We start from the raw sequence: 71,391 nt of genomic DNA, 5'->3' as shown, positions 1-71,391 counted from the left end.
CATCAGTACTGATATTATGGATCTGGAAAGTATCACATAATTCATTGAAGTTTGCGATGTGCTCATTCTGATCTTCATTGGGGGCTCCCGAGAATTGATTCTGTTGAACCATGTTAATCATCCCCAATTTGATCTCGAAGCTTCGATTCCCTTCAACCGATGGATTCTTGATCGCCGAGCAATACCCTTGGACCGTGGGTTGCACATATTCCATGAGCGGTCGTTCGGGTCCAGGTTCTGCAATCGTTGATTGCGTCTTCTTTTCTCATCGATTCTTTTTGCAGGTTTTCTCGATTTCAGGGTCGATCAGAAGAAGACTCGATTCACCGTCTTTTCGCATGCACCTTCACAAAAGCAAAAGAGAACACGAAAATAGATGAATACCAAAGAAATAAAAGCAGTTCAAATAGTAAACTAGTTTGATCTAATCTTAATTAAAACAAAAATTCCCCAGCAACGGTGCTAAAAACTTGTTGCGATTTTTCCAAAAGCAAGTGCACGTAGTCGCTCAAGTAGTAAAGTTCGTAAGTACGAGTCGATACCACGAGGAAAATGTTTAATCAAATTGACAAGATTACTAGCATGAATTGAACACGATGATTTGATGATTGTGATGGTTATTAAAACGAACGAAACTTAAAAGCAATTAAAACACGATAGATTACGATAATGATAAAGCAAGAACTATGGCTTCACAAGTTATTCCTATGGTTTGGATTCGGGAATTAAGCACAAAACACACACTCTTATGTTTGCTAATCACGCTCACGATAATGGTAATCTAAGATTTCTCTCGAACATCTAGGAATCTAAACCAATGTCGGGATATCTTCTCTCGATCTCAACCCCTGAAAACAACGGTTAGCATTAAAAACGAGAACGTTCACACGATTCTGAAACAGCCTAGCTATGTCTAGCCTAGGAATGTATCCCGGTAGTTTAATCCTTGTGCACGACTACCTAATCTCTTCCGAGCATCAAGCAATCCTAATATCATGAACACGGTAGCTAATCGAATTCAAGCATTACACACGGAATTGAAATAAACAAACATGATAGAGCATATGAATATTAATTTGACATGATTGAATCCATAACAATATTCCTAACTCGCTACACCATAGCCCTTAACGAATTTAGTGCATGATTGAACGGAGATGAATATAAAGCAATCATGACTAAAAACTGAATTGTATTAATAAAAATGGGAGTTCCAACGATTCAGAGAATAGAGATAAAAAAAACTGTGAATGGTGAAAACGAAATTGTGACGACGATGATCCTCTCTGAACGCTTCTTCTCTCCCGGGATTTTTGCGGCCGAATGAGAAACAAAACTAAAAACAAAAGATATGTTTCTGAATAACCTAAAGTCTTTTTGTAGGTTTCCTAGGTTTTTCGGAGCTCATATGGGCAGCTTGGATTACAATTAAAACGCGTGACAAAAAAGTGGGAATCGGAGCCTGTGCGCCGCACAGGTCTTCTGGGCAGCCTGTGCGCCGCACACCCAACGCACAGGGTCTTGAAATGGTTGTGCGCCGCACAGGACAAACGCACAAGACTCTGGAAGTTTGTGCATTGCTTCGAAGGGTCAGTTCACCTTGAACCACCTATCTTGAACTCCGGGTGTCGGAATCGAGATCCGAAAGATGTTCTGAACTCCTTGCGATTGCCCCATCGTCCTCGGATTCTCTATTTGTCATTTTGAACTTCCAAACTCTGAAAATTAAGAAAAACACTCCAAAACACATGAAAATGCTCTCAAACTAACTTCTTTTCACTTCCGATAGTGCAAACAAGCACGTTTATAACGCGCTTATCAGAGACCATCGGACTCATCCAACGCATCGATTCACTCAAAATCTGCCGGATTTTGCCGTAATCCATCGGAAAAATCTGATGAATATCATCGGATTTCACCCAGAAAATTTAAAACCCTAAGTCCTATAAAACCTTCCAAATTCGATTAAAATGATCACACACTAACAAACCATCACTCTAATCCACTATTCTAACTATCCAACAACATCAAAAACACGAAAAACAAGATCAAAATCTAACCTTTTTCGTCATTTTGATCTATGAAACTTTGAACCCGGATTTCGACCTTGAAGAACTTTGAACGCCTGACTTAGAGGTGGTAGCTCGTCGGACTTGCTTGGATTTTCTCGGACTTGTTCAGATGTGCTCGGATTTGAGAGAGAGAGAGAGAGAGAGAGAGAGAGAGAGAGAGAGAGAGAGAGAGAGAGATGAAGAGTTGAGTGAAATGAGAGAAGGAAAGAATAGTTAGACTATTTATTTGAAATTAGGAGTATTTTCGTCCGAAAATTGGACAAAAGTCCAACTTTGAATATTATTGAATTAGTGGGTCTAACTTACATATTTTGTTATTTTGGAGTCTACAAAATGAAATTTCTCAAAATAAAAGGATAAAAAAAAAACATCATAAATAATAAAATTTTACATACATATCTTGAGGACACTATTTAAAGCTTTTATCTTTAATAACTACTAATTTTTTTCATTTCTATTAGTTTTTTTAATTTTATTATACATGATTTTTTTTATTTGTCAACATAAGAAAAAATTATCGACCAGGGATTATATCCCCTCGAGATATATGAAAACAGAAGCAAACAATTTAAAAAGATTTGTTAAATCACAAAACGAAACACTTGAAAATTTTGTTTTATGTAATAAAAGTGTCAAGCAGACTCAAGCAAATAATCAAATGATAATAACTTGAAGTTATTGTATGTAAAAAAATAACCATAAAAAATAGATCTCGTGCACTTTTCTTACCTTTTTTTTTTTGCCCTATGATGAAAAAAAATATTAGATTTAGCTGTATTGTAAGTTCATATTTGTTAATTTGCTTAATGAAAATTCATAACGTCTTATTTTAATTTTTTAAAATTAATCTTAGGGTTAATTACATCAATTCCCCTTGAACTTTAACACGATTAACATAATGCCCTTGAATTTTTAAAGCTTACAAACGTTTACCTTAAAGTTTGTAATTGTTACACAATTACCCCTTCGGTCTAAATTTTAACAGAATGTATGATAATTTGATACAAATTTATTTAAATATCTTTTTATTTGATTTTTTTTATGTCACTCATATTTTATTTTAAAAATAACTTCGCAGAGCTTTACCACTCCAGAGACCAAGAATCAGCAATTATGCATACCGAGAATCTGAACTTTCATAAATTATTGAGATAGCGAACAGAAAAATAAAAAATTGAATAAGGATTTGACTTGGGTTGACAAATCGATGGTGGTTTTGATATCAACGGCAATTCCTTGAACAACCACGCTCTGACCTCTGCGACAACTCCGGCTGCTCGTCCAAATTCTCTTCGCCAGCACCAATGTCACTCTCCCATCCCCGTAACAATGACTTGTCTGACGACCGCAACACAACCCTTTGTGCAACCACCTCCTCGAAGTCCCTCCACCGCTCCTCTTCTTCCTCCTCTGACCTCTGGCTTCGATCAAGATAGTGGAGCCTCGGTCGTCCTTTGTACTTATTAATTTATTTTTTGATATATTTTTAATTATTTTAGTTGTATTCTCATTTAATATATTGATTTCATATTTATTTCATTTTTAATTTTTATTCTGAGAAATTTTAATTCTGATAATTTATTAATTTTTAATTCTGAGAAATTCATTTCATGTTCATGGGGGCTGAGGAGGGACGCAAAGTGGCGGCACGTGGCCGACGGAGAGGGTGGTGGTGTTCCATTCGAGGAGGTTGTGTGTGGGAAGGCTTTTGGGACTATGCAGTCAAGATGGTTGAGAAGTGGAGGGATTGAAAATGTGTTTGAGATGTTTGAGTATCAGACCAAGAAGAAGAAGAAAGAAGAAGAAGAAGAAGAAGAAGAAGAAGAAGAAGAAGAAAGAAGAAGAAGAAGAAGAAGAAGAAGGGGAACTTAAGAATAAATAAAATATGAATTAAATAAGTAAATGAAATGAAAAGGGTATTTAAGTAAATTTATATCAGAATGTCACAAATTCTGTTAACATTTAGACGGAAGGGGTAATCGTGTAACAATTTTAAATTTTAAGGTAAATTTTTTTAAGATTTAAAAATTTAAGGGGCGTTATGCTAATCGTATATGAGTTTAGGGGGGATTATGTAATTAATCCTTAATCTTACGACTATATAAAGGCTTTTGTTTTGCCTTCTTGCCAAAGGCCCCTATTTAGTCGAGTCCCTTCTAGACATGCGTCTTCCAACAGTAGGATACAGGCCGCATCACTCTGGCCATTCGCGGTGGTGAATGAGAGCAAGTTGGAAAACGGATTGGAAACGGATTGCGAGACGGCTACAAAGCCTAGCCGATCCACTCGGATCCGTAGTTGACCCAACATCACATTTGCTCTATTTCCTTTTCCTTAGAATGGGTTATGTGAATGCCCTCGCCATATGCCGGATGGCGAGGGCATGAACAATATTGTGAAATAAGTAGCTATAGTTTTTTTTATCACTATGCTTTGGAGTTCCCAATACTAATTTCATTAAATAAAAATCCTTGTAAACACCCTATGTATGATCCGCGAGACGGATTTTAAATGCAATTCAACCTTCAAAGTTCAAACTTTCCTTCATAAAAATCTACTTGTATGATTTTAACACCCTTTAACATCTGGTAAAGCTCCTCTTAATTTTAATAAATTAGGAAAATAGCCAACTTATACATTGACATTGTTAAATAGCCAACGTTTGATAAATAACCATAAATAATGACGTGACCTAATATATGGATATGGCTATTTATTTAAGACTTGCGTCTGTAAAGACATGAAAATGGTTATTTACTTAATATTTACCAAACGTTGACTATCTAGCAATGTCAAACGTTTACGTCGACTATTTTTCTAATGGACAATAATAATAAAATCTTAATTTGTATTGAACATTGTCAACAAAAACAAATTTAAACTATGCACTGAAACTTGTTGTCTAAACCAAGGATTGAAAAACCGGGGGAACCGGATGGGAACCGGTCCGGTTCCCCCTTTTTGAAGCTAACCGGCACCGGAACCACCAAAACCGGAGTTTTCCGGTGGTTCCGGGGGAACCGGACCGGGATTCGGGTAGGAACCCGGTTCCCACTTCCCGGTCCGGTTCACCTAAAAAAAAGAAAAAACCGGCTATAAAAGGCCGGATCCCATTTGAAAATTGTCATTTGGTTCGGTTTTATCTAGACAAAATCCCGACGTCGCTCAAGCCATTTTTTCCCAGATCCCGGTCGGATCCCGCCAAACCGGCCACTTCCCGACGCCATCACAGCCATTTCTTCCTATTTCCCGCCGGATCCCGCCTTTCCCGGTGAGGTTCCCGTCGTTTTTTAGTTTTTTTGATGATTTTGAGTTTAAATCTTGAAATTTCAAGATCAAACTTTCAAAAATAGGGTTTTAATTTTTTGTAGGTATTTGAGAAGAAGAACTCGGGAGAGAAGAAAGAGAGAGGGTTGTAACTTTGTATAATAAATTAATATGTATGTACAGATTATATAGATATATAGATATTATAATATATCTCTGAAAGGGTTTTATCGTATATGTATGTACAGATTATATAGATATTATAATATATAGCATTTGTATACATGGGTCCCACTAAGCATGCATGTATATATGTATGTATATGAAACTGGAATGAGCATGAATGTATTGTATATTAGTGTATAGGGTAGGGTATATCGTAGTAGGTCCGGTTTGAAGGTGGAAAAGGTCAGAGTGGGACCCACAGAGCATTTGATATTTGTAAATTAAAATCCATAACGAAATTACAATTAAAAAAACTCTTGAAGAAAAGTTTTACACTTAAAATAGTAAATTTAGAGGTGATTATCAACTTATATATATACATATATATAAATATAAATATATATAGATATTTTGTATATATATGTATATATTTAAAATATAATTATTATATGTATCATTAAATGATATATAAATAATATTTATTTGTTATAGAATTTTTTGTTAGTATTATTGAACTTAGTTTTTGTTGTGTTTGTAATTTGGTAGTGTGTTGAAACATTGTACACTATTTTTAATTTTATGAATTTTATCCTAAGTACTTTGTATGTTTTTTTGTATATTTCTTTTCTGAATTCCCCTCGGTAAATACCGGTATTTGACGGTATTCCTCTACGGTAACGGTAAGTTCAACGGTACCGGTTTCCTTTTTTTTTCTCGCTTCCCCCGGTATTCCTTTACGGTACAGGCGGTTCCCTGTAAATTCGAAGGTTCGGAACGGTAACGGTAACGGTATTTCGATCCTTGGTCTAAACTAAATGGCTATTCTCTGATTTCAATGGATACACTTGTACCCTTTTTCAACCCTTCAGAGAAAACTACAACGCTAACCTAATCACATCAAAATATTTTCATAAGAATATTATCAAAAGTCCGGATAAAATTACTTACAAAGAAAGCTAAAAAACATTCTTAAAGAAAGGACGAATAGACTTTCTTTTCAAACATAAATTACCTCAAAATTTACATAATTTAAGTAAGAAAAAACTTATAAGTTAATTTGAATCCTAGAAATCTCAAGTAGCAGTGAAACTCATTGTTCTTCTTGGTTATATCCCTTGGCGCATAAGAATATCTACAGGGTTGCACTGAAATTTACATTGAATCTACCTAATAAAGCTATGATAAGGATTCGATATACCGTCATATATATATGGTTCGGTAATATCACACCAGCTCCGAAAAACCGTCTTTGTTGAAGCCGATAGCATATTCTTCAGTGCAAGATATATGAACATCAATATCAGTAATTTGGTATTAAAATTAACGTTAGAAAATAAATAGATTACCTGTAGTAATTACTTACATAATCAGCTTGGTTCGATAAGAAGCGGTCGAACAGAGTTAATCGCCAGTGGAGCAAGATCTGGTTACAATAAATACATTAATAATTTCAAAGCTTAGAAACACTTAATATCAACACAATCTGATTACCCAGCGGTTCACTTCGAAGCCAATCTTGCGTGCAAATGAGAGCCTCGAGCGTGTCGGGGCTCAGCGAGCTTCGAGACTGATCGAGGACTCTGCAGTCGGAGCTGAAGGCGAGTTCCGGCGAGAGAGTTACCGGAGTTCCGAGAAGGTCGTGCGCCACCATGGACAAGATCGGGTACCTCGGCGTGTGGACTTTCCACCAGTTCAAGAGATTGAAGTCGCAGCTACGGGGAAACACGGGCTCCTCAAGATATTTCTCCAAGTCCGACTCCGAGCTTTGGCTCCGAGAGGTCTCGTGGAGGAACTTGTCGAAGCCTCTCAGTCTGTCCCTCGGCTCGTTGTTATTGCTGCTGCTCGTTTCGGGCAAATCCGACCCTTCACCGCCGATCGAGTACGTGTCGAAGAGAGCTCTGATTCCATCGGAAACTTCCTTGATCCGATCCTGAGCGGTGCTTCCGTAGATTTGGGAGTAGTAATACTCAACGAGCTTTAGCTTGAACCGAGGATCCAATACCGCAGCCATGGCCAGAGTCGTACCGCACTTGCTCCAATACCGGTCGAACTTCTCTTTCATCTTGATCGCGACCGAGCTCACGAAACCGTCGCTGCTTTTGGACCACTCGATTATTTTGACGTGTATGTCGCATATCTCGTGGAAATATATGTCCTTGTTGGTCGAGAGAGCATTGGCAACCTCGGAGAAGAGGTGCAAGAATCCGGAGACGGACTCGACCGATTCCCATTCCGCGTCCGTCAGAGAGGAATCCGCGTAAGAAGGCTCATGGTCTCGGAATAGAGAGAAAACAGCTCGGTGCTCCAAGGCGGTTTGGATCATCAGGTGAGTCGTGTCCCATCGGCCCGGGAAATCGAGAACCAGCTTCTTCCTCTGACCCGCGGAGATCCCGACCTGTTGAGCGATCTCGTCGAATTTCCCGAGCATGACTTGAGAGCTCTTCACGTACCCAAAGCTCTCTCGGATCTTCCGAATCGGGTCTCGGAGAGATTCGACGCAGTCGCGGACGAGCGATTTGAGGACGTGAAGAGCGCAGCGAAGATCGATCAGCTCTCGGCGCGAGGTTTGACTGATACGCTCTCTGATCTCCGAGATGACTTCGCCGTCGATAGAGCAATCGTCAAAAGTCAACGCGAAGATCTTCCCATCGATGCCCCAATCGACAAGACACTTGACGATTACCTCCGAGAGCGAGGAAGAATAATCGAGCGCGACAAAGTTCACGATCTTACTCTGCAACCTCCAGTCCTCGTCCACGTAATGGGCGGTCAAACACAAGTACTCGGAGTTCTCCTGCGAGCAAGTCAACGTCTCGACGGAAACGTTGACTCTTCCGCGAAATTCCCTCATCATCCCCGAGACCCGAGCTCTCTCCTTTTCGTAAATCTCCATACACGAAAACTGAACCTCACTCCTCGGGAGGACCTCGAACATGGGCTGAAGATTCTTGACAAACACTTGGAAGCCGACATGGTCGACCATGGAAAGCGGGTATCCATGCAAGATGATCATGCGGGCGAGATCAGAGCGGCTCTGATCCTGATCGAATCTGCGACTCCCGTAGCCGAGGATCTCCTCCTTCTTCAGCTGGTGATGATCTTGGTCGAACTTGACGATCGCGGGATTGACGAAATCGTCTTTTCGCTGGGCCTCGTCGTAGTTGATTCCGGAGAGAGTGACCGTGCTGTTGGTGGTGTCGATCTTCCTCCGCTTGGCCACGAGGAGCTGAGACACGTCGAAGTTGGAGCGCTTCAGGCACCGCATCAAGTGGTTCCTCAGGTGAGTCGTTCCGCTATTGCTCGAACCGCTGAGCCTCTTGTTGCAGTGGACGCATACAGCGAAGCAAGTCTCGCCTTTTCGGATTCGTTCAAAGTGGTTCCACACCACAGAGGTCAGTTTCTTCTGTTTTCGAGCCGATTCCGTGGGTATTTCCATCGCGGAAAAGAAAGAAAACCAGACCCAAAAGCTGCACATTTTCAGATAACAGAGAAGGGGGAGGAAAAAAAAATATATTAAATTGGAAGTTATTTTGTAGTCCATTGGTTTTTGTTTCAACTCGCGAATCAAATACCATGGCGTTGATAAGAATTAGTGGCGAGAGTTCGTGTAAAGTGCCGCTATACAAAAATGATCATTCAATATCTTTCTCCACAAAGCTCAACAGCTCGGAAATGTTAGTAATTTTTTTGTTTCAAGCATTAGTTTCATCGTTGCTAAAAGATTCAATAAACAACCCCAAACCATGGCCTTGACTAGAGTTTACGGGAGTTCATGTTAAGGGTCGTTGTACACGAATGATTAATCAATATCCGTTTGCACACAGCTCAAAAACTCAGCATTTTTTTTTAAGTCCTCTTTCTTCCGGGCCTATTTTTGGTCTGTTAACATTCAGTGGTGGCTGAAAAAATTTCAACACCCCAAAACATAAAACAAATACAAACAATTGAACAGAAATTACAAATATGTAACCGAAATTAATTAAAAACCACATCTAAAACACATCAATTCTCTCTTCAAATACCCGTCAAATTGGTCACTTCAAAAACCCCTTTACAAAGGAGAAAACGTGTCACACATGTCAATTTGAAGAACAAAATATTATACCTTGTTTTTCAGGTATTGATGAGTAGGGAGGAAACTTCAGAGAAGCTCGATCGGAATCGGATCGGATGGTCCGTCATGTTTTCGGATTAGAAAGGGTTACACCCGATGCGGGCTCTTCTGTGCTCAAAATATGGATTCGGTCCGATGATTCCGTACCCATTTGGTCTTATTTTATTTTAATATTATAATTAAGAGAAAATAGCGGCATAAATACATGATATTTACGGATTGTTACACTTATATATTTATTAAGTATATAAATGCAATAATCCGCAAGCATCAAGTATTTATGTCGCTAATTTCTCTTAATTATAATATTAAAAAAAAATAAGACCAAATGGGTACGGAATCGTTGGAACGAACCCATATTTTGAGCACAAAAGAGCCCGCATCGGGTATAACCCTTTGTAATCCGAAAACCTGACGGACCATCCGATCCGATTCCGATCGAGGTTCTCTGAAGTTTCCTACCCCTACCATCAACAAGGTATAATACTTTGTTCTTCAAAATGACATCTGTGACACATTTTCTCCTTTGTAAAAAGGTTTTTGATGTGACCCATTTGACGGTATTTGAAGAGAGAATTGATGTGTTTAAGATGTGGTTTTTAATTAATTTCGGTTACATATTTGTAATTTTTGTTCAATTGTTTGTATGTGTTTTATGTATTGGGGTGTTCGTTAAAATTTTTTCAGCCACCACTGAATGTTAGCGGCACAAAAATAGTGCCTGGCAAATTTTTTTGAAGAGGACTTTACAAAAAAATTAATAAATACCGAGTTTTTGAGCTGTGTGCAAACGGATATTGATTAATCATTTGTGTACAATGACCCTTAACATGAATTCTCGTAACTCTTGTCAAAAAGCTCATGGTTTGGGGTTGTTTATTGAATCTTTAAGCAACCATGAAACTAATGCCTGAAACAATAAAATTACTTTCATTGGAGCTTTGTGTAGAAGGATATTGAATGATCAATTTTTGTATAGTCACTAACTCTTATCAAAGCCATGGTATTTGCTTCGTGAGTTGAAACAAAAACCAATGGACTACAAAATAGCTTCCAATTGTAAATTTTCGTTTGTTTCATTAGTTGTTTCTGATTTAAAAAAATCAGGCCCATAAAATAAGGCCAAAAAAAATTAAAACTAAGTCATTTTTTTTTTCTTTTTTAAACCTGGCATTCCAAGCTCGTATGGAGCGTTTATTTTCGATGTGTACGCTCCAGGCATACGCCTTAACCTGCCAAGGCGCTAGTCGCACTTTTTTTTTTCCAGGCTTGAGCCTGAAGGAGAATTTCGAACGCCTTTTAGGCGCACCTTGAAACCGCCTTTTAAAACCATGTTTCACATAAATTTCAAATCCAAATCATAAACGCTTTCGAGGCTCAGAATTCACTATCACAAATCAGCCAAACCGAATCACACAACCAATTTACACACGGCCATAATACACACGGCCAAACAATATCAAACCAGGAACCCTAATTCCTTAAATTTCAATCTGGGTAAGAGAGTTTCACCTTGTTTCTGGTGTTATTGAAGTCTCTCGCGTTCACCCTCTCATTTATCGGCGTCCTCTCTAGCTCGCGGTGGCTCACACTCCACGGCGGATGCGCGCGCGCGGGATCTCGGTGGCCGGCTCGGCTGGTGGCGCGCGAAGAAGAGGAAGAACGTGGGTTGACAAGGAGATGGAGAAGATGAGGAGGGTGGTGATGTGGTTGGCCGGCCGGAGAGTGCTCTTGAAGTGTTGTTGCCGATTGTTTTTTCTCTTGCTCTGTTTTGCTTGCAGGAATCGCGTGAAGAAGATGAAGTGAAGAAGGAGTGCACGTGAAGAAGAAAGAAGAACAGAGAAGAAGGAAAAGGAATTTTTAAAATCCTTTTATTCCCTCGTATCTCCAAACCGACCCCAATTTATCAATTTTCACAAATGGGTCCTGAATTTTTGTTACAATTATATCCATTGTGACTTAGTTATTTAATTAAATCCATGACCGATCGGATTTTAATTAAATAATTAAACCGAGAATTTTCTCGTTTGTTTCCGATTAATTTATATATATTCAAGGTTTCTTGGAAACAATTCTCGTCTTTTAGAATTTAAATATATTCAAGGTTACATGCAAGATGATCATGCGGGCGAGATCAGAGCGGCTCCGATCCTGATCGAATCTTCGACTCCCGTAGCCGAGGATCTCCTCCTTCTTCAGCTGGTGATGATCTTGGTCGAACTTGACGATCGCGGGCTTGACGAAATCGTCTTTTCGCTGGGCCTCGTCGTAGGTGATTCCGGAGAGAGTGACCGCGTTGTTGGTGTTGGTGGTGTCGATCTTCCTCCGCTTGGCCACGAGGAGCTGAGACACGTCGAAGTTGGAGCGCTTCAGGCGCCGCATCAAGTGGTTTCTCAGGTGAGTTGTTCCGCTATTGCTCGAACCACTGAGCCTCTTGTTGCAGTGGACGCACACAGCGAAGCAAGTCTCGCCTTTTCGGATTCGTTCAAAGTGGTTCCACACCACAGAGGTCAGTTTCTTCTGTTTTCGAGCCGATTCCGTGGGTATTTCCATCGCAGAAAAGAAAGAAAACCAGACCCAAAAGCTGCACATTTTCAGATAACAGAGAAGGGGGAGGAAAACAAATATTAAAATGGAAGTTATTTTGTAGTCCATTGGTTTTTGTTTCAACTCACGAATCAAATACCATGGCTTTGATAAGAGTTAGTGGCGAGAGTTCGTGTAAAGTGCCGCTATACAAAAAATGATCATTCAATATCCTTCTCCACAAAGCTCAACAGCTCGGAAATGAAAGTAATTTTTTTGTTTCAAGCATTAGTTTCATGGTTGCTAAAAGATTCAATTAACAACCCCAAACCATGGCCTTGACAAGAGTTTACGAGAGTTCATGTTAAGGGTCGTTGTACACGAATGGTTAATCAATATCCGTTTGCACACAGCTAAAAACTCAGCATTTTATTTTTTTTTAAGTCCTATTTCTTCAAATTTTTTTGCCAGGCACTATTTTTGTGCTGTTAACATTCAGCGGTGGCTGAAAAAATTTCAACGAACACCCCAAAACATAAAACAAATACAAACAATTGAACAGAAATTACAAATATGTAACCGAAATTAATTAAAAACCACATCTTAAACACATCAATTCTCTCTTCAAATACCCGTCAAATGGGTCACTTCAAAAATCCCTTTACAAAGGAGAAAACGTGTCACATATGTCAATTTGAAGAACAAAATATTATACATTGTTTTTCAGGTATTGATGAGTAGGGAGGAAACTTCAGAGAAGCTCGATCGGAATCGGATCGGATGGTCCGTCATGTTTTCAGATTAGAAAGGCTTCTGTGCTCAAAATATGGGTTCGGTCCAATGATTCCGTACCCATTTGGTCTTATTTTATTTTAATATTATAATTAAGAGAAAATAGCGGCATAAATACCTGATGTTTGCGGATTGTTGCACTTATATACTTATCATGGGTTTAAAGACACGTTCGAAATTCTCCTCCAGGCTCAAGCCTGGAAAAAAAAAGTACGACTAGCGCTTTGGCAGGTTAAGACGTATGCCTGGAGCGTACACATCGAAAATAAACGCTCCATGCGAGCTTGGGATGCCATGTTTTAAAAAAAATGGCTTAGTTTTTTTTTTTGCCTTATTTTATGGGCCTGATTTTTTTAAATCAGAAACAACTAATGAAACAAACGAAAATTATTAGACACCTAAGGTTTAATCGTTGTTCTTCTTCTTTGACGCACGCTGCTCTACATGCATGAATTGCTGAAATCTTCGAACTTCCACCATCTCCACGCACGCTACTCTTCTCCTCCATCTCCATGTTGTTATTCATTACTTCTATTCGGTAAGTTTTTATTCCACTCTTGTTTTTTTTCTTTTTCCTTGTTTTCGGCCTAGGCAGATTTTTGGTTTGTTTTTAGGGTAATCTAGCAACGTAGCCAATTTTAAACATGGTTTTAAGGATATATCAAACGTTTGATAAATTTTGTAATCTAGCCATTTACAGAAATAAACGGTTAGAAAATATCGAAAATACCCTTATGTAACATAAATCATTGAAACCAAATACTAGCCAACGTTTCAGTCAGCCGAAGTTTATCGTGCGTAAAATAAACGGAAATTAACAAAGCAGCGGAGATTAACAAAAAATTAAAGAAATATACGCTCAATAACCAACTTTACCAAATATAATTTTTTTTTGAATTCTAAATATATACACGTGTATTAACTTCGAAAATTCGTATTGAAAATTTGATCGGCTTGTGAATAACACCGTATTAAAGGAAAGGAAATAAATATCAATTGATAACACCATCGACAACTTCAAACTGGTGGGCATTGATCGGCTCTAGCTACACATATGTAAATTTACCATAATTAACATAAATTAACAAAGCAGCGGAGATTAACAAAAAATTAGAAAGAAATATACGCTCAATAACAAACTTTGCCAAATATATAATTTTTGTTTAAATTCTAAATATATACAAGTGTATTAACTTCGAAAATTTTGGTTGATCAAACGTGGGCTACAAGTTTTGTACGCAAATTCTAGTAGAGGATATTATAGTAATTAACATCTTACATAATTAAGACACGTCATCATTTTTTGCTAGAGTGAAAATTTGGACGAAACGTTGGCTAGATTACAATTTCAACGTTTCAAGTGGCTTAGTTCGACTAATTTTTCTTGTTTTTATTTGTGGGTTTGTTCTTTTGTTTTTTTGGTTTTGTTCTGCTCTTCTCTTCTCCTGAATATGCTATGATATATATTGTAGGATAATGTCTGGTCGAAAAAAAAACCAATTTTGCTCATAAACTTTGTACGGAGCATCCGGTCGAAGACGAGTTCGGGGGGAAAAAATTTACACCTACTTCAAGTTTAATTTTTGCGAGAAAATTATTAAAAGAAGCATCAAACGGGTGAAAGATCATCTCGCAGGGATGCACATTAATGTCGCCCCATGCGACAAGGTTACCGATGAAGTCAAGAAGCTATGTGCCGATTGTTAGGAATATTGCCCACTAGAAGATGCTGATTATTAAATAAGATAAGAAGTTACTTTATTAGTATCATATGATTAGTGGGTTGGGGTCTGATAAAATTCAGAATCAATAATAACTATAATTTGTAATCTCTGTATCAAACTGAGTCGCATGATGGGCATCCGAGTTCGAGCGGTGAACTAAAACAAGGTCGATGGCTGATATGCGCCTGGAAAGCCTTATCTAAAGTCATATATGTGGAACATGAGTGAAGTTTGATCACTCAGTATGAGCATTCTACACTTTTTGTAAGAGTACGACCTGGACAGACTTTGGTTTGGATAGATGTGTCGTTTAAGGACCATTATGACGCACTAGCCGAGGTCGCTTATGATGGTCACAATGACGCTTGATCTAAATCCTTAAGTGATCATGGACTTCTAGGTCATGTTACCGGGTTCTTTGATTCACCATGTTAAAGGCTAATGAAACGTTGACTAAATAGGTGTTTTGGGAAATCGGGACATGACTGTAGAAAAAAGTGATTTCCAGATACGTAATCCAGCCTTCCTGAAAGAAAGTAAATATTCTCTCACCTAATGGTTGATTCCAGAACCGATTGATTGTGCACGCTTCCGAAGTTATCTTACGTTCGGTTGAATCTTTTGATGGGGAAGCAACGATGCTTTGGGTATATATGTAACGAGAAAGGTATAACGCAACAAATTGACCTATCTCGATACGGGTTGAACCTGGAGGGTCATGATCACGTACTGACTAAATCAGTGGACACTCATCACGATGAGTAAATATAATTCTAGTATTAAAGGAGAGTTCGGTCTTGGCTTACACAATGGAGTACTGACCAAGATTAGACAAATCGATACGTAAAAGAGAAATGACTATTTTGTCTTTTGATCGAATTTGTTAAGCTTCAAGTAATTGGTCCATAGTCTCCAATTCGGTTTCGATAAATGCAGGATAAGAACGTTCATATAATGATGGTTCATTATTACACTACAACATATTCAACAATTACCGACGATTTTTTTCGTCGGTAATAACCCGATACTCGTCGCTAAATGTATTTAGCGACGATTATTATCGTTGCTAAATGTCCGTGCCTAAATATATTTAGCGACGATTTATTCGTCGCTAATTGTATAGCGACGACAAAAAAATATTGAGCGACGCCAAAATCGTCGCTAAATGTTTTCGTCTTAATTAAATTGGAGCGATTTTTCCCTCTTTAAATATCGAAATTAATTCTACATTATTAGCGACGATATTCTCGTCGCTAAATGAATTCACAAATCATTAGCGACGACTTTATCGTCGCTAAATATTTTCCCGCAAACTTAGCGACGACAAAAAAGAATTAGCGACGATAAATTCGTCGCTAATGATCTTTGCTGCCAAACTATAATATTTTTGGAACCAAAAAATCAGCGACGCTATTATCGTCGCTAAAAGGGTGATTAGCGACGATTTATTAGCGACGACTTAATCGTCGCTAATAGTTTCGTCACTAAATGTGGTATTTTTTGTAGTGTTATAGTCTCACTAGTTGTAATGGTAATTGACATCATTATTCTGAAAAGAGGATATTTGTAGAATTAAATAACTATTTATAGTAGAATTGTTTATTTATTGTTGGATCAAGTAAATAATAAATTAATTAGTTATTTATTTATTATGGGATCAAGTAAATAAATAATTAATTGGATTTAAAACAATTGGGTCTAAACAAATTGGAAAGCCCAATTTCATATTACATATAAGCAAATAACGTGTATAATATGTTACCATGCAACATTTTATGTGTTTATATTTATATAGATTAATTTATATATATATATATATATATATATATATGTAAATTCTTTTATTTATTTAACTAAAGGAGAGAGAATAATATATATAGGAAATAAGATATTATCCTATATTAGGAAAATAAAATATTTTTCTATATTCTCTCAACAATAAAATATCATTTATTTACATAAAGAATAAAATCCTAGATATTGATCTGATGGATGAGAGAAAATATAGGATTCATGAAATGAGATCTAAAGGTTGAGATTAAATCCACAAGTGTGAACACAATAAAAGAAAATAACATATTCTAGAATATTTTAGAATATTTCCATCTACTACTATAAATAGGGGGTTCATGAGAAGCAATTTTTAACCGAATTTTGCTTAGAGAATTCGGACTCCTCCTTTGTTGGCCGACCTCTCCCTCTCTTCTTTTCCCCCTCAGAATTCCTTAATTCCATTCTTAGAAATAAGAAAAAGATCGAAAATACCTCATTTCTAGATCTAGTGAGATAAAGAATCGTTGCCCACTCATTTGTCTTATCTTCCTCGGAGATTACGTTTCGGAAGACTACGGTGTCATCAAGATGACGGAAAGGAGATCCAAGAGTTTCAGAGACATACTGAAGGTCTGATCGTGACGAGTCTATTATAGACTGAAGACGGATTGTGAAAGCTTGAAGATTCGATTTGTGAGCCAAAATTTGTAAGTCTTCTGAACTTGTCAATAAATTATTGGTTGCTTGACATAATTCGTATGCTCACATTAATTATCGTAAATCTAGATCTTGTTTAATCATAGTCATGTTTTAATTAGCTTTGAGCGTAATTAATTATTTTTCGGCACTTATGATTATGTGGGAGACACCAAAAATCTCCAACACCGATAATCTTAGCGGTACTAGAGTCTCGAAAGAGATGGCTGCAAGAAACAAAGAGGAACAGATAGCCAATGGTTCGTATTTGTGCTCTTTTCAAGAGGGTGGTTCTTCTACCGAGAATGTGCCTTTCTTTGCGCTCGATCAAGGTGTACGAAGACTGACAGACAGATTTGTGAGGGGTAATCAAATCAAGATGAGAATCAAACTTAAGACGTCCATCTCGCTACGGTGAGAAAGTATCAGAATATAGTGGCTACATAGCGCGATTCATTTACGAAAATGGAATTTTGTTCAATGTGGTAAGAAGTTCATCATTCATCGGTATGATGCGCTCCGTTGGGAATTTCGGTCGAGGATTAACTCTGTCGTCCATGTAGAGATACAGAGATGGTGTTTGGAAGAGGAAGTGAAGACACGATGAAGACGGATGATGAAATGAAGCTTACGTGGGCCAGGACCAGCGTAACAGCCAATAGTATGAGAAAATCGCCAATAGTTTACGAATGGATTTCCTTTTAAATAGTAGAGTGTTCATATATCTTGATCCAGAGTTGATTTTTAATGGGGCTTTGATTGATAATTTTGTTAGCAGCTAAATGGTCTATATATAGCTACGAGATCTAAGAGCTTTCTATATGACATTACGCCTCTCTTACTTTTTATTTCTGGGTGGTAGCAATTAGATTAGAATTATAGCTCGATGATTAGTTCTTTCTTCATTTCGTCTTGTGTCTTTTGGCTCTCTTATGGAAGTTTGTATGTTCATGCAATCAACCTTGTATTATTTGTTGTGTTTTCAATTGATGCAATTTTACGACCACTATAATTTTCTTTTAGTTCTATCTAACAAAAATAATAATAGCATTGTCTAAAAATTAAAAACTTATATTTTACACTCTTTTTTTTCAAGCAATGAAGTGTAAATGCTTGTGTTAATGCATTTAGTATTTACATCATGATGATGGAACATTTTGCAATATTCTTGTGTTGTTGACCATGTACTTGCATTCTTTTCACTTAACTTGTGAGAGCGCAGGGCTATAAAAGTGATGTTTTCTGTTTTGAAACGCACGTATTGTTTTCATCTTCATAGTTCCTTTTTAATAGCGTCGACTGTTCTTTCTTCTAGCTTTCGAGGTTGATAGAGTATTTTAAAGTTTGCTTGTTGGTTTGGACTATCCGAAGAAGAAGAAGATTTGTGGACTACCATTTAACCCGCTCTTCAAAGAAAAATTCAGGTAAGATGTAGGCAATGAATAGGTTTGTTTTTTTATTTGAACATTTATTGTTTTGATATTTTCTTTATTTTTCTGTATAGATATGAGCAACAACGGATCGGTGAGATATCTATATATTGACTAAAGGAATGTAAAATGACTCTGTATAAAAAATTCTGAAAAATAATCCCGCTGATGATGACCTCGGAACAAGGATCGAAATACCATTACCGTTACCGTTCCGAGCTTCAGAATTTACTGGTAACCCCTGGTACCGTAAAGGAATACTGGGGAAAGTAGGGAAAAAAAAGGAAACCGGTACCGTTGAACTTACCGTTAACATAGAGGAATACCGTCAAATACCGTATTTACCGAGGGGAATTCAGAAAAGAAATATACAAAAACATACAAAGTACGCAGGATAAAATTCATAAAATTAAAAAATAGTGTACAATGTTTCAACACAATACCAAATTACAAACACAACAAAAAGTAAGTTCAATAGTACAAACCAAAATGATAAAGTTCAACACAATCCACCAAATACTATAGTTCAACAAATTCAACATAGAAGGAATATAAATGACTACTCATAGCGACCGTATGCAGCGGTCATACAGTAATCATACCAACTCATGTAATCAGCGCATCCACGAAAGTACCTGTCCAAGTGATAGTCGTACTCATACTGAGATGAAGCAACAAACATGGAGTGGAGGGGATAACCTGGAACTGGTCGCACCATTTCGGGAGCTTGACTTGATGCATAGTAGTCCTGGTTGTAACTGGAAGATCCATCTTCATAAGAGGACTCCGTGCCTTGAGGACTAATTGATACCGATCCGAAGTTGTAGGACAAGTCATCAACGTCATTGCTAGACGTAAATGACATGGCATCATTCATATCTCTGTCCTGACCTCCCCGCCCGTATCCTGAATAAAAAAAGGCAGGGTGATGAAGACGATCATAATCTTCTTCCGATGGTGCGTATCCAACTTGAGCACCGCCGACATCACCATATGAACCTCCAGCACTTAAGGAACCTCCAGCCCGATATGAACCTCCACCACTTCCTCCCCCTAATCCACCTTCATCTCCACCTGCTTCGCTTGATCTAGGACTTGAACCTCCGCCATCTGAATCCGAACTGTCTCTGGATCCGCGTTGAGGTTGAACGTCCTCGTTAAGCACTCGCTCCGGATCAACTCCATGCTCTCGAGCCACTTCATCTACTGCCGGATCCGGGTCCTGGTTAACGTCGTCCATGTGAACTTCGTCAATCCAATGGAGCATTTCGTTGTCTCCCTCGTTGTCATTCCCCGAGCGTTCGAAAGCTCGTTCGATGATATCCAAAGGATCCATCGGGGTGAGGTAGTTGTCGTGAATCCGAGTTACTTCTCGGAGCTGCAACTTCACGTTGTATGAGCAGAAAACAAGCTTCTCGAGCTGCTGTACGCTAGACAGTTCCTTTGTTTTGTGTGGACGAGGGCAAATGTACTCCAATTCCTCTCACAAGTGGAGGCGGATGAAGTTTGTGATAAAATTCGAATGGCCAACGTTTGTAAAGTCGGGGTCCAATTTCCATAACACTCCCACCACTCACAGCATAATCATGTGACATAAATCATATCATGTCATTTTATACCATTCCATGACATAGTTAATGCATACAATTCATCTCAGAAGCTTACTTGCACAAAGGGTGTCTCGTGCCGAAATAACAGTTCTTTGTGAGAAGTCCCCTCGAGCGTCTCGAAATGCGATTAACTGTAATTACAAAATCAAATAAGACTCATATATTCATAATGTGATATACCTTGTAAGAATTTATACCTCTCTCCCAAGAGTTGCCCCATCAAGATCCGGATGCAAGAAGTCGAACACCTTTGTGACAGCGGCCATGTGAGTATTGTTCATGGTTTTATCCGGGTTAAACAGCAACTTTAGATTTAGGAAGAAAGCTGCAATGTGTAGTGGATGTTCCATTTGAGTACTCCATTTGTGGTTCACGATGTCGACGACCCATTTCTTTCCACTCATCGCTTCTAACTTTTTTTTCATCTCATGGAAGACGTAGTATAGTAATCCTATCGTGGGATGCACCTCAGTGTCCACTAATCGAAGAGTGGTGTACATCGGCTCGAATATGGCACACACTTCGTCCACCAAATGCCAAAACCTGGGGTTTAAAAAAGTCTCGGATATGGATCTACCTGTAGGTGTTGCACTCAATTGGGAATCATCCCACCATTGACTACTGAACATCGTCCTCAACGCAGCTCTCTTATCTCAGAGACTTTTGAGAGCTAGATAGTTTGTGGCAAATCTTGTTGCGCCGGGACGGATGATTTCACCTGGGGATGTGTCCCGTAACTTGGACAGTACAGTGCTGTGATTGTAGATGAACTTAGTCGCATCCCTCGCTGCTTTGATAGTCTGCTTAACACTATCTCTCTTCCCAATATTTTCAAACATCAGATCTAGACAATGTGCGGCACAAGATGTCCAGTACACATTGTACTTGCGTTGTAATTTCAAACCTGCACTCTTGTAGTTCGAACCGTTGACGGTCACAACTTGGACGACATTGTGTCTTCCGATTTCTTTGACCACTGACCTCTATATTCCGTAGATGTACTCCCCTGTTTTCGTATGTTTGGATGCATCAACGGACTTTAAGAACATCGTTGCACCAGCACTGTTGGGAATATTGCCCACTTGAAGATAATGAATAAATGATTACTACATTCGATAATAAGATTACTTTATTAGCATTATATGATTAGTGGGTTGATTTCTAAACAATTAGAATCAATAACAACTATCTTCCATAGCCTCCGTATTAAACTGAGTCACGTGCTGGGCACCTGAGTTCGGGCGATGAGCTAAATCGAGGTCGATGACTGATATACGCCTGGAAAGCTATATCTAAAGTCATATATGTGGAACACATAGGTGAAGGCTGATCACTATGTGGGAGCATTCTACACTTGTGGTAAGTTTACGACTTGGACAGGTCTTGGTTGTAGATATGTCGTTTAAGGACCGTTACGACACACCAACCGAGGCCGCTATGATGGTCATAGTGAGACTTGATCTGAATCCTGAAGTGATCATGGACACTAGGTCATGTTACTGAGCTCTTTGACTCATTCGCTAAAAGGCTATCCATGCTAATCACAGCTTATGTCTTGGGAGTCTCTCAGAGCATGATTCGAGTGGGAAGTGATTTACAGATACGGAATCCAGCCTTCCTGAAAGAAGGTTAATGTTCACTCACCTAAGGGTTGATTCCAGAACCGATAGATTGCTAGCACTTTCGAAGTAAGTAACGTTCGAAATAATCTTTCGCTGGGGAAACAACGATGCTTAGGGCTATTATGTATCAAGAGAAGTATAACGGAAAAATTGACTTCTCTTGATACGGGTTGAACCTGGAGGATCTTGATCACGAACTGACTATATCAGTGGACACTCGTCACGATGAGTAAATATAATTCTAGTATTAAAGGAGAGTTCATTTTTTGCTTACAAAGTGGAGTATTTGACCAAGATTAGACGAATCGATGGAAAAAATGGGAGGACTATTTCGTCTTTTTCATCGGATTTGTTAAGCTTCTATTACTAGGTCCATAGTCCCCGATTCGGCTATGATAAAGGCGGATAAGAACTTTCGTATAATAATGTTTATCATTATTAATCTCACTTGCTGTAATTGTGATTGACAGCATTAATTCTGGAAAATGGGTATTCGCAGAATTAAATAAATATTTATGGTAGAATTGTTTATTTATTGTTGGATCAAGTAAATAATCAATTATTAATTATTTGTTTGTTGTTGGACCAAGTAAATAAATAATTGATTGGGTTTTAAGCAATTGGGCTTTGCACAATATATGAAAATCGGATTTGGGAATTTTGGCATGGGAGTTGCGCAAATTTGCCTTGGCCGTGTGCCTAAAATTCGACTTTTATGATATTGGTATTTACCAATATTTTCTCTTTAGTTATTTAAATAAATGAGAGAGAATAATATAAGATATTGTCTTTTATTCTCTCCTTATTTAAAGGAAAGTATTTAGGAGAATATATTTAAAGGGAAATAATATATTCTCCTTTATCATCTCACTAAATAAAATATTCTCTATTTAAATAGAGAATAATATCCCATAGATATTGATCGGATGGATGAGAGAAAAAAGTATGATTCACTTGTTGAGATCCAATGGCCTAGATTAAATCCTCTAGCGTGAACACAATAAAAGGAAATAATATATTCTGGAAGGTTCCATGAATATCTCATTTTACTACTATAAATAGGGGTTCATGGGAAGGTAAAATTAAGCAATTAATTTGTGAAATTCGTGCATTCTAGCCTCTCTTGGCCGTGCACTTCTGCCTCTCCTTCCCCTCGGAAATTCGTTTCCATTCTTAGTAAAATAAGAGCGAGATCTCGAAACACCTAGTTTCGTGATCTAGTAAGATAAAGACTGTTCCCACTCATCTTTCTTATTCGTCTCGGAGATTACGTTTCGGAAGACTAAGGTGTCATCCTCGAGTCCTTCATCAAGACGACGTAAGGAGTACGCGATTGGTTAGGAGCGTTCTGTAGCTGAACCGAAAATCAATGTAAGTATTCGTTTTCTTCAAATCGGTTGCTTGATAAATATGCTCTCGTGAATTAAATTAATTAAACATAACTAGATCTTGTTAATTCTAACCATAATTTAATTAGCTTATGATCAGCGTAATTAATTATTTTTCCGCATTAATATGGTTATATGGGAGAATCATCTTCAACGAGTCGTATCAGAGCTATTGTTCGTGTCTGATACGCGCTTGATTCCCCAACAAGCACAATAAACAATAATGTTGATAATGCTCAGTTTGGTCGGCCCCGTCCAACCATAAGTGAGTATGGTGCATCCGTATTTTACCTACCGCTTCTTTTGTTCTTCAATTTAGTTCTCCGCGTCTGCAACCTCCATATCGAGGTACTTGTTATGAATTTCATACGGAGATGGTATAGGAACATTAGGACCTGCAATATGCCAATATACACCATGTTAACGTTTCAAGAACACATGCGATGCGACAATATGGAAATACAATTAGTGATCACAAATTGAGGATTACCTAGATCTTGAGCGGTCGCTATCATATTTTTGAACTCATGCGAGTCCGCTTTACTCGCCGGCACATGTTGGTGAACAAAGAATTTTGTTACAGATCTTCCGAGCCACGTTCTCTTCTTCGGCTCCACCATCTCATCAATTTTTTTTTCTGCTTAGCACTCGCAGGCTTATATAATGACGGAGCAGCTGGTGGAGATTTTGCCGTAGAAGCACTGTCGGGCCCCGACATCATCCGAGCCTCTCATTCTGCCTGAGTCGCCTCTTGTCTTGACCTCTTCATCACTGCTCGTAATTGAGCTTCGTAGTTTTCTTCGTCTGATTCGTCCACACCAATATTTTTATTCAATGTCTTGCAAAGCGTAGAATCCAACGATTGTTTCTTCTTCTTTTTTACGACATTGCCTTCAAGTAAACTTCGCATCTCTGCTTGTACTTTAGGAGGGACTTTTTCACAAAATCTGACACTCTTGGTTGGGTCTACATGGGCTAGGTGGTTTTTCATTCTTGTGATACCGCCCCTCCCATAATGTGCTCGCAAAATATACACTGGTGGGCGCTACTTTTTTCGGACACAGGTGTACAATACCTCCTAGCTGGGTCGGGGGCCGACATTCTTGTAAGTTGTAACCTACAAATTAACAAATCACCTTTAGTAACTTAAATTAAACTAACAATTATGAATCATATTCACAAACTCTAACATATTCCCAGATCTAAATGAAAATTTAAAATAATTCATAACAAAGTTCAACACAACCATAATCATTATAAAAAAATTATAAACATGAACACAAGCTCTAAAATTAAAAACAATTCATAACAATTTCGTCATAAATCAATAAACAAGTTCAACATAACCTTAATCATCACTAACTAATCAAAAAATTACAAAATAATTCGGATTAATTAGAAAAAAAATTATAAACATGAACACAAACTCTAAAATTAAAAACAATTCATAACAATTTCGTCATAAATCAATAAACAAGTTCAACATAACCTTAATCATCACTAACTAATAAAAAAATTACAAAATAATTCGGATTAATTAGAAAAAAATTATAAACATGAACACAAATTCTAAAATTAAAAACAATTCATAACAATTTCGTCATAAATCAATAAACAAGTTCAACATAACCTTAATCATCATTAACTAATAAAAAAATTACACAATAATTCGGATTAATTAATTATAAACATGAACACGGACTCTAAAATTAAAAACAATTCTCAACAATTTCGTCATAAATCAATAAACAAGTTCAACATAACCTTAATCATCACCAACTAATCAAAAAATTACAACATAATTCGGATTAATTAAAAAAAAACTAGAAACATGAACACAAACTCTAAATAAACACTACATTCATGTTCACAACTATTAATTTATACTTAATCTTCAAGAATTATCAAGAAATTTCAAATATTAAACTCAAAATCATAAAAAAAAACCTAAAGTGGTCGGGAAGCTCACCAGGAAAGGACTAAACCGGCGGGATTTGGGAAGAATTCACCTTCGTCACGTCGGGAAGCTGCGGCACGACGGGAACTGGGCAACTTCTCACTAGGTCGCGGCGAAATTTTGGGCATCTCTAACCGACGCAAATGACGTTTTTTTGGGGGAACCCGGGTATTTATACCCGATTTTTTTTTGTTTTTTTAACTGAACCGGACCGGGAAGTGGGAACCGGGTTCCTCACTGGTTCCCGATCCGGTTCCCCTGGAATCACCGGAAATTTCAGTTTTGAAGGTTCCGGTGCCAGGGAGTTCAAAAAAGGGGGAACCGGTCCGGTTCCCGTCCGGGATTTCAATCCGTGCCTCAGAAATCTAGAGATTTCCGGATAACATTTCACTGATGTTAACATCAGAACTCAGAAATCTAGAAATGTCAAGATGTCATATCTATCAATAGAATTTTTGTGTAGTTTATAATCTTCTTGGAGGGCAATTCTGTACAAACATTTTAATGGCATTCTTTGTAATTTTGAAATTGACATTCAATGTAACTTTTAGTCATTCCAAGGACAAAATCATCCTTTCACTTAAGTCTGAACAGCAAATGTCTCTTAGTGAACAGTGTTTTGTTATTCTTCTTTATATGTGTGTATATTTAATAATAATAATGTCATCTCTTCACGTTGGTGGATCTTAATAAAAAGTTTTGTTAGTCGTTATAAACTAAAAACTAAACTTAAAAAAAAAAAATTAAATACACGTTAAATTAAAAAAATATAATTAATTGAGTAATTAAGCCAACAAAATTTAAAGAATTGTTAAATAGCCAACTTTTTGTAAATTTTAAATAAATAACCACTATGGTGATATGTCATTGTTTAGACGTTTTTAGCATTCCGTTTATGTTCTTGGAGTCTGATAATTATTTACAATTATTTTCGAATATTTATAATTATTAATATCTTTTTGAGTTTGTTAATAAAATCTCGTGGCTTTGATAATATGGCAAAACATGAGTAGAGTCCTTAAAAAACACCATTAAAGACGCTAGTTAAAATAATCAAGTATCAAACTAAATTATATTTAACCAAAAAAATTTAAGATTTCTATGGTTAAATAACTATTGACCCCTTAAATAGCGTAAAAAAATTATTTAACCCTTAAATAAAACTATAATTACTTAATAAACAATTAAAAGAAGAGAATAAGAATGAAAAAGGGAAATGGCCGGATGTAGTAGTGTTTTTAATGATTTGGACCAAAATGTAGAGTTTCTTGTTTTGGACACTTTTAGTAGTTGTTGAACTGAGCAAGTACATATTTGCCCTTGAGTTAATTTTTTGTTTTGAAAATACCCATTTCCCAAATACCGAGTATATCAAAATCAAAACGAAATTGAAACCCATTTTCATCTCCTTCTTCGCGCGTATCTAAAACCCTCACCCAGTTCGCCTAAATCGCCGGGTGCCCTCCCCCACGTCGCCGAAATCCCGGGATCTGTCACCCACGTCGCCGAAATCGCCGGGGCCGTTTCTAATCTCTCCTAAAAATCTCAGGTTTGTTGCTCATTATTCTTTCAAATCTCTACGAATCCCATTTTTTGAAACCCAAAATCGCAGAAAATGACGGCAAAAAACGCGCGCCGGTTCGGAAGAGTCCGAGGACGATGAAGAAAGCTCCGGCGCCGCTGAAGAAAAATCTTTCTCCGGCCAAGAAGCCAACAACGTCTCGAGTGAAGAAACCAAAACCGGTCATTGACTCACCGGCGTCAAATTCAGATGAGACATCGCAATTTCAACTCAGAAAACGAAAACCAACTGTAAATGAGGTAAATTTCTTCACTTTGAGTGTTTTGGGTAACTTTTTTATGCCATGCAAAACTGAATTTGGGTTATTATTTAGATTTCGTTGATCTACATTTTCTGTGTTTTGAAAACTGCATAGGTTATAATTTCTGTAATTGTAGACATTTAAAGCTATAGTTCATAGAATTGTATATGTTTATGTCTACAATTTCACAGCATTTTGTTGTTGTAGACTATTTTTCGACATCTACAATAGCTGTAATTGTAGACTTTTATTTCTAGAATTTTTGTGAATGTAGCCATTTATATGAACTGTAGATGTAAATGGCTACAGTCATCAGAATTGTAGACATAAAGGTATACAATTTCAGAAATCGTAGACTCTTTTTTGTATGAGTACTGTTTGTGTAGATATAAGTCTGGTGATATGTGTAGATTTTCATGTTTTTTTCTTCACTTATGAGGTAAATTTCTTCACTTTGAGCGTTTTGGGTAACTTTTTTATAGCATGCAAAGATGAGTTTAGGTTATTATTGATGTGATTGTAGAATGTTTGATCTACATTTATAGTGTTTTAAAAACTTAATAGGTTATAAATTCTGTAGTTGTAAACATTTATAGCTATAGTCACTAGAATTGTAGATGTTTATGTCTATAGTTTCACACCATTTTGTTGTTGTAGACTATTTTTTTCGACATCTAAAATTTCTGGAATTGTATAGTTTTATGTCTAGAATTTTTGTGAATGTAGCCATTTATATAGCTATTTATATGAACTGTAGATATAAATGGCTACAGTCACGCGAATTGTAGACATAAAAGTCTATAATTTCAGAAATTGTAGACATAATAGTCTACAATTCCAGACATTGTAGACATAACAGTCTACAATTTTGGAAATTATAGACATAACAGTCTACAATACCAGAAATTGTAGACATAACAGTCTACAATTCCAGAAATTGTAGACTGGTTTTTGTATGAGCACTTTTTGTGTAGATATAATTATGGTGATATGAGGAGTGTTTGTGTAGATTTTCATGTTTTTTTCTTGGCATATGCAGGGATTTGTGAGGTTTGTTGCCGAAGAACAGATTGTCGACCATAATTTCAGCTTCTTCGGCGCATTGGACAAGTCTGAGGAGACGATGGCCATGTCTCCTGAGGAGAAGGAGTTGTTTAGTGCGTCATGTTTCGGCCAGTTCCTTGATCATCCAAAAATCACCAAATCATCTAAGATTATTAATCACCTGTTGATGAGGGTTGGTGATTTTGAGGGGGTCGAGTCAGATGACGCGATCTACATAGAGATTGGCAGGGAACCGAGACCTTTTACAGCAAAGCAGTTCGCGGAGATAACTGGTCTTCGCTACGTCGATGACTACAGCCCCTGTGACGTGGAGATTACCGATGTGGAAGGTAGCTTGTTCAAAGAAATCTTCCTTGGAGGCGTCGTGAAGAATCGGGGAGTGTTGACGTCAATGCTAAGTAAAAGCAAGTCTTGGGAGAACACTAAAAAGCGAGTGAAGTTGTTACTACTTCACTTCCTGACGAACATTCTCCTCGCCGCTCCGGCTCACACCCCGATACAAAACATGTCTTGGGCAATGCTTGTCGAGGACTTGGATGAATTCAACAAACATCCATGGGGGAACGTGGCGTGGAATTTCTTCCACGGACATGTGCGGAAGTATGTTATGAAGATGGCCTCCAAGGCCGAGTCGAAGCAAAAAATCAACTTCCCGGGTTTCGTCTACCCGCTTCAAGTCTGGGCGTACGAGTGCCTGCCTGTGCTGACTGCTCTAAAGCTCTGCCAACAAGTGTCTGAAACCGCCGTACCACTTATGCGGCGGTGGAAAACAAATGCGCATGTCTTGGATTCAAGACTGAAGGAGATTAATTTCCAAGATGTAGAATTCAGACCACTTGGCGCTGAGGTTGAGGATATACTCCCTCAGAAGAAGAAGCAGAAGTTTAAGCAGAAGCAGGTACTTTCCCTCGCGTCCACCTCCACCTCGAGGTCCAACAATGATGATTCACGGGTGAGTACATTACCTTCCTATATATCTACAATAACCACTACTGTAGATATTCAGGTCTACAATTTGTACCAATTGTAGACGTAAATGTCTACAATCAGTTCAATTGTAGACGTCAATGTCTACATTCATAAATTGTAGACGTAATTGTCTACAATCAGTTGTATTGTAAACGTCAATGTATACACTGTTTTGATATATTGTCCATTTTCTAACCTTACAGACCCAACTTAAGCTCATAGAGCTGGAAGATTCAATCCTTCAGTTGAAGGCTGAATGGACAGGGTTTAAGGCCGCCAATGAAGTTTTCAAGAACGAGATTAGGGGAATTGTCAAAGCTCTCTCGGCGAAGATTGATCCACAGCCGGAGAAGAACAACAACAAGGAAGCACAAAGTGAAACATAGACGGGGACAGAAAGTGAAACCGAGTCCGAGACCGAGTCCGATGGTGATGGTAAGCCAGACAACAAGCCAGATGCCACACCAGTGAAGAAAACGGTCGTTGAAAAAAAAATGAAAGTGAGAGTGAATATGAAACTGACTCTGATGATGAATCAGAGACAGAAGAAGACGAAGAAAAAAACAAGGTAAATTACTGACTGAAATTGTAGACCTATACGTTTACACTTTCTGAAATTGTAGACTTTAAATTCTACAATTACTGAAACTGTAGACTTAGAAGTATACAATTTCAGAAATTGTAGACCTATAAGTATACAATTTCAGAAATTGTAGACTTAAAAGTCTACAATTACAGAAATTGTAGACTTATAAGTACACAATGACTGCAAACGTAGAATGAATTTTAAGTAGACAATAACTGATATTGTAGACTGTTTGAACTTGTTGATTGTTTGTCTAGGGAAAAGAGGAAAAGGAAGAGGAAAAGAAAGATGAGAAGGAAGAAGAAGAGAAGACAGAAGAAGAAGAAAACAACAAGGTAAATTACTGACTGAAATTGTAGACTTACACTTTCTACAATTGTAGACTTTTAAGTCTACAATTACTGAAACTGTAGACCTAGAAGTATACAATTTCTGAAATTATTGACTTCAAAGTCTACAATTACCGAAATTGTAGACTTATAAGTACACAGTGACTGCAATCGTAGAATTGATTTTAAGTAGACAATAACTGATATTGTAGACTGTTTGAACTTGTTGATTGTTTGTATAGGGAAAAGAGGAAAAGGAAGAGGAAGAGAAGACAGAAGAAGAAGAAAACAACGACGGGGACAAGCCCGACGACAACGACGGGGACAAACCCGACGAAAACGACGGGGACAAGCCCGAAGGGGACAAGCCCGAAGGGGACAAGCCCGACGGAGACAAGCCCGAAGGGGACAAGCCCGAAGGGGACAAGCCCGAAGGGGACAAGCCCGACGGAGACAAGCCCGGAGGGGACAAGCCCGATGGGGACAAGCCCGAAGGGGACAAGCCCGAAGGGGACAAGCCCGACGGGGACAAGCCCGACGGAGACAAGCCCGAAGGGGACAAGCCCGACGGAGACAAGCCCGAAGGGGACAAGCCCGAAGGGGACAAGCCCAAAGGGGACAAGCCCGACGGAGACAAGCCCGATGGGGACAACCCCGAAGGGACGAATGAAGACAAGAAAGAAGACCAAGTTGGTCAAGAAGAGTATGTACTTCCGTGTTTTTCTGAAACGGAATCAGAAAAAAGAGAAAGGTTGGACCGTCAAGAAAAACTACTTGAGGAAGAGGCATGGGATGATAGCCAACCATGGTTTTATGGTACGGTTCCAGAAGGCAAAACTAGAGCGCAAATTGAGGAAGAGTTGTATGCCGCAAAGAAGTTGGCAGAACAACATATTATCATTGAGGACTCACCTCAAATTGAGGATGAGTTGTATGCCGCAAAGAAGTTGGCAGAACAACATATTATCATTGAGGACTCACCTCAAATTGAGGATGAGTTGTGTGCCGCAAAGACGCCGAAAGAGAAACAAATTCTCATTCTCGACTCACCTCAAAAACCGAGAAGTAGAGTACCTCCGAAAAGGTACATTTATACATAAATTGTAGTCAGTTATACAATCAATTGTAGTCATTTATACAATCAATTGTAGACATTCGTGAAATTGTAGACATTCGTGACATTGTAGACATACATGAAATTGTAGACATACATGAAATTGTAGACATTCGTAAAATTGTAGACATACCTGAAATTGTAGACATGTATGTTTACAGTTTAGAACAGTGTAAATAGATTTTTGACATAGTTATTTGTTTGATTTGACAGGTTTACACCGACTTCGATGCCACGACCATACGTTAAGTTCACGAAAGATCAGAAACGACCCGCAAAGATCCCGCTATCTGGTATTTTCATTGTGCCAACAGATGAAGAGACTACAATCATGGAAAAGTGGATTGGGGTTGGGTTTCGGAAAAATTACAAATCATTGCCGCCCGGTTCCGCAGTTTACAAGAAGGAGAGTGAGGGCTTGCCGGGAAATTGGAACTTTAACGTACAGGTCGTCACAAGCAAAACCTTCTTTTATACCCTCTGGACACCGGCGGCATGGCTGAGTGACGAGATGAGTGTAATTATAGTGTGACATATTTGTACAGTTATACATCAATTGTAGGCTTATATGTCTACAATTTCCTGGATTGTAGTGTAATTGTAGACTTCTTTTTTTTTGTAGCATATCGACATTGCCATGTACTACTTGGGCAAGAAGCGGAAGTATGGTCAAATGTCACAGAAGTTCACCATAATGGACGGGTTTTTTTTATAGTTACGCCGATGAGTCATATGACAAATGGAAAGCGTGCACCGACAAGGATGAATTTAACTGGAAGAAGGAAACCCGCATCTTGGACTACATTACTGCTGATATTGAGTGTCAACTTCATTCATGGCCGTTGGTGGAGGTTGATTATATCTACGTCCCTTGTTGTATCAAGAAGTTGTCTCATTGGGTCCTTGTGGTAGCTCATCTAAAGTCACGGAAGCTAATGGTCTACGACTCCATGTCCAAGAGCAAAAGGAGCCACAAATCCGTGATGACCCACCTGCTCAGACTCGCTGAAATCATCCCAATTGTTCTGTGTTCGATTAATGCTTTCGACGGATTAGGCATCGAAGACACAAGCTCGGCGGCGTTCAGCGTTGAGGACCATGATGCTATGCCACAACAAGAGAATGGGTAATGCCCTCCGCTAGAATTCTTGTGTATTTCATATTTTTTTTTATACTAAACTAACATATATATTTGCAGCGGAGATTGTGGCATGTTCGTGATCAAGGCAGTTGAGTACTTGACCCACGGCGTACACATGTCTAATTTAGACGCATCCCTCATGAACATGTTTAGGCGGAAGCTCACGATTGATTTATTCCGTCATGGGGCGGTGAAACTTGCGACCGGCTATGGATCTGACGACGAGTTTCCGACATCTTTGGACTAGATTTTTATGTTTACATGAACTCAATCTCAAACTATGAAGTTACTTTTAAAACTATGTTTTATATTTTTGTATGGCTTTGTATGACAATTTGAAGCATGAATGCCTAAACAGTGCTATCTATCTTGGTATGGTTTGTTTTGTTATGGCTACAGTCGTCGTGATTGTAGACATATATATCTACAGTTTGACATTATAGGTCTACAATCATAACAACTGTAGACATTAATGTCTACATTCACTACAACTGATAGCTTTTGTTTTGTTATGGTCATGTCTAAAGATGTGTACAATGATGTCTACAGTCGTCGTGATTGTAGACATATATATCTACAGTTTGACATTTTACGTCTACACAACAACTGTAGACATTAATGTCTACATTCACTACAACTGATAGCTTTTGTTTTGTTATGGCCGTGTCTAAAGATGTGTACAGTGATGTCTACAATCGTCGTGATTGTAGACATATATATCTACAGTTTGACATTTTATGTCTACAATCACAACAACTGTAGACATTAATGTCTACATTCACCACAACTGGTTGACAATGAAGTCTATAATTTGAACAACTTCTATCATGTAATGTATTCAAGACGTAAAAAAGACATAATTTTATCATATAAGTCGTCATTCAAACTCCAAAACAGAGTAAATACACTCCAAGTTCCAAAAAGACATTAAATACACATTCAAAGGCGTACACTCAGCCGGAATTTGAGAAGTACATGTGTATGTTGGACTCTGAAAATCCGAAAATAATTCATCCATTCCTCTCCGACAAAGGAACTGGACTGCTGCATGTAGTCCGGTTGTGACCAACTTCTCCACACCGCGAACACTTCCTACGAATAGGCTCTTCCCCTTGAGAAGGTATACGTCTCTTCTTCGGTCTACCGGCGGCACGTGCTCTGTGTGTTGGAGGCTGAATTACAAAATTTGCGACCTCAGGGGGAATAGTCCACGTCTGAATATTACCATGGGGATGGTGGACACAAGCATAACTTGCCCTCCAATACTCTGCAGTATAGTAAGGCGAAATATATCCCTCAACCGCAAGGTTACGACGTCCACACGCAGCAATACCATGAGCACATATGAAACTGTCAAGTTGAAATTCCCGACACGAGCATGTTTTTTCGTGCAAATTGACAGCCCACGTGTTTCCATCTCTGTCACCTACCTCAAACTCGAGGAATGATGATGGCCTCACCTAGAATAAAAGAATAATTAGAGTAAGTCATGTACGTGTAGACATATAACTAAAATTGTAGACGTAGATGCCTATAAATACCTGTAACTGTAGACTTCAATGTCATTGTAGACATCAATGTCTATAGTTTTATACAAATTGTGGACATCAATGTATATAATCACTACCAATTGTAGACATACGTCATCTACAATCACTGCTAATTGTAGACATCAATGTCTACAATCATCACAATTGTAGATGACGTATGTCTACAGTTAGAACACAATACTGAATAAAATACAAAAAGATCAACATACCGGCATTCCACAAGCTGCAGCATAGTTTGTCTCTAGTTTCTTCTGGGCCTCTTTCGTCAATAACGTTGTTGTTTTTGTTGCCAACTCTCTACGTTCGTGATACCATCCTAGACTTCTTTCCCGCAACCAGTCGAACAACTTAGAAATAGGAAACTCTCTAGGCTTAACGTTGAACGCATTCAATGATTCCGCGTTGTTGTTCGTCATGATATCGTACCTGTTTTCACGAAAACAAGATCGTGCCCACCTTTGATACCCAACCTCCTTCTCCAGGTATGGGCGTATTTCTGGATTTTCAGAGTCCAACATACACATGTACTTCTCAAATTCCGGCTGAGTGTACGCCTTTGCTGCGGCGTAAAATTTCCACTTCACTTGCTTTGTTATGCTCCCTTTGAATGTGGTCTTCAAGTTACCAAGCAAATGCTGTACGCAAAAACCGTGTTCACGGGTTGGATACACCTCCTTGACTGCATTAACTATTCCTTGGTTCCTTGGTGCCTATCCCCAATAGCGTCCTTCACCTTTCTCAAGAAGTAAATCCAAGTCTCATTAGATTCATTAGAACCATGAAAGAAGGCGAGTGGAAATATTTGTTCATTTCCGTCCATGGCACACGCTGTATACAAAGTTCCTTTGTAATAGTTCTTCAAGAAAGTTGCATCGACAATGATAATAGGCCTGCAATACTTCCAACCCCTCCTCCACGGGCTAAGTGACATGAAGAAGCTAACGAACTGATTATTCGACTCCGTAGTGACAAGGTCAAAGAGAGAACCTGGATTTTTAGTCTCGATCATGTACATCAACTTAGGTAGGAACGCGTAGGACTCTGCTTCGGTGCCGTAAAGGGACTTAAGAGCTTTTCCTCTCGACCGCCACGCTTTTTTGTATGACATACGAACTCCGTAATCCATTTGCATGTAACTAATGATCTCCTTTGGTTTACACAATCCCAACGTCGGATCTATGCACTTGTGCTTCACAACCTCTCCCACTACTTTGGATGTGGCTTGAGGATGATATCCTTGTCTTTCATTTATAGGACAAATATGTTCACTCTCAAACCTGAATAAGAAAATTCCAAATTAAACATTACTTTCAATTTATATGTATAATTGTAATAAAAACTCTCATAAACTGTAGACTTATAAGTCTACAATTAACGATAATTGTAGAGATATATGTGTACAGTTTCAGTAACTGTGTACTTATAATATCTACAATTGTTGTCAATTATAGAATTGCAAGTCTACAATTTATGTAAACTGTAGACTTGCATGTCTACAGTTGGAGTAGTTTGTAGACATGTAAACTAACAATTATTCTATTATGGCAACCTAATAATTACCTTTTAATCCTAAAAATCGGAGAGCTGGGAATTCTAACTGCTCGAACACTCCATTTACAATGCTCTCCCGGACAAACTACATGGAGACATTCTTTAGATGAATACTTTGTCCGAAACGTACAGTGTTTGTTAATGGCATACAAACTCAATTGTTTTTGCAACACCAATTTGCTAGCATACATTCCATGAAGCTTGAGTGTCACAGGGGAATTGATATCCAGCACTTGCTCATCGCTACTTGGATGAGGAGGAGGAGGATGAGCGGACTGCCTACGTGGAGGAGGCGGAGGAGGGGACTCTCTATGCGGAGGAGGCGGAGGATGGGACTCTCTACATGGAGGAGGCGGAGGAGGGGATTCTCTACGTGGAGGAGGCGGAGTAGGAGGAGTCTGTCTAGGTGGTCGAGGAGGGGATTCTCTACATTCTTCTGTTGCATCGTAGAAAGTATTCATGTCCTCAAGTCCCTGCGTTGGCTCAACCGTGTTAGGAGTTGATCTAAATCCTGGAGAAACTACGCTCTCCCATGCTGCCTCATGCCCTTCCCGTGGCTCTTCAGATATTTCCAAAATCATATGAAATCTTCCGACGTCAGGTATCGTTTTCCTCAAATACAAATAAGCTTTCAATTGACCGTTGTCTTTAATCTCAACAGGTTTACATGCACCGTCAATCAAGTACTTCAAACCGATCCTGTGAGTTGATGGGGGAAAGGCCAAGCTCCGCGAACAAAATCTGCATCAAACTAGGGTAGTTCACCGAAGACGACACCATAATACCCAAATTTCCTCCCTCGACGTATATTGTGGGTTCGACCCATGTACCACTGTGTTTCAAAAATATATATATTTCGGACATTCCTGCATAGGAGAAACGCATATCTGATTTTGTTATTATCATGTATGAAAAAAATTAAATGTCTACAATGAGAATATTTGTAGAAATGTATATCTACAATTACACCAATGAAGTGTAATTGTAGATATACTGTCTACAATTATTGTAATTGTAGATATACTATCTACAATTATTGTAATTGTAGATATACTGTCTACAACTGTAGACATACAGGTCTACACCTTCAGCTGTTGTAGACTAATACGTCTACAACAACGGAAGTTGTAGACCTATATGTCTACAATTACAACATGTCTACAGTCTACAATTTTAGAGACTGTAGACATATGTATGTCTACAATTCAAGAACGCGAAAAACAATGAAGAACAACACACAAACAAACCCAGCAACAAACAACACAGAGACGGCGGGTAATGGCACCAACAAACCCAGAACGACACAGACCTAAAACCCAGACAAACGCACGAAAACAAAGATGAACGACGGAAAAGAAGCTTTCTTTTAAGATGCACGATAATGACGTTGAACAAACATGAATCCGAAACCCATAAACTCAAAAACCCCACGACGATGAACGAAAGCCCAGAAACAAAAAGAGAGGAGAGAAGACGACGAAGACGATGAACGAAAGAAGCTTACTTTTAGACGAGGACGAGGTGGCCGGAGAGCTGAGCTTCACTTCATAGACACGCAGCTCATGGAGGATCATGACATGGAGATGAAACGTCCTTCACACGCAGAGAAAAAAAAAGAGAGGAGAGAGAGAGCTGTACATGGCACAATAAACAAGACCGTATGAGAAGTCTTATACAACAAGTTTTGGTTTGGGGGTTTGAATGAACAAAATTACAAATTCAAGGGCAAACCCGGTATCAAACTATTATCTCTCCTCAAAACACTACTAAAAGTGTCCAAAAACAAGGTATCCTATATTTTGGTCCAAATCATTGAAAACACTACTACATCCGGCCATTTCCCAATGAAAAAGCAAGATATTCTCGAATAAAATCCAAGCCTAAAGTTGGGATTGGCGGGCTGGTCAAAGCCTAGGCCCAATGAGCCGGTCAATTGTATACTTGTTTCCTTGGATGACTGTTCGTTATTCTTTTTTCTTTTTCTTTTTTTTTTATACAAACTGTTTGTTATTCTATGAACTGTGTCGTGTTTTTTGAAGTTGAGTGAAACAAGAATTTCGAGAGATCGAGAGAGAGAGAGAGAGAGAGAGAGAGAGAGAGAGATAGAGAGTAATGGCGATGAAGAAGGTATTGTTGCTGTTGAAACCCTTCGACATTTATCCAACGCAACAATCTCTTTCTCAATTCACGAATCCTCTGGTGAGACAACTCAGCCCTCTTCTTCGTTTCCTTGTGCTCTCATGAACATACCAGTTTTGGCGGTTTTTCCTCCTCATTTTCTCGCTCTTATTATTGACTTCTCAAGTCGATTTTTAGTGTGAAAATTTTCCTATAATTGGAGCGTTCTCTCGTTTCTCTGGCATTCGACATGTTCGATGAAATGCCAACGAGCTTTTTCTTATAAAAAACATTATTCTTCTTTATTTTCAATGCTCTGAACTACTATGAGAGCTTGCACTATATTCATTGATTCGAAAAAGAATAAAAAAATGATTTTGACTGATAATTCGTGTAGGTAAACAACGTAACATTTTGTTTTCTTCAGGATAGGTAAGGGGAAAAAAAGTAGCAGAGATCAGATATAGATCATTGAAATTCGTGCTTCGTTTGCTTTTGTAGGAATCACGTGTTTTATGTTACTTGGAGGACAGGCTAAAAGTGCACAAGAAAGCCATAAACTTTTGTGAGGAAGTTTTGCGCAACAAGCCTGTTGAGTGGAAACCAATGTTTCGTAACAACTTGTCACAGCCTATTTCGGACGTGGATTTGGTTGTCACTGTCGGAGGCGATGGAACTCTTTTGCAGGCCAGCCATGTCATCGCCGATGATTCTATCCCAGTCCTCGGCGTGAATTCTGACCCCACACAAGATCAAGAGGTTATAGTTCGTTTTCTTGGCTAAGTGGTTGATCTTCTATTAATTTTCCTTTCGATATTTGCTTTTTCATGGATAGGTTCTAGAGTTCAGCGACGAGTTCGATGCTTCAAGAAGCACGGGTTATCTCTGTTCAGCGACCGTCAATAACTTTGAACATGTAACGATCTCTCTTTTTATCTTAGAATGTTTAGTTAAGGTTTACGAAGTTGATTTTAAAATGAACTTGGTCCGGCTTAATTTTAATTTTTTCAGATACTAGACGGTATAATTGAGGGTAAAACACTTCCTTCCCGGTTGTCAAGGATGTTAATCCGCGTGAACTCAAAGAAGCTACCGACTTATGCCCTTAATGACGTTTTGATCGCACATCCATCTCCCGCGTCAGTTTCTCGATTCTCATTCAAGTAAGGCCTTTTTTTTTTTTTTTTTTATGTCGTAACATGACAACATACCAAAACTCAATACTATTTCTTTTAAATTCATTAAAATTTCTTGAAACAAAGAACTAAAAATAATGAAAAGTTGTTACTTTTCCCGTCGTGGGCAGACTTAAAGGGAACGGAGATCAATCATTAATCCCCACAGTGCATAGTCGATCAAGTGGACTCAGAGTCTCTACAGCCGCTGGATCAACGGCCGCGATGCTCTCTGCGGGTGGGTTTCCAATGCCTGTTTTATCCCGAGATCTACAGTATATGGTGAGAGAGCCAATCGCTGCAGGAACAGCCTCGAACTCAATGCACGGCTTGGTGAAATTTGACCAATTAATGGATTTGACATGGTTTTGTAAAGAGGGAATCATATACATCGACGGATCTCATGTCTGCTATTCAGTGAAAAATGGGGATACCATTGAACTCTCGTCCCAAGCCCCGGGTTTAAATGTCTTTTTGCCCCACCATTTGCTAACACAGACGTAGAACGAATGCTGAGGTGTTCCATACTGGTATCAATATATTAGATTTACAAACACTGTACATGACCATAAAAGATGAAACCTCTGTAAAGATTTGGCTTTTATAAATGTGATATTTCCTTCTCTCTTTATATGGATTACTTTAGGACGTGCCTTGTGAGTTAACGTGGAATACATGTTATAACTCTTAATAGTCTGAAAATGGTTCCAAAAATATGTTAGAATGACTAGGTTCTGAACGTTGGATGGCACTAGACACAATTGTGAATCACGTTCTCGCCAAATTACAGAATTGAGACTGAATTGCCTCAAGATTGTACGGTTGCCAATTAAAGGTGCTTTTAGACACTGCTGTAAGCCTATGCCACTATGAAATTAGATTTCACATTGTTACCTAAACATCTGTGCATATTTTCTTTTCTCTCTTCTTCTTTTCTGTTGTAAAGAAAAGAAGATCCATCGGTTTTTGAGCAGACGATATAAACGTCCAAACATAAAACGAAATAAAAAAAGGATAATAGCCACTGTAATCGACAATGACACGGTGAGTGAGAAGTCATCAACCTTTATTCTACAACCTGACCAAAAGAAAATGAAAAATGTCACAAGATATAGTGTAGTAATCAACTTTAATTTGCAATGATCGAGTTTTTGAATCTTACGTAAACAAATTTGCTCGGTTACGAGAGAGCTCGGGTCTTTTGATAGGTGACAGTATCAAGTTTCTCAGAGTCATCGAAGGGTTGCCGGAGCCAGATCCGAAAATGGAATGACCACCGGCTCTTCTGTTCCCACCGTCAACGGGCATGCCAGTCTGTTTTGCCGGTGAGCCAACGGAGAGATCGAACGGACCGCCGGAGTTCGAACTGTTTTGTCGTGCTGGCCATATATCCTCTCTCGGACCTGGAGTTTCCGGAGTATTACCCCGCCAATCTGCAACAAATAAGTCAACTGGTTTTGGAAATACTTAAGCGAAAATAAGTATTAGCTTATTTTCGTGACAGAGCTGATAAGCCAAAAACTAAAAGTCTAAGAGAAATGATGTTGATTCAGTGCTCTGAAGGGAAAAGGATTACCTTTCCTAACAGCTTCTCTGCTATTCACTACATTGGCTGGGTTGGAGAATAAATCAGTTTCATTTCTCGAGTAAAAGTTGCCAGCCGGTTGGATGGCAGATCTTTTCACTGACTCAAACTCGCTTCTCAACTGATCATACATTTCGTCTAATTTCCTCTTCTGCCTGAAAAAGAAAATTCAATTTTGCATATCGGCACATTAAGCAGAACCGGTACGGGGACTCATCAGTTGCAGGAAGAGTTTTTTTTTTCACTCTTAAAACAGAACTTTTAAAAATAAAATAAAAACAAATGAACACCTAGATTTTTCAGCAAATTTTTCCTGGAGCTCCTGCTTGTCTTTCGTTAAATTCTCAATCTCTAGCTCCATCATCTGGTTCCTTTTAGCCATTTTCTGATAGGCAGTGTGTATCTGTTCCAGTCTCTCTGTGAATTTTTCTTGCATTGCTTCACATTTCTGCCGGCATTGGGCTACAATTCTGTTCACCTTGCACTGCATTTCTAACTCCTTCTGCCCAATAAAAAACATTATGCTCCTGTATGCCGTTTTCATCACTGGTATCGTAGTCAAGGACACACTAAAACCGTTCTCTGCCATTTTTACTATTACTATTTTTTTCCCAATTCAAGGTAGTTTGTAACAATATCATTAAAGAACTATATACGCATAAGAAGAGCTGGAAAAAAAAGATACATATTTGTGGAGTAACCGCGGCCATGGCCATCTGCAACATAATGTCACAAAGATTAGCTAAGCAAACAAAAAACGTAGAAGATCCATTTACGGTTAGCACAAAATTCTGAGGGAAACTGTAAGCATGAAAAAGATAAGTCCAGTCCATGTACAATTTTAAAATAATAAAAAAGACCACTGCTTACATTTGTCCATTCTTCGTTTGGATTGATATCTACAGGTTTCATAAGACTGCAGTGAAGAGAGAGAGAGAGAGAGAGAGAGAGAGAGAGAGAGAGAGAGAGAGAATACAAGGTTAGAAGCATCGAGATGCAGCTACAGCTAAGTGTATAGCATCTCTATTTTGGTAAATAATATGCTGAAACATACACAAAATAATAATAATAATAATAATAATATGTATTCTATATGTATACCCAAGCAGAATTCTCTAAATCACCGGTGGTAAAGATATTTGTTAGATTCTGATTGTCAACTGTCTACCACAAGTACACATCTAAGATTTATGTAGCTTAGAAAATGCATAAAATATAAGTTAAAAAAATATTAATCAACACGATTACTAAAATATTGAACACCTAATTTGTATACCATATTCTTACCTCTTTGAAAGAACTTGGTCACAAATAGGGCATGCTCCATCGTTGCTGAGAATCTTGCTGGCATCCTCTGTGCCTTTTAATCGTTAAAGAACGTCTTTCTTTCTAAAATAATAATTAAACAATAACTGCAGTTTTTGTAAATGAGAAGCAATTAGTTTGTACAACTACAAAGGCAAAGTATATTTCTATGATGAGGATACATAAAACATGACCACAGGTGGTGGCGACAGCTCGCCCTTCCAGTTCTCGCCAGCACGCATTGCATCTCATTTCAGCACTCAAATAGTCAACGCCACCATGGCATGTATGGGGGAGTAAAGGACATGAAGCTCAACAGGTATTTAAAAACACCGCAGCTTCACTGGTCTTATGCATTTAACAAAAAGAGTCGAGTGTTATGACATGTAGATAGACAGAGATCTAGGTAATGTTGAATAGACGCTTACATACTTTCCAAACTTATAGTACATACAAAATATAAACATCATGAATTTCCATAGTGTAAACTTAAAAGATAACAGTGTGGTGAATGGGGTTCAATAAACATACAAGAGCATTAGTTAGATACCATGTCAATAAGTAAAAAAATACATCTTAAGATTACCCATACTATCAACTGAGCTCCTTTATACAGCAAGAAAGATTCTCCCCAAAATCAGAGTCATTTCAGAATAATTTTAATAATTCAAGGAAAATTAAATACGACAATATGAAGAGGTAGCTTCGGCTGTCTGAATTAAATTACTATTATATGGTAAAGGTAAATAAATTGAAGTTCAAAGAGTTAGTTCATAGTTTTCTGTCTAAGAGGGTCATTTTTATCACTGCTTTAGCACTACATGCATATTTTTTAAACTCTCCAGTCGCACATAATTATATTCAGCAGAACCAATTCTACCGTAGCACTTCAAATGCGACGAAAAGATCCCCTAAATTGTCTGCTGAAGAACAAATGAGAAGTCTTATCTAAATTTTCAACCATACAATATTTAGATCAGTCAAAGCATATTTATCATAAAATTTTCTTTAAAATTTCCTATTTTATTAAGTAATTTCATATTTGGATATGAGATTTGTAAGAAATGTCTGCACATGCCCCCAAAACATTTGTACTCTTCAAAACAGATGAAAAAAGCAAGAAACTTTCTATAAACAAAACTCAGAATAAGTTTTTACAACCATGTGAAAAGTAACACTCTACATTCTGAGTGGCACGGCTTCCAGAAAAGATGTAATATCTTAACAACCAAGAAAAATTCCTAGATAGAGCGAAAACCACCTAATTTCAATAATGAACAATTCCTAATTCTTCGGAATTCCTGGAACTTTTCCGAACGACAAGATAAAATACCAAAAGGATCAACAAAACTATCTAACTAAAGGTTACACAACAAGATTGGATAACTTAATCAAGCAAAAAGAACAGCTTAGCATAAAAATCACAAGTAGAAAAATAAATAGAAAACGAAAGGCAAAAGTAAAACGCATCCAGTTTTAATTGCCTTGCCGCTGGTCGTCAAGATCATTGATTTCAAGAGAAACAATTTTTTATCCTAGAAAAACCGGAAATTCTCTGAAAATAGTCTTCATATTTTGCTTCGAAACGCAATCCTAAATAGAAACAATAAATCACTTCGAAAAAGGAGTATGATTCAGTGATTTACCGATCGGAGATATAGGTACAAAAATAAAAAGCAATTAGGTTATAACGAAAAAGATTCCGGAAAGCGAAAATTAAAAAAGACATTGACGAACTTACTGTAAAATCACGAGCGAAAACTTAAAGAGATTCTGGTTCTGACGGTTGAGAATTCGAACTACTTCAGAAGAGATGAAACCGAAAGATAATCGTTCGATCTTCTTTTGTGTTCGTGACGAAGGAATTAGGGTTGAGAATTCGAACAACTTTCAGAAGAGAAGAAACCGAAAGAGAATCGAGCGATCTTCTTTTGTGTTCGTTACAAGGAATTTTAGTGCTGGAAATGAAATCTCCGCGGGAAAATGTTTTGTTCTGTGGAAGATATCGGATATCTGCTGGGATTGAAAAAAAAAAAAAAGTAGCAATGGCGGTAAAGGAAACTTAAGTCTAATCTGGGCTTCTTGAAAAGGAGCAATTAGCGATAAGCCCAAACACGGTCCACGATTTTGCTTAAAGAGGTGGGCTTGTTAAGCACTGCCCCATTAATTTTTAAATGAGAATACCTGCCCAGCTTCGCTTTTTTTTTTTTGGATGTGTTATTTCTGAGGGAGTTTTCCAAAACTAGAGTAAATAATGACCAAATGACTTTTTTGGACGTTTTTTTTAAAAGGTCAGCAATAGGACCTCTTCATTCATTTCTATTTATGTAATTACCATTATACCCTTATTTATTTTCTATATTTTTTTTAAAGAATCCTAAAAACTAAACCCTACTCTCATCTCCTCCATTGTCTCCGTCGCGTCTCCTCCATTGGCGTCGTGTCTCATTGTCGTCCGGGTGTCTGGATCTCAGTCGGCGTCCGTCCTCTCTCTCTAACTTGACGGCCATCCCTCATCTCTCTTAGTTCGCGCCGTCCGTCGTCTTCCAAGGCCACCCACCTTCGCCGCCGTCTCTCTCTGCCCTTTCCGGCGCAGCAAGCTCCCACATTGACACTCTTTTCGCTCTTTATTCCGGTAAGCTCCCTTATACATGGCCATTTCGTTACAGTGTTTGTGACCAACGTTGTCACGAAAGCTTCAGCATGACTCAATATTTCGTGACAATATAGTCACAAAACGAAATTATTTCGTGACTGTCACGAAACTAAATTATTTCGTGACACCCATAGTCACGAAAGCTTCAGCATGACTCCATATTCTGTGACAATATAGTCACAAAACGAAAGTATTTCGTGACACCCATAGTCACGAAAGCTTCAGCATGACTCCATATTTCGTGACAATATAGTCACAAAACGAAATTATTTCGTGACAATATTGTCACGAAACTAAATTATTTCGTGACACCATAGTCACGAAACTAAAGTCTGCAATGACAAACATGAACGATATTATATAATATGGATTCAAGTGCTTACTATATATCTGCGCATATAATAAAGTTTTATGAGAAAATAATTTAATGTGACTTTATCTCCACTATTTGCAGTTATGAAAGACAGTCATACCTTCGTCAAGCATAGCGGTAGATGGGTGAAACATGCAGTTATTGTATGCCACACTCAATCGCTCACCTAAAAATCAAGTCAGAAGGGACGGTACCCCCAGTAAGTATTGACTCCGACCTAAGTTTGAAATGTTACTTATATCTTCGGAAAGAGAAACCGGACAGATCCAAACTTAGTTTGGTAGTAGAGCCATTAAAGCAAGAGCAGTTGGTTTCGGACTCAGGCGTTGGTTCAACTCCGAACATCGGTCAACCAGCACAAGCGGACATGTCGTCTTCTAAGTCGGAGGCTAGTTCTCCCGAGATCCCCGACTCGAATCAGAGTCATTCATGCACACCATGGCAGACCCCTCCGCGCTCAGGCACTCCAAAACGGTTTAGTACACCTTGCTCTAGAACGAGGAGGACGAGTCAATGCGCTACGCCTTCCACAGATAACCAAAATATGCATCCTGACCTTGATGTGTCAGATATTCACTCTTCGCTGAGACTAGTCAAAGGAGGATTGTATGCCAACAAAGCAACTCTGAAGAAACATTTATGCATGTTAGCAATCACCAAACATTTTACGTTCAAGACGAAGACTTCTAACAAACGGTATATCCATGTTGTTTGTCGAGATGACTCATGCGCGTGGTCTGTTCGTGGAGTAAAAAAGACTACATTCGAGATCTTTGAAGTGAGGAGGTGACTAATTACTTATTTATACATTGATATTATCGTGGTCACCCGAAATTAACATTGCTCTTACATTCTTGCAGGTATGATTCTGAGCACACGTGTGCTACACAATTCAGACAAGGAGAAGATCATCAGGCTACGTCCACATTTGTAGGCGAGACTATGAAACACAGGTACATCGATCCCTCATGTTCACCATGCAAACCCAAAGACATCATGTCCTACATGCAACAAGATTTTGGAGTGGACATGTCCTACAAAAAAGCATGGAGGTCAAGACAGACGGCACTATCATCATTGTTTGGCACCGATGATGCATCGTATAGATCTCTGCCTAAATTCATGTACATGTGGTCGACTAACAATCCAGGTTCGTCATTCGACCTTGTCACAACTCCTTGATCCCACCGTTTCAAATACTTCTTCATGTCGCTTAGTGTTTGGAAAAAGGGGTGGAAGTATCTACGGCCCGTAGTTATCATCGACGACACTTTTTTGAAGAGTTAATATAAAGGCACACTGTTTTCAGCATGTGGTATGGATGCGAATGAACAAGTTTACCCCCTCGCATTCGGCGCTGGTGATTCAGAATCTACTGAATCGTGGGTTTACTTCTTGACAAGGTTAAAGGAAGCAATCGGGGAGAGGTCACATCAGGTCATAGTGTCTGACAGGAACGCGGGAATCATTAATAGTGTGAAAAAGGTTTTCACTAACTCAGACCATGGTTATTGCATATTTCATCTTTTGAAGAACGTGAAGAACCAAATCAAAGGTCTATCAAAAGAGGTGAATTTGACGTTCTATGCTGCAGCAAAGGCATACACGTATGCAGAGTTTGAAAAGTATATGCTTATGATAGATGAGGAAGATCCAAGAGTCCGAGCGTATCTTCAGAACGACGTAGGCTACGAAAAATAGGCTCGTAGTTTCTACACGGAGAAGAGGTACTCAATAATGACATCAAACAATGCCGAGTCGCTGAATGCAATGAATGTCAAACCGAGAGAGTTCCCTATTGCCAAGCTATTTGATTTTCTCCGGGAGAGAATGAGTAAATGGTTTTACGAACGTAGAGAAAAAGCGTTGGGAACGTTGACGATCCTTTGCGTTGACGCGAATAAAAAACTTGAAGATTACCACGCTAAATCTACTGGAATGGGGGTACGTGATATGCATTCAATTTTAAATTTTTTTATAATATGTTGTTTAATATAACCCGTAAACGTGGTATTGGGTGCGGAACAGGTGCATCCATCATCGGTGTACGAGTTTGAAGTCGTTGATAGAGAGGGGCAAAAGTGGGCTGTAAATTTGAGAGAGAAGACATGTAGTTGCCGTGTCTTTCAAACTGACAACTTTATCTGTCCCCACGGCATTGCGGCTTGCGGTTTTCGAAACTTCGCAGTTGAGAAATACATATCAAATTACTACACCACCGAATATTGGAGAAGTTCTTATGCAGGTGTAATTCATCCAATTGGTAGCGAGGAGTCGTGGAATTTTCCAGAGGAAGTCATGCAAAAAATAGCAAATCCACCTCATGTTGCGGCTCGTGCCGCCGGAAGACCGAAAAAGAAAAGAATACCCTCTCAATGGGAAGGGGATGAAGATAGAAGGAATAAATGCAGTCGGTGTGGTGGAGTAGGACATAATCGAGCCACATGTCGCAACGCGATCCCGACCCCCATAGCCGACCCCGAACATGAGTTCGATTGTTCCTTTTTTTAGACTTTTTATTTGATGTATCAATTTGGAGTTGTACTTTACTTACTTTATTTCTTATTTAGTTTCTTATGTTTGTTATGGATTTTTATATTTCTCATTCGTGACGTTTTAGTCCCATTAAACAATCCGTGTAGAAGTCACGAAATCCCATATTTACGTGACGTACACGTCACGAAATCTATTGTTTAACTGACAGAGAAATCACGAAATCCCATATTTACGTGACGTAAACGTCACAAAATCTATTGTTTTACTGACAGAGAAGTCACGAAATCCCAATTATTCGTGACATAGAAGTCACGACATCCAATTTTTCCGTGACAGAGAAGTCACGACGTCATCATTTTTCTTGACATAGAAGTCACGACGTCCGCGCCATTTTCGTGAACCATGATATCTTTCGCTGTTTTGACCGAGTTGGTAATTGGGATATGGATATTTAATAGCATGTACTGCGAAAAATAGCATAGCAATAAATGGCATTAATAGCAATTAAATTACTGAACAACCAACTTTGGAAGTTAGGTAAGAATATTTATTTTAGCATTTACTTACTACAAAAGTTAGGTAAGGAATCCTCATATTTATCCAACCTTTGATATTTACCTCATATCAAACTGATAATATTGTTCGAAAGAGTCTAACGGTGAAATGGACGCTAAAGATCCAACGACGAAGGGAAGCGATTCGAGTAAAAAAGGTGTCGACGGTGAGACGTCGGAGATGCCTTCAGGAAGTGCAAACTCGACCGCGAGATATTACATGATTCCATCTCCGCGCCCTCCCAGGAAATTAAAGAAGCGTCATGACATGAGCGACACTGATTCAACGAGTATGTAGAGACGCATGCATGTGAGGATTACAAAACTCCGGTTTTGATGGCTAACTCCGTTCTTCTCGAAATATTCGGCGAGAATTGGGAGGAATTTTTGAAATCAAAGGGAGCTATTGTCGAAGACCATAAAGATTTGCAGGCTTGCCAAATGGGGGTGGAGGGAAAGAAATAAAATGTAGATCGAGATGAGGTACTCAATATTTACAATGTTTTAATGTATTAATATTTTAATGTTTAGACGATATCACATGTTTTAAAACTATTTGTATAATTTGTTGTCAATGGTGCCCACAAGAAGAGTAGTAGTGTCTATTTGTGTACATTTGATGTCATATAGTCTTACGAAGACTCTTGCTTGTAATTGCTTATTCATTAATAAAAAGTTGAAACGTTCATTCAATCTTCCTTGTCTGAAGCTTTATGATAAAACCCTAGTCTTTTAGTCCATAAACAAACCTAACAACTTACGAAGAGACAAATGTAGATTTGCATGAACAAACTCTTCGTAGTTTGCTTAAAACGATATATTCGCAATCTTAGGGTCAAAGGACTATTGACCTCAGTATGATTGTTAGAAGAATCTATGATGTCTGGTTATGAGGCATTGAGAGTTGGGGACTCTATAGTTCTTCTAGGTATCTTCCGAAGGTACTGAATTGACCAGTGCACTTCTAGAGACAATATAAGAACAAACCATTTAACCTCTTATGTCTCGAAGTCACTATGTATGAATTGCATCATGCTTACCTTCATCCCGAAATGAGACATGCCATTTCACACCTTAGTATTCTCATTTGAGAAAGTCAAAGTTCGGACTCACTATGTGATTCCGAACAAGGCCTATTGGTGAAGTACTAAGTTGTGAGTCTGTCATGAGTAACTTTGTGAAGTTCTCATAGATATGGAATTCATGTACAAGATTGCTGAAATGCAATGTATGTCACCTCATGCTTTGTTCCTTGGAGTGTGAATAAATGAACTGGCCAGTGTCCAAATTGAGTCCTGACTCTTTTGGATGAAACAATGTGACTTGTTAGCTCCTCGTCAATACATTGTTTCTAACTTATTCACAAGCGACAAAGGAGTTGAGGAAATAACAGCTAGAAGGGTAAAATGGTAATTTAGTAAATCCCGACTAGCTGATGACATTCATGAAGGGTAAACATAGATAATATTCAGTGGATCCGCTCATCATAATTAGGTCGAATTCTTGAGTAGAAAACAAATTCATTTGAACCGAGAGATTTTCAGTGTCAGCTCTTTAGTGGAGTCAGTTGGCATTAAGCTAAACTTGGAAAAGGTTTGTGAACTTTTGAGTCCAAGTGTTTAGCTCAAGCTTTGTTCATTTGGGTCCATGAGGTCACTGTCACGAATCACATCGATAGGAATAGTTAAACTGGAAGCTAAGTCAAAACAAGAACGAAAATAGTCAAAAGGGTATTTTTGTCTTTTGAGACATAGGATGAAATGAATGTCAATAAATTTTTTGACATGGTCATTTGATGACAAGTTTCACTCGGCCAAAATAAGATTTATTGGGCCTTGTGAATTAATTTCGTTTCATAAGAATTTTATTGAAAACTCTTAATGGGCTTTTCTCATGTTGTCATGAACAAATGAAGAAGCTTCTAGAAGCTCCTTCTAGATGAGAATAGGCGCCCATAATACCCAAGGAAAGAGAGTTTATTTTGTGCATAAATGTATTTAGATACTTGCCAAAAGAAAAAGAGGAAACAAATTTGCATGTAGATGCACAAGGAATTTCGGCCAAGTAGAGTCAAGGCAAGGCAAGGAACAAAAAAGGAAACAAATCCAAGCCTTCTAGAAGGCAGCCTTGGCCGTGTGACTTAAGTGGGAAAGAGGCAATATTTGCTCATGAATATGTGATATTCTATAGAAGAGGAAACTACCTTATTGAAGGTAAAGCCTCTCCTATAAATAGGAGCCTCATTTCCTCACAATTGATTCATCCAAGTTTAAGAGATTTGAGAGACTCTCTCTCTAGAACTTTGGCCGAAAATCCTCTCTCTCTCTCTCTCTAGTTTATTTTCGATTTTTCTTGTTTTGGCACCTAGGTCCTCACTCGACCTAGTGTTTAGCTCTGCGACTTCGAGACTCGTTCTTAAGTCGTAGTGTTTAAAAGTGCCCACTCACTGATTCCTTCTTTTCGAGTGATTTAGTGATAGAAACTTTCGTGGTTGCTCGAGGTGCCGAGGAAAGAAAGAGAGACGTGCTGCGAGGGGAGACGAGCGTTGCAAACTTTCCAAAAGCTTCTTCAAAGTTAAAGCTTCAAGAAAGGTTAGTAAACTTCTAGCTCATATTGGTTTTTAATTACATGTACTTGCACTTGTCTAGGTTAGTAAAAACTGTTTTACTTGTAAAAGAAAATTTTTAAAATTCCGCCGCTTACCGAAGCGTTAATTATTTTCTCAAACCCTAGATCGATTCCAACATAATTCTCCTCCTATGTTCATATGTTTAAGACTTTTTCTTGATGTACTAATGTTGGGTGTGGACTTTTTTTTTCCAATTTCGTGATTGGTATGTCACGAAAACGTATCGTTTCATGACTTGAAGACTTCTGTTTCGTGACAGGAACGTCACGAAATCCCCATTTTTCGTGACAGTAACGTCACGAAATCCCCATTTTTCGTGACAGGAACGTCACGAGATCACTATTTTTCGTGACATAGAAGTCACAAAATCCCCATTTTTTGTGACAGGAACGTCACGAAATGCGTACCAATTAACCGAACTCATGATCTATTTCGCTCATTTGATCTCGTTTGGTCCTCATAAATTTCCTTCTAGACTCTTAAATGAGTGGTTTTGGGAGGACTACCAACGCTATTAATCAAAAAATTCCAACATTAAGGAGAAATTAGAGTTGAAAACGACATGTCGGACGACATGACGTTCAACCTCATTCACCTATGTTCATATGTTTAGAGTACTTTAAATTCTGTCCCTTTGATATGATAGAATGAAATGGGACAAATGAATGTATGTCAACAACACTTCACGATACAAAACACATCAGTTCGTCAAGATGTTCTAGGTAAGTGGAACTCACTTACCATTTATCCTGCTCATATTTTCTTGATATTCTAGGTAAGTAGAACGGCTGTCAATTTATTTTTCAAATTTTATCATTTTAATATTCATAACAACCATTGATCCCCTACGACGGATTTAATAAAAAGACGAAGAGATTTCTCATTAAATTCCATCAAAGGGAACAATTTCGTGACTGGTATGTCACGAAAACGTATCGTTTTGTGACTTGAAGACTTCTGTTTCGTGACAGTAACGTCACGAAATCCACATTTTTTGTGACAGGAACGTCACGAAGTCCCCATTTTTCGTGACAGGAACGTCACGAGATCACTATTTTTCGTGACATAGAAGTCACGAAATCCCCATTTTTCGTGACATGAACGTCACGAAATGCGTACCAATTAACCGAACTCATGATCTATTTCGCTCATTTGATCTCGTTTGGTCCTCATAAATTTCCTTCTAGACTCTTAAATGAGTGGTTTTGGGAGGACTACCAACTCTATTAATCAAAAAATTCTAACATTAAGGAGAAATTAGAGTTGAAAACGACATGTCGGACGACATGACGTTCAACCTCATTCACCTATGTTCATATGTTTAGAGTACTTTAAATTCTGTCCCTTAGAGATGATGAAATGAAATGGGACAAATGAATGTATGTCAACAACACTTCACGATACAAAACACATCAGTTCGTCAAGATGTTCTAGGTAAGTAGAACTCACTTACCATTTATCCTTCTCATATGTTCTTGATATTCTAGTTAAGTAGAACGGCTGTCCATTTATTTTTCAAATTTTATCATTTTAATATTCATAACAACCATTGATCCCCTACGACGGATTTAATGAAACGACGAAGAGATTTCTCATTAAATTCCATCAGAGGGAACAATTTCGTGACTGGTATGTCACGAAAACGTATCGTTTCGTGACTTGAAGACTTCTGTTTCGTTACAGGAACGTCACGAAATCCCCATTTGTCGTTACAGTAACGTCACGAAATCCACATTTTTCGTGACAGGAACGTCACGAAGTCCCCATTTTTCGTGACAGAAACGTCACGAGATCACTATTTTTCGTGACATAGAAGTCACGAAATCCCCATTTTTCGTGACAGGAACGTCACGAAATGCGTACCAATTAACATAACTCATGATCTATTTCGCTCATTTGATCTCGTTTGGTCGTCATAAATTTCCTTCTAGACTCTTAAATGAGTGCTTTTGGGAGGACTACCAACACTATTAATCAAAAAATTCCAACATTAAGGAGAAATTAGACTTGAAAACGACATGTCGGACGACATGACGTTCAATCTCATTCACCTATGTTCATATTTTAGAGTACTTTAAATTATGTCCCTTTGAGATGATGGAATGAAATGGGACAAATGAATGTATGTCAACAACACTTCACGATACAAAACACATCAGTTCGTCAAGATGTTCTAGATAAGTAGAACTCACTTACCATTTATCCTTCTTATATGTTCTTGATATTCTAGGAAAGTAGAACGGCTGTCCATTTATTTTTCAAATTTTATCATTTTAATATTCATAACAACCATTGATCCCCTACGACGGATTTAATGAAAAGAAGAAGAGATTTCTCATTAAATTCCATCAGAGGGAACAATTTCGTGACTGGTATGTCACGAAAACGTATTGTTTCGTGACTTGAAGACTTCTGTTTCGTGACAAGAACGTCACGAAATCCCCATTTTTCGTTTCAGTAACGTCACGAAATCCACATTTTTCGTGACAGGAACGTCACGAAGTCCCCATTTTTCGTGACAGGAACGTCACGAGATCACTATTTTTCGTGACATAGAAGTCACGAAATCCCCATTTTTCATGACAGGAATGTCACGAAATGCGTACCAATTAACCGAACTAATGATCTATTTCGCTCATTTGATCTCGTTTGGTCCTCATAAATTTCCTTCTAGACTCTTAAATGAGTGGTTTTGGGAGGATTACCAACGCTATTAATCAAAAAATTGAAACATTAAGGAGAAATTAGAGTTGAAAATGACATGTCGGACGACATGACGTTCAACCTCATTCACCTATGTTCATATGTTTAGAGTACTTTAAATTCTATCCCTTTGAGATGATGAAATGAAATGGGACAAATGAATGTATGTCCCCAACACTTCACGATACAAAACACATCAGTTCGTCAAGATGTTCTAGGTAAGTAGAACTCACTTACCATTTATCCTTCTCATATGTTCTTGATATTCTAGTTAAGTAGAACGGCTGTCCATTTATTTTTCAAATTTTATCATTTTAATATTCATAACAACCATTGATCCCCTACGACGGATTTAATGAAAAGACGAAGAGATTTCTCATTAAATTCCATCAGAGGGAACAATTTCGTGACTGGTATGTCACGAAAACGTATTGTTTCGTGACTTGAAGACTTCTGTTTCGTGACAAGAACGTCACGAAATCCCCATTTTTCGTTTCAGTAACGTCACGAAATCCACATTTTTCGTGACAGGAACGTCACGAAGTCCCCATTTTTCATGACAGGAACGTCACGAGATTACTATTTTTCGTGACATAGAAGTCACGAAATCCCCATTTTTCATGATAGGAATTTCACGAAATGCGTACCAATTAGCCGAACTCATGATCTATTTCGCTCATTTGATCTCGTTTGGTCCTCATAAATTTTTTTCTAGACTCTTAAATGAGTGGTTTTGGGAAGACTACCAACGCTATTAATCAAAAAATTGAAACATTAAGGAGAAATTAGAGTTGAAAATGACATGTCGGACGACATGACGTTCAACCTCATTCACCTATGTTCATATGTTTAGAGTACTTTAAATTCTATCCCTTTGAGATGATGAAATGAAATGGGACAAATGAATGTATGTCCCCAACACTTCACGATACAAAACACATCAGTTCGTCAAGATGTTCTAGGTAAGTAGAACTCACTTACCATTTATCCTTCTCATATGTTCTTGATATTCTAGTTAAGTAGAACGGCTGTCCATTTATTTTTCAAATTTTATCATTTTAATATTCATAACAACCATTGATCCCCTACGACGGATTTAATGAAAAGACGAAGAGATTTCTCATTAAATTCCATCAGAGGGAACAATTTCGTGACTGGTATGTCACGAAAACGTATTGTTTCGTGACTTGAAGACTTCTGTTTCGTGACAAGAACGTCACGAAATCCCCATTTTTCGTTTCAGTAACGTCACGAAATCCACATTTTTCGTGACAGGAACGTCACGAAGTCCCTATTTTTCGTGACAAGAACGTCACGAGATTACTATTTTTCGTGACATAGAAGTCACGAAATCCCCATTTTTCATGACAGGAATGTCACGAAATGCGTACCAATTAACCGAACTCATGATCTATTTCGCTCATTTGATCTCGTTTGGTCCTCATAAATTTCCTTCTAGACTCTTAAATGAGTGGTTTTGGGAGGACTACCAACGCTATTAATCAAAAAATTGAAACATTAAGGAGAAATTAGAGTTGAAAATGACATGTCGGACGACATGACGTTCAACCTCATTCACCTATGTTCATATGTTTAGAGTACTTTAAATTCTATCCATTTGAGATGATGAAATGAAATGGGATAAATGAATGTATGTCAACAACACTTCACGATACAAAACACATCAGTTCGTCAAGATGTTCTAGGTAAGTAGAACTCACTTACCATTTATCCTTCTCATATGTTCTTGATATTCTAGTTAAGTAGAACGGCTGTCCATTTATTTTTCAAATTTTATCATTTTAATATTCATAACAACCATTGATCCCCTACGACGGATTTAATGAAAAGACGAAGAGATTTCTCATTAAATTCCATCAGAGGGAACAATTTCGTGACTGGTATGTCACGAAAACGTATCGTTTCGTGACTTGAAGACTTCTGTTTCGTGACAGGAACGTCACGAAATCCGCATTTGTCGTTACAGTAACGTCACGAAATCCACATTTTTCGTGACAGGAACGTCACGAAGTCCCCATTTTTCGTGACAGGAACGTGACGAGATCACTATTTTTCGTGACATAGAAGTCACGAAATCCCCATTTTTCGTGACAGGAACGTCACGAAATGCGTACCAATTAACCGAACTCATGATCTATTTCGCTCATTTGATCTCGTTTGGTCCTCATATATTTCCTTCTAGACTCTTAAATGAGTGCTTTTGGGAGGACTACCAACACTATTAATAAAAAAATTCCAACATTAAGGAGAAATTAGAGTTGAAAACGACATGTCGGACGACATGACTGTTGTCAATGGTGCCCACAAGAAGAGTAGTAGTGTCTATTTATGTACATTTGATGTCATATAGTCTTACGAAGACTCTTGCTTGTAATTGCTTATTCTTTAATAATAAAGTTGAAACGTTCATTCATCTTTCTTTGTTTGAAGCTTTATGATAAAACCTTAGTCTTTTAGTCCATAAACAAACTAAACAACTTACGAAGAGACAAATGTAGATTTGCATGAATAAACTCTTCGTAGTTTGGTTAAAACGATATATTCGCAATCTTAGGGTCAAAGGACTATTGACCTCAGTATGATTGTTAGAAGAATCTATGATGTCTGGTTATGAGGCATTGAGAGTTGGGGACTCTATAGTTCTTCTAGGTATCCTCCGAAGGTACTGAATTGACCAGTGCACTTCTAGAGACAATATAAGAACAAACCATTTAACCTCTTATGTCTCGAAGTCACTATGTATGAATTGCATCATGCTTACCTTAATCCTGAAATGAGACATGCCATTTCACACCTTAGTATTCTCATTTGAGAAAGTCAAAGTTCGGACTCACTATGTGATTCCGAACAAGGCCTATTGGTGAAGTACTAAGTTGTGAGTCTGTCATGAGTAACTTTGTGAAGTTCTCATAGATATGGAATTCATGTACAAGATTGCTGAAATGCAATGTATGTCACCTCATGCTTTGTTCCTTGGAGTGTGAATAAATGAACTGGCCAGTGTCCAAATTGAGTCCTGACTCTTTTGGATGAAACAATGTGACTTGTTAGCTCCTCGTCAATACATTGTTTCTAACTTATTCACAAGCGACAAAAGAGTTGAGGAAATAACAGCTAGAAGGGTAAAACGGTAATTTAGTAAATCCCGACTAGCTGATGACATTCATGAAGGGTAAACATAGATAATATTCAGTGGATCCGCTCATCATAATTAGGTCGAATTCTTGAGTAGAAAATAAATTCATTTGAACCGAGAGATTTTCAGTGTCAGCTCTTTAGTGGAGTCAGTTGGCATTAAGCTAAACTTGGAAAAGGTTTGTGAACTTTTGAGTCCAAGTGTTTAGCTCAAGCTTTGTTCATTTGGATCCATGAGGTCACTGTCACGAATCACATCGATAGGAATAGTTAAACTGGAAGCTAAGTCAAAACAAGAACGAAAATAGTCAAAAGGGTATTTTTGTCTTTTGAGGCAAAGGATGAAATGAATGTCAATAAATTTTTTGACAAGTTCATTTGATGACTTAATGTCACTCGGCCATGACTTGATCATTGGGCCTTGTGAATTAATTTCATTTCATAAGAATTTTATTGAAAAATTCTAAATGGGCCTTTTCTTATGTTGTCATGAACAAGTGAAGAAAATTCTAGAAGCCTTTTCTAGAAGATTATGGGCGCCTACCCTATAGAGAAATAGGAGAGTTTATTTTGTGCATAAATGTAATTAGATACTTGCCGAAAGAAAAAGAGGAAACAAATTTCCCACACATGCATGGGGAATTTCGGCCAAGTGAGAAAAAGGCAAGCCAAGGAACAAAAAAGGAAACAAATCCAAGCCTCTAGGAGGCAGCCTTGGGCGCCCAAGATGGAATGGGAAATAAAGGATTTTTGCTCATGAATATGTGATATTCTATAGAAGAGGAAACTACCTTATTGAAGGTAAAACCTCTCCTATAAATAGGAGCCCCATTCCTCATATTTCATTCATCCAAGTTTAAGAGATTTGAGAGACTCTCTCTCTAGAACTTTGGCCGAAAATCCTCTCTCTCTCTCTCTAGTTTATTTTCGATTTTTTCTTGTATTGGCACCTAGGTCCTCACTCGACCTAGTGTTTAGCTCTGCGACTTCGAGACTCGTTCTTAAGTCGTAGTGTTTAAAAGTGCCCACTCACTAATTCCTTTATTTCAAGTGATTTAGTGATAGAAACTTTCGTGGTTGCTCGAGGTGCCGAGGAAAGAAAGAGAGACGTGCTGCGAGGGGAGATGAGCGTTGCAAACTTTCCAAAAGCTTCTTCAAAGTTCAAGCTTCAAAAAAGGTTAGTAAACTCTTAGCTCATATTGGTTTTTAATTACATGTACTTGCTTCTTTGTCTAGGTTAGTAAAAACTGTTTTTACTTGAAAAGAAATTTTTTAAAATTCCGCCGCTTCCCGAAGCGTTTAATCTTTTTCTTAAACCCTAGATCAATTCCAACAATGACGTTCAACCTCATTCACCTATGTTCATATGTTTAGAGTACTTTAAATTCTGTCCCTTAGAGATGATGAAATGAAATGGGACAAATGAATGTATGTCAACAACACTTCACGATACAAAACACATCAGTTCGTCAAGATGTTCTAGGTAAGTAGAACTCACTTACCATTTATCCTTCTCATATGTTCTTGATATTCTAGTTAAGTAGAACGGCTGTCCATTTATTTTTCAAATTTTATCATTTTAATATTCATAACAACCATTGATCCCCTACGACGGATTTAATGAAAAGACGAAGAGATTTCTCATTAAATTCCATCAGAGGGAACAATTTCGTGACTGGTATGTCATGAAAACGTATCGTTTCGTGACTTGAAGACTTCTGTTTCGTGACAGGATCGTCACGAAATCCCCATTTTTCATGACAGTAACGTCATGAAATCCTCATTTTTCGTGATAGGAACGTCACGAAGTCCCCATTTTACGTGACAGAAACGTCACGAGATCACTATTTTTCGTGACATAGAAGTCATGAAATCCCCATTTTTCGTGACAGGAACGTCACGAAATGCGTACCAATTAACCGAACTCATGATCTATTTGGCGTAGTTATGAAATCATATGAATTGTACTTCATATAATCACATCCAAAGGAGTAGAGTTACATATTTAATAATTTACTGACCCCTATACGTACGTATAAAACATAGACCATGTCTTCGTGACGACCTTGTCACAAAAATTCTACAAAGGAGAATTAAGAGTCACACCGCCATCACAAAGACATTCCAAAAGAATACACTTCACCCTATTTATAAGATTTGGATCACTAATCACTTCTTCTACTTTCAATTCTCTTCGTCTGACCCAACATTGTTTGCGATCTTTAATTCCCCGTGCTTGTACAACTCTGTTGCCATCTTCTTTCTGTACATGGAAATATTGTCTTGATGCAAACTACTGACCGGAATCCCATGGATCATAAATTCGGCGGCCTTTACGCAAAACATGCCACAGTCTCCCCTGTTCATGGTTGCTTACTAGTATTAAATATACATCAAAATAGAACATGATTAACTATTATGAGAAGAGATCTTACCCATTGGATTGTTGTGGCATAGACGCTATTACTATTTTAAATGGCTCCGAGTTGCCATCTGCCAGACCGACGACGCCCAACACAATGGGGATAAAATCCGCCATCATCCGTATGCTATCACGAACATTGCGTGCATACTTCGAGTCCATAGAGTCGTATATTGTTAGTGATGTATGGCTTAGGGAAATTACGACAAGGAGCCAGTGGTCTGGCACATGGACAGGGACATAGATAGTGTTAACATCTGCCCATGGAGTGTTTGCAAAACCTGTTTTTTTTTCGGCAGTTATGTAGTCAAGCACAACTAAATGGTCCGTCCAATCAAACACGTCCTTGTTCTTCGCTTTGGACCAAGCATCATGGCATCGGGTAAGCATTGGTAGAAAGTACGAGTTGGTTGTCGTAAACGGCTTTCGGACATTTCCATATTTCCCCTTCTTTCTCAAGTAGTAGAAAATGACGTCCATATGCTGTAAAATAAAAAATTCACAGAAATCAGTGACATATAAGTGTTCACTTCATGATAATATTGTCACCAGATTCTTATCTTCATGTGGTGACAACAACACAGTTTCTGGTGACAATGTTGTCACGTAGTAAATATTAACAACAAACAAATAAATGCAGTTGACTATTGAGTATGTAGAATAACAAGCGAAATCCAAGTGAATTCATTCAGAAATCCAGGTTCATAAATTCATTGTCACGACATATAGAATGTATTACATGAAGTTCAAAAAACCAAATAAAAAACACATCACAACAATGTTAGGAATATTGCCCACTTGAAGATAATGAATAAATGATTACTAAATTCGATAATAAGATAACTTTTTTAGCATTATATGATTAGTGGGTTGAGTTCTAAATAATTAGAATCAATAACAACTATCTTCCATAGCCTCCGTATCTAATTGAGTCACGTGCTGGGCACCTGAGTTCGGGCGGTCTGCTAAAACATGGTCGATGACTGATATACGCCTGGAAAGCTATATCTAAAGTCATATATGTGGAACACATGGGTGAAGGTTGATCACTATGTGGGAGCATTCTACACTTGTGGTAAGTGTACGACTTGGACATGTCTTGGTCACTACTACAAAAATAGGATTCTACAACGCATAAAAACAGTTGTAGAATGATTCTACAACGCTTCTTAAGCGTTGTAGAATCCTGCGTTGTAGAAGCTTCTACAACGCTTAAAAACCCGTTGTAGAATCCAACAGCTTTCTACAACGCTTAATTATCCGTTGTAGAAACTAAGCTTCTACAACGGATTCTTAAGCGTTGTAGAAGCTTCTACAACGGGTTGAATCCATTGTGTAATTTTTAAACATTTTCAAACATCTCGCCGTGGCGACGTATAATTCGCGCCGCGGCGACATATTCTACAACGGATCTTCAATCCGTTGTAGAAGCACGTCGCCGCGGCGCGAAATATACGTCGCCGCGGCGAGTTATTTGCCGCGGCGAGGTACGTTCCACGCCGCGGCGAGAACATTCTACAACGGAAAATAATCCGTTGTAGAATCAACTCGCCGCGGCGAATAATACACTTCGCCGCGGCGAGAAATTCGCCGCGGCGAAGTCAAATCTTAGCCGCGGCGAGATTATTCTACAACGGATTATCATGCGTTGTAGGAAGGGGATGAATTTTTTTTTAAAATCTCGCCGCGGCGAAGAAAAAATCTCGCCGCGGCGAGACTAAGATTTCTAATTTGCCTGCTCTCGTTATCTTGTCTCGCCGCGGCGAATAATATTTCCCGCCGCGGCTCGAATTACTTGCCGCGGCGAGAAAAAAAGTTCGCCGCGGCGAGAATCATTTATTTTCAATCCAGAATCTGTTTTTTTACACGATACTAGCACCTGAAAATAATCTTCAATACAAAAAATATCTAATATATACATTCATCTTCAAATATCCTCATCTTCAAAACATTCAAAATCTAATATATACATCTTCAAAAAAACTAGCTAATCATCACAGTTAATAAATGTTTGTACATAACTTACCCATTCTTCCCTAACTCTCTCTAAATCCTCCTTTGTATAGGATTTCTTATTTTCTAATTTTCCTACACCTCCTACGACTATATCACGCATATAAGAAATGACAAAATACCCGCATTCCGTGTTTCCCGTTTGTCTCGGAGCGTCCCAAGCCTTGATGTACGTTGATTGCCCGTTACTATGGGCGTTTTGATGCTCGAGCTTGAAATCAACAAGAACCCTATATAACACGGAGATTATAAGAGAAAAAACATCTAGAACGATTTATAATGAAAATTATTTAAGAAATCAAAATATTACCTTTTTATCAATCGATTTAAATCGATTGGGATTTTATTTCTCAACGGGTCAAAGAACATAGCGCTATTTCTCCAAAGGTCGAGGACAACGAGCATCCAATGCGCACCTTTGTTATACGGCATCAAAACTAATTCACCAAATTTGCAATCTCGTACCACGTTTCCAACGTCCTTGACTCGTTTTGACAAATAAGCCTCCTCGTCGTCATTTTCGATATACGAACTTAAGCTCGGATTTATAAAACAATAATTTCGAGTCTTCTTCGCCTTTTCTAGCCTCGAGCGTAGATAGCTATGACAAACAAATATTTAGTTGATCAAAACACTAAATATTGAATATTGATATTAAAAAACGCATATAAAGAAAACTCTTACTCCATATAAACCGTTATGCTCCCCGCGCCAATTTCCAAGTATTGCAAAAAATCGGAAATGTCTTCAAATGACACAGGAATCGGGATAGCCGCGAGACTTGGACTAACATCGACCATAATCACATCCCCTTCCGGTAACATTACTTTGTTGGCATGTTGAGCGAGCAATCGATACTTGGGATTAATCACCTTGTACGGAATCTTCTTAGCATCATCGATGCTAGCTTCACTCTCAAAACCGAGCTTTGAGAGTTGTTTGACAACCGGACCGCGACTCTCTATTCCCGGGTCCATTTCCATGAGTCTCTTTGGCCACGAGACAAACCCGCCTATAGCATCTTCACCGGTTTGATCTTCTTCGGTGGGAATTGGCAATTTTGCTTTTTTAATCAAAACCCCCAAAACGGCCACGCGTAAATTTCCTTCCTCCAAAGGTGAGAAATGAACTACGCCTCCATTCATGTACGCTCGCCCATTTGCAACATGAATTGTGCCTCCAAACTCGGTGTCATCAATGAAAAGAAGACACTCGACGCTTTCATCCGAACTCGGTGTCACCGGCGTGGTTGGATTCAAAGAGCAACTAGCACGAACACTATTGGGTTTTTCCACAACAATAGGATCGATCTTCGGATGATCATCAACAATGATAGGATCGATCTTCGGACGATCATCAACATCGTCGTGTTCTAAGCGAATCAAGAATTTTATCAATAACTTAATACCAAAACATTTATCTTTAATAAATAGATAAAAAAAATTAAACATACCTAAAGAGACCGCTTCATTGACGTGTTCTTCAACATTTGCCATCTCTTTATCATCAACAACCTTCGCGTTGAGATTCCCTTCCACTTGCTCGACACTAGGCGACTCGACATTAATGCTACCATTTCCACCGAAGGCCTTCATCACCAAAGACTTTAACTCGCTCATTTCCCGACGCATCTTCATTACTTCTTCGTTGGGCGTTGGAGGAACAAAATACTTAAAACGCGACGTGTGTTTGGATTGACCGCAAACTCGCGACGTTCCCAAAGCTTCTTGCAAAACACTCTTTCCCGATTCCGGCAACCATGTCCCTTGCGATGCTTGTTGAGATAACGTTTTCTACACATAAAATTATTTGAAAATAAAATTACAAGGTTAATTGTTATAACAAAGGTAAAGAACTTACGATTTTTTCTCCCATCAATTTGTCTTTCTCATCCTTGTAGTTATCTACGTCTTTCATTCGCGAGTCAATCCAAAGTTCCTCTTTCGTAGGCCATTCCCCCGTTTCGTCATGCTAGTAAGAAGTAATTATATAATAAATTAAAAAATAATTGCAACATTTGAAATAACTAAAAGAAAAAAATGAATCTAACCTTTTCTTGATCAAGCTTTCGATATCCATTTCGGCCCGTTCGAGATTTGTACACACTTTTTCCGATATTTGATTTCCCATGTTCCGATGTTTGTTTGAACATTTCAATTCGCCTATACTCAACAAATGCTATCCAATCTTCTTCGGTGATACTTGTATAGTATTTCAAAATACAAGCCGGTCTCTTTAAGGCGATTGGTTCGTTGATTATGTCTTTGAGTAGATCGTTGTATATCTCATGACGAAATAACCTTGCGGCTTCTCCGACTCTCATAAGGCAATCGTGTTTTTGTTCGATAGGAATCGTAAATCCTTCTTGCATTTCGTTCCAAATCCGTTCTTTAATTTGGGCGTTGTCTTTACATCTCCAATCACGCATCGAAAGTGGAACGTGTTCTCTTGCTAACACGCCAAAGTAACTCGACAACTCATCACCCTCTTTACCGATTGGTTGCCCTTTATCATCAAATTGTACCGGGATTTTTTTACCAAGTGTTTTAGCCTTATTAACCCGACCCATAAGAGTGTTTCTTCGTTTTCCTTGTTCATCGGAGTTAAGCGCTAGTTGTCTTCTAATTTTTCTTTTACCACTACCGCTAGAAGTAGTAGTAGTGGACGACATTGAATCTAATAAACAAAATTCAAATCATAATTTCAATTTTCAACTCAAATGTTATCAAAATTTCAACTCAAATGTAACAAAAATCAAATATAAACTCAACTCTAATCACAATATAAACTCAAATCCAATCCGATTCTAAACAAAAACACAATTTCAATCCCAATTCAATCTACTATCAAATATATTTCTCAAATCAAATCAATATCAAACTTCAATTCAATAAACTCAAATCCAATACAATATCTCCTAATTTCAAATCAATATCGAATTCACACTAAATAAGTTCATGTAAAAATGTTCAAAAACATTACCCGGAGTTGGACGAGCACAAGGGCGGTGAAGAGAAGGTGGTGAGGCGAGGTGAGGGCGCGCGGCGAGGGTGGGCACGAGCAAGGTGAGGGCGCGCGGCGAGGGAGGGCGGCGTGGGCGCACGGCGAGGTGAGAGAGGGCGGCGTGGGCACGGCGCACGGCGAGGAGAGGGAGTTGAGGGTCGGAGAGAACGCGCGGGAGGGCGCGGTAGTTCAGCGAAGTGAGGGACGGAGAGAGAGAGAGGGGCCGAGAGAGAGAGAGCGTGGTGGAGAGAGAGAGGGACGGGCGGCAAGAGAGTGGCGGAGAGAGAGAGGGACGGGCGGAGAGAGAGAAGGACGAGAGAGATAGTAGTGGAGATGAGAAGAAATGAGAATGAGAAATGAGAGGGAAAAAAAACGCTAAGTATAGATATGAATGGGGGCGGGTAGTTAAAAAAATTTGAAAATTTCATATTTTTTAACGCTCCTACAACGCTTATTCTAAGCGTTGTAGGATCTCGCCGCGGCGAAGTGTATTTCTCGCCACGGCGAGATGATTCTACAACGCTTAGAATAAGCGTTGTAGGATCCTCGCCGCGGCGAAACCAAATTCTCGCTGCGGCGAGAGTTACCCAGAAACGTCTCGTCGCGGCGAAAATGTGGCATCGCCGCGGCGAGGTAACCCTAGATGTCCTCGCCGCGGCAATATACAATTTCCGCCGCGGCGAGACATTTCTACAACGCTTAAGTAAGCATTGTAGAAGCCTCGCCGCGGCGAAGGCTAATTCCCGCCGCGGCGAGGAATACATTCGCCGCGGCGGGAATTGTATGATGCCGCGGCGAGAGTATATGTCTGGAACATGGTGCTCTCGGTAAGTTTTTCGCCGCGGCGACGACTTGTTCCCGCCGCGGCGCAGGACTCCTGCCGCGGCGGGATTTGTACCTCGCCGCGGCGTGATATGGCGCCGCGGCGAACGCATATTTTTGCCGCGGCGAGGACATTCTACAACGCTTATGGTAAGCGTTGTAGAATGTCTCGCCGCGGTGAAGTAGAAAGTTCGCCGCGGCGAGTGACACGAGACTGGTGATATAAATTCTCATTTCTGGTCTTTTTCACTTTGAACTCTCTCATAACCTCACACGAAAAAATATTTCCAGTACCTTTTCTACTCATTCTAGAGCGTCCTCGTTTACTAGTCTCATCTACACATTCAAATCTTGTAAGTTCTTCTTTAACTTCTTCTAATTGTTGTTCTCTTGATAGTTTACTAATTAGAATTGGTAATTTTTTGTATAATTAGGGTTTTTCTATAAATATGAGGAAGTGGATGTGGGAGAATAGATTGAATGAGATATATCGGAAAGGTGTAGATGAGTTTTGTGATTTTGCTAGAGAGAACATGGTAGATTTGAAATCTATTCGTTGTCCTTGTATTAAATGTGGAAATCATAGACATTTTTCGATTGATGTCGTTCGGACCCATTTGTTTGCATATGGAATAATGACCTCGTATCAAAGATGGTTCTACCATGGTGAGGTTTTTCGTTCTACGGCAAATGAGGATGATGTTGAAGATGATATTGATGATATGTGCGGAATGATGAATGATTTGGAGGACGATTTTGTTGAGCGACCGGAATTGTTTGAGTCCATGATGAATGATGCGGAGACACCATTATATGAAGGGTGTACAAGCTATTCGAAGTTGTCATTTTTAGTTACATTATTTCATTTGAAGGCGTCGGGGGGTTGGACAAACACTAGTTTTACTCTATTGTTGGAAACACTGAAAGATGCATTTCCGAAAGACAATAAAGTACCTTTAAGTATGTATGAAGCAAAGAAGACTTTGGGTACATTAGGCATGAAGTACGAGAAATTCCATGCGTGCCCAAATGATTGTGTTTTATATAGACACGAGTATGAAGATCTAGATGAATGTCCGACGTGCAAAGAGTCACGGTGGAAGAAGGGTAAAATTCCATGTAACGGGGTTAAAGGAGTTCCAGTTAAGGTACGTACATTTTCATCACTTGATTAGGAAATACATGTAGCTCATATTCATTATTTATTACTGATTTTCATTAAATATATTTCAGTCGTTATGGTACATTCCTCCAATGCCGCGCTTTCGTCGAATGTTTAATAGTGTCAAACACGCGAAGAACATGGTTTGGCACTCCGAAAAGCGTATCGATGATGGTATGTTGAGACATCCTGCTGATGCTGCACAGTGGAAATCATTCGATTTAGAGTATAAGGATTTCAGTGTTGATACTCGAAATTTGCGCCTTGGTTTAGCTTCTGATGGAATGAACCCGTTCAGCATGATGAGCAGTAAATACAGTGTTTGGCCGGTTATACTTGTGAACTACAATCTCCCTCCAAAGCTATGTATGAAGAGAAAGTTCTTGATGTTAACGCTTTTGATTTCAGGACCGAATCAACCAGGAAATGATATTGATGTCTATTTGGCACCGTTGGTCGATGATTTGAAGATGTTATGGGAGAAAGGGATGGAAGTTAAAGACGCTTACCGTGGAGATTCGTTCAACTTAAGGGCAATGTTAATGTGGACTATTAACGATTTTCCGGCCTATGGAAACTTGTCAGGATACTCTGTGAAATGCTCGATTGGTTGTCCGATTTGCATGAACGACACATCTTCCATCCGTTTGAAGCATGGTAAGAAAACTGTTTTTCTGGGTCATAGAAGATTCTTACCAAGAGATCACTCGTATAGAAGATTGAAACAAGCGTTTGATGGAAATTCAGAAGAACGACCCCCTCCTAGAATTTTGTCTGGTGAAGATGTCTATGAGATGGTTAAAAACGTCAATGAAGTGCTTGGGAAAAGAAAGCGGAGTGCTAGTACTAAAGAATCCTTCAAAGAGAATCCTTGGAAGAAGAAATCGATTTTCTACGACCTTCCTTACTGGAAGACACACTACGTCCGGCATTGTCTGGATGTTATGCACATCGAGAAAAATGTTTGCGAATCGCTTATTGGTACACTTCTTGATGATCCAAATAAATCGAAAGACGGAATACAATCTCGATTGGATCTCAAAGAGATGAATATAAGAAGCATTTTGCATCCCGAGGAGGGGGGTGGGAAAAAAACAAAATTACCACCGGCAAAGTACACTCTAGATCGAAAGGAGAAAAAGAAATTGTGTAACTGGTTTGCTTCTATTAAAGTCCCCGAAGGTCATTCGTCAAACTATAAGAGGTTCGTGTCTTTGAAAGATTTGAGACTTACTGGAATGAAGACGCACGACTGTCATGTGCTGCTACAACAAATGTTGCCTCTTGCTTTACGAGGAATTGTGCCAAAAGATGTGAGGTTTGCAATATCAAAGATATGTGTATTCTTTAACTCGATTTGCTCGAAGGTCATCGATCCAACTCGATTGGATTTAATGCAGTCAGAATTGGTGAAAACTCTGTGCTTGCTCGAAAAGATCTTTCCACCTTCGTTTTTCGACATAATGATCCACTTAACCGTCCACTTGGTACGTGAAGTGAAATTAGGAGGGCCCGTGTTTTTACGGTGGATGTATCCAATCGAACGTTATATGAAAGTGTTGAAAAGCTACGTGAAGAACTACAATAGGCCGGAAGGGAGCATAGTTGAAAATTACATAGCAGAAGAGTCGGTTGAGTTTTGTTCTGAGTATTTAGCTAAAACAGACGAAATTGGGTTACCCAAGAATACCAATTTTGATTCAAAAGCTCTATCTAAAGGTATTTTATTTAACACTTTATTTGTTTATTTAAATTATATATGAACATTATTTTTAAGTATTTGTTTCATTATATATAGGTACTTATTCGATCGTCAACCGAAAAGAATGGGAGCAAGCAAGTCTCCATGTGCTACACAACGTTTCCGAGGTCAAGCCATTTGTGGATATTCATTTGAATGAGTTGAGAGTGAATAATCCAAAGAAGGGTAGAAATGAAAAATGGTTGCAAGAAGAGCACAACCGTTTGTTTCAGAACTGGCTTGGAAAACACATATTTATAGAGGCAGGACATTCATCTACGTTGAGTAAACTATCTGGCGGGCCGTCCTCAATGGTTACAAGGTACACTGCTTGGTCTGTTAATGGTTTTACATTTTACACAAGGGAACGAGACAACAAGCATCCCGTACAAAAAAGCGGTGTTACATTGTTTGCTGAAGCTTTACATGTTTCGTCGGCAAAAGATAAGAATCCAAAACATACTTTTATGAAGTATTACGGATACATTGAAGATATTTGGGAACTTGATTATTGCGGGTTGCGAGTCGCATTATTCAAGTGCAAATGGGCAGACAATAATCACGTTAAAGTTGATAATGAAGGAGTTACAATTGTCGACTTTAGACGGATTGGCTACGAGAATGATTCATTTATTTTGGCTTCGCAAGCAAGTCAAGTGTTTTATGTTTCAGATCCAGCAAATCCTGAGTTATCGTTAGTGGTTCATATGAAAGCGAGAAACGGTAACGAAGAAGAAGACGAAGACATGTCTAGCATTCCTCCGTTCACATCAGGATTACCGCCAATTGATCAAGAGGTGGATGATTTTAATGATGACGATGTTTCACATCTACTTCGTAAGGATATAGATCCTATTTTTGTTTGATATTGAACATTTAGATAATGTATTTTCATTTTGGATTTTATGTTATTCTCCTGTGGACAACGTTATTTTTCATTCAAAATTTCTCTATACAATGTCATTTACATTTCTCCAACATCGCCGCGGCTGAGTACATCTCTCGCGGTGGCATGATAATCTCACCGCGGCGAAATACAAATCCTGCCGCGGCGAGGGACCTTCTACAACGCTTTAACAAGCGTTGTAGAAACCTCGCCGCGGCAACGTATATTCCATGCCGCGGCGAGGTCATTACGCCGCGGCTGGAATATCACCACGCCGCGGCGAGACAAGTTCTTAAAAAACACAGACTCTCGGTATAAAAATATCAAACTCTCGCCGCGGCGAGATACAAATCCTGCCGCGACGAGGACCCTTCTACAACGCTTAAAAAAGCGTTGTAGAAACCTCGCCGCGGCAACGTATATTACATGCCGCGGCGAGGGTATCCCGCCGCGGCGGGAATATTACCTCGCCGCGGCGAGACAATGTCTTGACTCGCCTCGCCTGGCCGAGCTCACCAGCTCGCCTCGCCTGGCCGAGCTCATCAGCTCGCCTCGCCCGGCCGAGCTCACCAGCTCGTCTCGCCTGGCCGAGCTGATGAGCTCGCCTCGCCTGGCCGAGCTCATCAGCTCGCCTCGCCCGGCCGAGCTCATCAGCTCGCCTCGCCTGGCCGAACTAAACTGTTGTAGAAACCTCGCCGCGGCAACGTATATTCCATGCCTCGACGAGGTCATTACGCCGCGGCGAGGATATGTTCCCAAATATGAAGGCTCTCGGTAAGTTTCTCGCCGCAGCTATGGCTTATTTGCGCCGCGGCGACACGTTTTCGCCGCAGCGAGAAGACTACGCCGCCGCGGCGAGATTCTGTTTTCAAAAATGCATGCTCTCGGTAAGTTTCTCGCCGCGGCGACGTGTAAGTTTTGCTGCGGCGAAGACTTTCTACAACGCTTTGGAAAGCGTTGTAGAATGTCTCGCCGTGGCGAGGTAGAAAACACGCCGCGGCGAGAGTTATACGCCGCGGCGAAATGTCTAAGTCGCCGCGGCGAGATTAGAATAGAATCACCTCACCCTACACATTTTTACTTTCTTTCCCATTTTAAACTTGGTTTTCAACAGAAAAATTATCATTCAAGTAAAAAACCATCACACATTCATATTTCACAATTTTTAAATATTAATCAAGTCTCAAACACACATTAACTAAAACACGAGTCTTAAACATAAACAAACCATGCGAGTCTTAATTTAAATTTAAAATGAAGCTTAAACAAACCAAACGAGTCTTGAATTTAAAATTTAAAGTTGGTGTTGTTGGTTTAGTCGTCATTCGGTGGTGGTGGTGGTGGTGAGTGCGCCGGATATTGAGGAGGTGCCATATGCGGTGGCCACTGTGGTGGTGGGTACGGATAATCGGAGTATTGAGGATATGGAGGAAATAACACCTGGTTCTCTTGGTTGATGTCCCACCGAGAGTAGAGATCGTTCAGTTGGTTGATGTGAGAGGCGCCATACTCCGCTTGTTGGTGCATGTACTGTTGCGTGTGTTGGAACCCGCCGACGAGATAGTTGGAGCATTGAGCTATGTAGTCGATGGTGGCGGGGTCGACTACCGGAGGTGCTGGTAAGAACAATCGAGGCTCGTTGACTGGTGGTCCCTCTTCCCCTTCCTCCTCCTCATCCTCCGCTTCCTCCTCTTGTGGTTCCTCCCTAATCTTGTAGCGTTCATTAGTATAGTCTAGACTCTTCATCCAATTGTAGATGAATCGACCGACGTTGATAGAATGACCTTTTATGATGCAGAACAACACCTGGATACGGCCCTCGTCAAGAGTGGTGAAGTGCTTGATCGGATAGAGGCGAGCGCAAACAAAGTAAATCCAAGCTTTAGCAATCCTGGTGAGTTGGTCACGCTTGAGTACCCTTTTCCCTTTTTCAAGGACCCAATCATCTCCTGGAATGCACAGCAACCTCGCCATCTCCTCGTGGCTGCAAGTTCTCAACCATTCCCGATAGCCTTCATTCTCGAAAGGCACATCTGGGGTCCCAAGCAAATCGTTGATCGCTTCGATGCTCACATCGACCTTTTTACCTCGGACCGTCACAACATCTCCATTGTGATCCAGTAAGTTTGCGTAGAATTCGTACACGAAGTTTAAGTTCGTCTCGAACTTGGGAACGGCACAATACTTCACCCATTCATGACCAAGAATACTGTTGCGGATTGACACTCCTATCTCGGTGTTAGAGCTCACATTGAATCCCCGCTCAGGGATCACACTGCGCGACGAGATTTTGTCGTAACGATCCTCCGCGGCCTTGCTGGTGAAGATATTTGTGTTATAATCTGCTTCAGGGGACGATTGACGAGCTCGCTTACTTTTACTTTTACTAGGACCTTTGGAAGTGCTCGGAGCCGTGGCGCCCGCCGGATTTTTTGTTCGAACCATTTTTCACCTTCACAAAGCATAATCATAAAAAATTCAATCTCGACATCTACAATCAACATAACCATTTTAAATACTAACAATGTCACAACAATCACAAATTCTATATCAATTCCAACTTCATTTAAACATAACAATATCAAATTCATAAACAATTCCATTCTAACACAAATTCTAACTCAAATTCATTCTAACACAAATTCTAACTCTAATTCATTCTAACACAAATTCTAACACAAATTCTAACGTCTCAAATTCATTCTAACACAAATTCTAACTCAAATTCATTCTAACACAAATTCTAACTCAAATTCATTCATAATAAAATAACAAACCCTAATTTTGTTAAATCAATAACCACCTTAAATCAATAACCCTAATTTTGTTAAATCAATAACCACAACATGCAACTCGGGGAAATAACATGAAATCCATATTCAAAAACACGAAATCCATATTCAACAACACGAAATTAAATCAATAACCACCTTAAAAACTTAGAAAATCATACCTTTAAAAAGAGAGTGAGAGGCGGTGAGAGAGAGAGAGGCGCGAGAGAGTTGGGCGGCGAGGACGTGGCGAGCGAGAATGGCGGCGAGGATGTGGCGAGCGAGAATGGCGGCGAGGACAAGGCGACGGCGAGAAATCGGGGCGGCGAGGACGTGGCGAGGGATTTTGGAAGAGAAAATGAAGACAGAGTCGGCCGAAATAGTTTGTCTCGCGTTTGTATTTTGAGGAAAATGAGAAAAAAAACTGAAAACTGGTTTATATAGTGAAAACCTAAAAAACTCGCCGCGGCGAGAATATGTCTTCGCCGCGGCGAGAAGATCCTACAACGGATTTTCTAACCGTTGTAGGATAATCTCGCCACGGCGGGAGTCCTACA

At 38.9% G+C, this 71,391-nt stretch overlaps 6 protein-coding genes across 12 annotated transcripts; 3 read left to right on the top strand and 3 right to left on the bottom strand.

The window, feature by feature from the left end:
- Positions 1-6,489: 6,489 nt before the first annotated feature.
- Positions 6,490-11,491, bottom strand: LOC149401354 (zinc finger BED domain-containing protein RICESLEEPER 3-like). 5 transcript variants are annotated; one of them, XM_089612121.1, is made up of 5 exons: positions 11,131-11,491; positions 10,786-10,938; positions 6,996-8,971; positions 6,868-6,927; positions 6,490-6,775 (listed from the first exon to the last, which is right to left on the bottom strand). In XM_089612121.1, the coding sequence occupies exons 3-4, from the start codon at positions 8,938-8,940 to the stop codon at positions 6,872-6,874; spliced, it is 2,001 nt and encodes a 666-aa protein (XP_089468247.1). In that variant the 5' UTR covers positions 8,941-8,971; positions 10,786-10,938; positions 11,131-11,491; the 3' UTR covers positions 6,490-6,775; positions 6,868-6,871. The 5 variants fall into 5 exon arrangements, with proteins under 5 accessions (XP_089468247.1, XP_089468246.1, XP_089468248.1 ...); XM_089612120.1 differs by lacking the exon at positions 10,786-10,938; XM_089612122.1 differs by lacking the exon at positions 10,786-10,938 and having other exon boundaries at positions 6,996-8,907; positions 11,131-11,479.
- A 17,992-nt stretch (positions 11,492-29,483) lies between these two features.
- LOC149401353 (uncharacterized) lies at positions 29,484-32,410 on the top strand (the record flags this gene model as incomplete). Its single annotated transcript, XM_089610676.1, has 7 exons — positions 29,484-29,561; positions 29,837-29,914; positions 30,151-30,992; positions 31,236-31,539; positions 31,645-31,685; positions 31,738-32,148; positions 32,221-32,410. Coding segments are annotated over 7 exons (1,944 nt in total), but the record flags the coding sequence as incomplete, so codon positions are not given.
- A 763-nt stretch (positions 32,411-33,173) lies between these two features.
- Positions 33,174-34,839, bottom strand: LOC149401352 (uncharacterized). The gene is made up of 3 exons (XM_089610675.1): positions 34,447-34,839; positions 33,923-34,348; positions 33,174-33,623 (listed from the first exon to the last, which is right to left on the bottom strand). Exons 1-3 carry the CDS (start codon positions 34,837-34,839, stop codon positions 33,174-33,176), a joined length of 1,269 nt encoding a protein of 422 aa, XP_089466801.1.
- Positions 34,840-37,255: 2,416 nt separating this feature from the next.
- On the top strand, positions 37,256-39,180 carry NADK3 (NAD(H) kinase 3). Its single transcript, XM_089613444.1, has 5 exons — positions 37,256-37,463; positions 37,884-38,141; positions 38,218-38,298; positions 38,394-38,545; positions 38,689-39,180. Exons 1-5 carry the CDS (start codon positions 37,377-37,379, stop codon positions 39,059-39,061), a joined length of 951 nt encoding a protein of 316 aa, XP_089469570.1. The 5' UTR covers positions 37,256-37,376; the 3' UTR covers positions 39,062-39,180.
- A 109-nt stretch (positions 39,181-39,289) lies between these two features.
- On the bottom strand, positions 39,290-43,480 carry HEI10 (RING/U-box superfamily protein). 3 transcript variants are annotated; one of them, XM_089613445.1, is made up of 9 exons: positions 43,189-43,480; positions 41,630-41,795; positions 41,430-41,502; positions 41,013-41,058; positions 40,828-40,858; positions 40,433-40,688; positions 40,134-40,297; positions 39,720-39,990; positions 39,290-39,635 (listed from the first exon to the last, which is right to left on the bottom strand). In XM_089613445.1, exons 2-9 carry the CDS (start codon positions 41,697-41,699, stop codon positions 39,629-39,631), a joined length of 918 nt encoding a protein of 305 aa, XP_089469571.1. In that variant the 5' UTR covers positions 41,700-41,795; positions 43,189-43,480; the 3' UTR covers positions 39,290-39,628. The 3 variants fall into 3 exon arrangements, with proteins under 3 accessions (XP_089469571.1, XP_089469573.1, XP_089469572.1); XM_089613447.1 differs by having other exon boundaries at positions 39,720-39,960; XM_089613446.1 differs by having other exon boundaries at positions 41,630-41,790.
- Positions 43,481-46,246: 2,766 nt separating this feature from the next.
- LOC149401349 (uncharacterized) lies at positions 46,247-46,987 on the top strand. The gene is made up of 2 exons (XM_089610674.1): positions 46,247-46,420; positions 46,505-46,987. Exons 1-2 carry the CDS (start codon positions 46,247-46,249, stop codon positions 46,985-46,987), a joined length of 657 nt encoding a protein of 218 aa, XP_089466800.1.
- The last annotated feature ends 24,404 nt before the right edge of the window (positions 46,988-71,391 follow it).

This window comes from Urtica dioica, chromosome 4, assembly GCF_054948205.1.
Source record: "Urtica dioica subsp. dioica isolate 48M chromosome 4, U.dioica_male_clone48M_v1_H2, whole genome shotgun sequence".
NCBI classification, from domain to species: Eukaryota; Viridiplantae; Streptophyta; class Magnoliopsida; order Rosales; family Urticaceae; genus Urtica; species Urtica dioica.
Note: the sequence above shows the minus strand (reverse complement) of the source record. Positions and strands in the feature narration are given on the sequence as shown.

Coding starts and splice junctions, on each gene's coding strand:
- LOC149401349 (XM_089610674.1), top strand. CDS start 46,247: ATGAATGTCAAACCGAGAGAGTTCCCTATTGCCAAGCTATTTGATTTT. Junction 46,421..46,504: donor CTAAATCTACTGGAATGGGG/GTACGTGATATG, acceptor GGTGCGGAACAG/GTGCATCCATCATCGGTGTA.
- NADK3 (XM_089613444.1), top strand. CDS start 37,377: ATGGCGATGAAGAAGGTATTGTTGCTGTTGAAACCCTTCGACATTTAT. Junction 37,464..37,883: donor CTCAATTCACGAATCCTCTG/GTGAGACAACTC, acceptor TTGCTTTTGTAG/GAATCACGTGTTTTATGTTA. Junction 38,546..38,688: donor GTTTCTCGATTCTCATTCAA/GTAAGGCCTTTT, acceptor CGTCGTGGGCAG/ACTTAAAGGGAACGGAGATC.
- HEI10 (XM_089613445.1), bottom strand. CDS start 41,699: ATGAGATGCAATGCGTGCTGGCGAGAACTGGAAGGGCGAGCTGTCGCC. Junction 40,689..40,827: donor CGCGGTTACTCCACAAATAT/GTATCTTTTTTT, acceptor CTACGATACCAG/TGATGAAAACGGCATACAGG. Junction 40,298..40,432: donor AAATTTGCTGAAAAATCTAG/GTGTTCATTTGT, acceptor TTTCTTTTTCAG/GCAGAAGAGGAAATTAGACG.
- LOC149401352 (XM_089610675.1), bottom strand. CDS start 34,839: ATGGATTACGGAGTTCGTATGTCATACAAAAAAGCGTGGCGGTCGAGA. Junction 34,349..34,446: donor GGATTTACTTCTTGAGAAAG/GTGAAGGACGCT, acceptor TTTTGCGTACAG/CATTTGCTTGGTAACTTGAA. Junction 33,624..33,922: donor CTGCAGCTTGTGGAATGCCG/GTATGTTGATCT, acceptor CTTTTATTCTAG/GTGAGGCCATCATCATTCCT.
- LOC149401354 (XM_089612119.1), bottom strand. CDS start 9,045: ATGGACTACAAAATAACTTCCAATTTAATATATTTTTTTTTCCTCCCC. Junction 6,928..6,995: donor GCTTCGAAGTGAACCGCTGG/GTAATCAGATTG, acceptor TATTGTAACCAG/ATCTTGCTCCACTGGCGATT.